General features: G+C 35.7%; 1 protein-coding gene across 3 annotated transcripts; it reads right to left on the reverse strand.

The window, feature by feature from the left end:
- Positions 1–771: 771 nt before the first annotated feature.
- PCNX4 (pecanex 4) lies at positions 772–43,610 on the reverse strand. 3 transcript variants are annotated; one of them, XM_079912890.1, is made up of 11 exons: positions 43,246–43,610; positions 32,581–33,325; positions 27,186–27,365; positions 26,581–27,095; positions 26,232–26,332; positions 25,984–26,106; positions 21,381–21,741; positions 18,711–18,814; positions 14,616–15,652; positions 14,067–14,253; positions 772–1,688 (listed from the first exon to the last, which is right to left on the reverse strand). In XM_079912890.1, exons 2-11 carry the CDS (start codon positions 33,267–33,269, stop codon positions 1,437–1,439), a joined length of 3,549 nt encoding a protein of 1,182 aa, XP_079769016.1. In that variant the 5' UTR covers positions 33,270–33,325; positions 43,246–43,610; the 3' UTR covers positions 772–1,436. The 3 variants fall into 3 exon arrangements, with proteins under 3 accessions (XP_079769016.1, XP_079769015.1, XP_079769017.1); XM_079912889.1 differs by having other exon boundaries at positions 43,096–43,610; XM_079912891.1 differs by lacking the exon at positions 27,186–27,365 and having other exon boundaries at positions 43,096–43,610.
- Positions 43,611–72,089: the final 28,479 nt, after the last annotated feature.

The following is a 72,089-nucleotide window of genomic DNA, read 5'->3' on the forward strand; positions in this document are numbered from 1 at the left end:
AACAACTTAAGATGCCCATTATTTAGGGGACAGTCTAATAATCTGTCATATCTATCAATGTTATACAGTCATTAAAACTGGTAACTAGTGTTTTTAATGATATGAGAAAATTCCCCTAGGTGACAAAAAGGTATATATATGTAATTTTCCAGCTAATAAATCTGTTACATAAATCATAAGCCTGAGATCTGAACTCAGATGTAACACCAAACCCTATCTTATTAACTATACTATATTGCTTCCCCCAAAATGACTTAACACATGAATCTCGTGAATTCATTAATTGAAATTAGTCCAAAAAGCTATCCTTTAACACTGCTGTATTGAAGTGTTCCACTTAATAAAGGAGTAATAGTAATAAAAACCTAATTGGTACATTTCAAATAATTTCAATCATTACTAAAGAGAATATATTACTGTACTACCTACTCAGGAGGCTACTACAGATTAAATAACAGGTACTATAGACGGAAATAAATAAGGTGTAGAGGAAATTCATGTCCCAAATGATGCAGATTCATTGTTCATCCTCCTTATAAGTACCTGTAAAAAGTTCTAAGCAGCAAAAGGGTGAAAATAAAAGCCTGATCACATTATGAAAAATTTTCTCCCATCTCTTTCTGCCTTTAGTTCAAACACCTTAAGACACTAGTAACTGGTAGTCCTACTGGATAAGTCGTTCTTCAGAAGCCGTATATTCAGTTGAAAAGAAATGCATGAGGAGCCAGATCTACAGAATGGCCTCTAACAGTCATAATCAGATTACCTTAATGTTGCTGATCCTGTGAGTATTCACATGATGAATGGGATGACCTTTTCCTTTCAAACATATCAAAAGGATACTTGGGAAAAAAAAGAAAGATTTTTTTGGAAGAGATTTTATTGAAAATTTTTAAGGTTTCTGAATTGAAGTATATGAAAAGAAAATGAATAGATTATATGGAAACAGACCATGTTAAATATTAAAATAAAATAGCACAAAGTTTGAAAATACTGTAAAATTTAATATTTCAAATAAATATATATACATTATGTAACCTTCAGTAGGATCCATTATCTTGACTTAAAAACACTGGTATGTGTATCTTTTAAGCATGTAAAAATTACATAGTTGTTGACTAAGGGCAGTCACTTATACATTTAAGAAAGCATTAAAAAATTCATTATATTATCTTACACAAATGTTTTATATTTACCAAAGCCTACCACACTCAATAGGGCACAAATATTGGCCAACTAATTTTAACTTTTATGTTAGACATAAAGTTGTTGTTTTAAACCATTAAGATACCTAAGAGAATCAACTTTATAGAGCTTAGCTTTTCTTAGGCATCTGACTTGTGGGAGGAGAGAGAGAAGTCCAGTGAAGTTATGAGGAATCATATTGTTAATTTTCTAGACATCTCATTTGCTCACAATACAAGTTAAAATGGGTTCTAAAACAAATGTATATGGAGAGGTTTTGAAGAATAAATTGGATATCCCAGGGGAGGATCAGCCGCTTGTACTGTAAGGTTTCTTAAAAGTAGTGGATGAGCTTGTATACTATAACGTTCCTCATCATCATTGGTGGCATAAAGCAATTCCCATGAAAGATTGGCCCACTGACCTCTAACAGCTTCAGCATTTAACTTCCCAACTTGGATCAATAATTCTTGAAGGGTAAGTACTCTCCCAGTGTAAACTCCCTGTAAAGAATAAACGAGGTGGGAGGGAAAGCAAAAGAAAAGAGATTATATTCAGGCCTTTATTTATAAAATTAGAGAAAAATTCCATTGTAGTTAGGCAAACTTAAACAGAAAGTAGTGTATCAAAATGTACACGAGTTGCTTGTCTTCAGAATCAAGAATCACATCTATCTGATTGCTCTCCAAATAAGTGCAAGAGAAAAAAATTTCCTGATAGCCACTGCACTCACTTCTCTTTACTTTCCTCTCTATTCCCTCATCTCATCTGGCCTCAGCAATGCATAAGTCATAAATACTAGTCAGTGAACAATCATCCAATAGGCTCTTTTCAAAAGCAGCTTTATTGAGATATAATTCACATTCCATATAATTCACTGATGTGAAATATATAATTCAATGACTTTTTAGTATGTTCAGATACGTACAACTATCTCCACAACTGCAGAATATTTTCATGACCTCAAAAAGAAACCTTGTACTCTTTAGCTATTATCCTCCTATCCCTTAATTTCCCCAGTCATTAGCAACCACTAATATATTTTCTAATCTAATGTATTGATTTGCCTCGTCTTGGAAATTTTACATGAATGGAATCATGTGTTTTTTTGTGACTGGCTTTAATTCAGCATGTTTTCAAGGTTGATTCATGTTGTAGCATGTATCAAGTAAATTCACTCCTTTTTATGGCCAAATAATATTCCATTGAATGAATATACCACTATTTGTTTATTCATTCATCAGTTGATGGACAGTTGGGTGTGTCCATCTTTCAGCAATTATGAATAATGCTGCTATATTTGAATTTTCATGTGGATTTATGTTTTCATTTATCTTGGGTATATAGGAGTGGAATTACTGGATCATATGGTAACTCTATGTCTAGTTGAGAAAATGCCAGAATGTTTTCCGAAGTGGTAGTACCATTTTACATTTCTGCCAGCACTGTATCAGAGTTCCAATTTCTCCATATCCTCACCAACGCTTATTATCTAACTTTTTGATTTTAGACATCCTACCATGAAGTGATGTCATTGTGGTTTTGACTTGCATTTTGCTGATGATGAATGATATTGAGCATCTTCTCATGTGCTTATTGTTCCATTTGTATATTTCCTTTGAAGAAATGTCTATACAATCCTTTGTTATTTTTAAATTGGGTTAAGTTATGCTATTTATGGTCTAGCCCTCTAGTATATTTTTCATTTAGTTCTTTTTTATAATTTCTATCTCTATTGATATTCTTTCTCTATTTGATGTGAGATTGTCATCATACCTTCCTTTACCTCCCTTTTTAAATTGAAATATAATTGACATATTAGTTTCAGGTGTACAGCATGATTCAATATTTGGATATATTGTGAAATAATCACAATAAGTCTAATTAACATCCATCACTTCTTGAGATGAGAACTTTTATGATCTACTCTCTTAGCAATATAACAATATACAATCAGTATTATTAACCACACTGTGCATTGCATCCCCAGGTCTTATTTATTTTGTAACTGGAAGTTTGTACCTTTACCAATTGCACCCACTCCCACCCTCTGGCAACCACCAATCTTTTCTCTGTGTCTGTGAGTTTGGTTTCTTTCTCTTTAATTTTTTAGATCCCACAGATAAGTGAGATCAAATGATATTTATCTTTGTCTTATTTCACTTAGCATAATACCCTTAAGGTTTATCCATTTTGTCACAAATGGCAAGATTTCCTTTTTTATGGATGAATAATATTCCTCTGTGTGTGTGTGTGTGTGTGTGTGTGTGTGTGTGTGTGTGTGTGTGTGTGTGTATTTTCTTTATCCATACATCTGTAGGTATACAGGTTATTTCCATGACTTCGCTATTAAAAATAATGCTGCATTGAGCATGGGGGTACAGGTATGGTTCTGAATTAGTATTTTCATTTCCTTTGAATAAACATTAAAAATTGAAATTGCTGGATCATACGGTAGTTCTGTTTTTAATTTTCTGAGGAACATCCATATTGTTTTCCAGAGTGGCTGCATTAATTTACATTCCCTTTCTCCACATCTTAGCCAACACTTGTTATTTCCTATCTTTTTGATAAGAGCCATTCTAACAGGTTATGAGGTGATAGTGGTTTTGATTTGCATTTCCCTCATGATTAGTGATGTTGAGAACCTTTTCATGTCCCTGTTGGCAAACTGTGTATCTTCTTTGGAAAAATTCATATTCAGTCTACTCATATCCCCTGCCCATTTTAAAAACAGATTTTTTTTTTTGCTATTGAGTTATATGAGTTCTTTATATATTTTAAAACATAATAACCCATTATTAGATATATGTTTTACAAATATTTCTCCCACTTTGTAGATTGTCTTTTCGTTTTGTTGATGATTTCCTTTGCTGTGCTGAATGAAGCTTTTTATTTTTAAATTTAATTTAATTTTTTTTTTTTTCTGAGCCACACAGCATGTAAGATCTTAGTTCCCCAACCAGGGATCAAACCTGTGCCTCTGCAGTGGAAATGCAGAGTCTTAACCACTGGACTGCCAGGGAAGTCCCTGAATGAAGCTTTTAAGTTTGAAGTAATCCCACTTGTTTATTTTTGCTTTTGTTGTCAAATCCAAAAAATCATTACCAAGACCGATGTCAAGGAGCTACCACCTATGTTTTCCTCTAGGAGTTTTATGGTTTCAGGTCTTACATTTAAGTCTTTAATCCATTTTGAGTTAACGTTTGTGTATAGTGGTAAGACAGTGGCCCAGTTTTCATAACATCATTTATTGAAGAGACCGTCTTTCCCCCATTGCATATTATTGGCTCTTTTGTCATAAATTAATTGACCATATATATGTGCGTTTATTTCTGGGCTCTCTATTCTGTTCCATTGACCTATGTGTCTGTTTTTATGCCAATACCATACTGTTTTGATTACTATGGCTTTGTAATATAGTTTGAAATCAGGAAGCATCATGCCTCCAGTTTTGCTCTTTCTCAAGATTGCTTTAGCTATTTGGGATCTTCTGTGGATCCATACAAAGTTTAGGATTGTTTATTCTATTTCTGTGAAAAATGCCATTGGAATTTTGACAGGGATTGCACTGCATCTGTAGACTGCTTTGGGTGGTATGGACATCTTAACAATATTAATTCTTCCAACCCATGAGCATGGAATATCTTTCCATTTATTTGTGTCTTCAATTTCTTTCATCGATGCCTTATAGTTTTTAGTGTCTTTCACATTCTTTTAAAAATTTACTCCTAGGTCTTCCTAACTTGCCTTTCTGATAGTTCATTATTAGTGTGTAGAAATGCAACGTATTTCTGTATATTAAGTTTGTATACTGCAACTTTACCAAATTCATGTATGAGTTCTAGTAGTTTTTGGTGGTGTCATTAGGATTTTCTATGTATACTATCACATCATCTGCAAACAGTGACAGTTTTACTTCTATCTTTCCAGTTTCGATTCCTTTCTTTCTCTTCTCTGGTTGCTGTGGCTAGGAATTTCAATACTATGTTGAATAAAAGTGGTGAGAGTGGAAATCTTTGTCATGTTCCTTATCTTAGAGGAAGTACTTTCAGCTCTTCACCCCTGAGTATGATGTTAGCTGTAGGCTTCTTATATATGGCCTTTATTATGTTGAGGTATGTTCCCTTTATACCCACTCTGTTAAAGAGTTTTATCATAAATGGTTGTTGAATTTTGTCAAAAGCTTTTTCTGCAGCTACTGAGATGATCATATGATTTTTTAAAAAACTGAAGTATAGTTGATTTACAATGTTGTGTAAGTTTCAGGTGTACAGCAAAGTGATTCAGTTATACATATTCATAAATACATATATATATTCTTTTTCAGATTCTTTTCCATTATAGGTTATTACAAGATATTGAATATAGTTCCCTGTGTGATATAGTAGGTCCTTTTTGTTTATCTATTTTACATATAGTATGTATAGTATCTGTTAATATATGTATAGTATCTGTTAATCCAAACTCCTAATTTATCCCTCCTCCCCTTTCCTCTTTGGTAAAAATAAGTTTGTTTTCTGTGTCTGTGCGTCTATTTCTGTTTTGTAAGTAAGTTCATTTGTATTATTATTTTAGATTCCACATATAAGTGATATGATACTTGTCCTTCTCTGTTGGACTTACTTCATTTAGTACGATAATCTCTAGGTCCAAACATATTGCTGCAAATGGCGTTATTTCATTCTTTTTATGGTTAAGTAATATTCCACTGTGTGTATATATCTATGTATGTATGTGTGTATGTATATATATGTGTGTGTGTGTAAATTGGGTTGGCCAGAAAGTTCGTTTGGGTTTTCCCATAACATCTTACAGACAAACCTGAACAAACTTTTTGGCCAACCCAATATATACTACATCTTCTTTATCCATTCATCTGTCGATGGACATTTAGGTTGCTTCCATGTCTTGGCTATTATAATAGTGCTGTTATGAACAGTGGGGTGCATGCACCTTTTTGAATTAGAGTTTTTGTATTTTCCAGATATATGCCCAGGAGTGGGATTGCTGGATCATATGGTAACTCTAGTTTTAGTTTATTAAGGAATTTCTATATTGTTCTCCATAGTAGCTGCACCAGTTTACATTCCCACCAACAGTGTAAGAGGGTTCCATTTTCTCCACAACCTCTCCAGCATTTATTGTTTGTAGACTTTTTGATGATGGCCATTTTGACTGGTGTGAGGTGATATCTCACTGTAGTTTTGATTTGCATTTTTCTAAAAATTAGCAGTGTTGAGCATCTTTTCATGTGCCAGTTGGCCATCTGTATGTCTTCTTTGGAGAAATGTCTATTTAGGTCTTCTGCCCATTTTTTGATTGGGTTGTTTGGTTTTTTAATATTGAGCTGTGTGAGTTTGCATATTTTGGAAATTAATCCCTTGTCGGTCTCATTGTTTTGCAAACATTTTCTCCCAAACCATAGGTTGCCTTTTAGTTTTGTTTATGGTTTTCTTTGCGTGAAAAAGCTTTTAAGTTTAATTAGGTCCCATTTGTTTATTTTCCTTTCATTTCCATTGTTCTAGGAGGCAGATCCAAAAAATTTGCTGCGATTTATCTCAAAGTGTTCTGCCTATGTTTTCCTCTAGGAGTTTTATAGTATCTGGTCTTAAATTTAGGTCTTTAATCCATTTTGAGTTTATTTTTGTATACAGTGTTAGAGAATTTCTAATTTCATTCTTTTATATGCAGTTGTCCAGCTTTCCAGCACCACTTATTGAAAAGAATATCTTTTCTCCATTGTATATTCTTGCCTCCTTTGTCAAAGATTAATTGACCATAAGTGTATGGACTTATTTCTGAGCTTTCTATCCTGTTCCATTGATCTATGTGTCTGTTTTTGTGCCAGTACCATACTATTTTGATTACTGAAGCTTTATAGTATAGTCTGAAGTCAGGAAGCATAATTCCTCTAGCTCGTTCTTCTTTCTCAAGATTGTTTTGGCTATTCAGGGTCTTCTGTGTTTCTCCATACAAATTTTAAAATTATTTCTTCTAGGTCTGTGAAAAATGCCATTGTTAATTTGATAGGGATTACACTGAATCTGTAGATTGCCTTGGTTAATACAGTTATTTTAACAATACCGATTCTTCCAATCCAAGAACACGGTATATCTTTCCATCTGTGTTGTCTTCAATTTCTTTCATCAGCATCTTACAGTTTTCAGAGTACAGGTCTTTTGCCTCCTTAGGTAGCTTTATTCCTAGGTTTTTATTCTTTTTGATGCAGTGGTAAATGGGATTGTTCCCTAAATTTTTCTTTCTGATATTTCGTTTTTTTGTGTATAGAAATGCAACAGATTTCTGTATATTAATTTTATATCCTGCAACTTTACCAAATTCACTAATGAGCTCTAGTAGTTTTCTGGTGGCATCTTTAGGGTTTTCTATGTAAAGTATCATGTTATCAGTCAACAGTGATAGATTTACTTCTTCCTTTCCAATGTGGATTCTTTTTCTTTCTTTTTCTTCTCTGATTGCTGTGGCTAGGACTTCCAAACTATGTTGAATGAAAGTGGAAAGAGTGGGCATTGTCTTGCCTGCAAGTCCTTGTCTTGTTCCTGATCTTAGACAAAATGCTTTCAGCTTTTCACCACTAAGTATGATGTTAGCTGTGCGTTTGTCATATATGGCCTTTATTATGTTGAGGTATGTTCCCTCTATGCCCCTACTTTCTGGAGAATATATATATTTTTTTATCATAAATGGATGTTGAATTTTGTCAAAATCTTTTTCTGTATCTATTGAGATGATATGTTTTTTTACTTAATTTGTTAATGTGATGTATCGCATTGATTGATTTGCGGATATTGAAAAATCCTTGCATCCCTGGGAAAAAATCCCACTTGATCCCAGTGTATGATCCTTTTAATGTACTGTTGGGTTCAGTTTGCTAGTATTCCGTTGAGCATTTTTGCATTTATATTCATCAGTGATACTGCCTGTAGTTTTCTTTTTTTGTGATATCTTTGTTTTTAGAATAGTTTCAGAAGAATAGGTGTTAACTCTTCTCTAAATGTTTGGTAGAATTCACCTATGAAGCTATGGTCCTGGACTTCTATTTGTTGGGAGTTTTAAAATTACTGATTAAATTTCAGTACTGGTAATTGATCAGTTCATATTTTCTATTTCTTCCTGGTTCAGTTGTGGGAGACTGCACCTTTCTTAGAATTTGTCCATTTCTTCTAGGTTGTCCATTTTACTGGTGTATAGTTGCTCACAGCACTATCTTATGATCCTTTTTGTTTCTGTAGTGTCAGTTGTAACTTCTCCTTTTCCATTTCTGATTTTACTGATTTGGGCCCTCTCCCTTTTTTTCTTGATGAGTCTGGCAAAAGGTATATGGATTTTACTTATTTTTTCAAAAAACCAGCTCTTAATTTCATTGATCTTTTCTATTATTTTAGTCTCTATTTATTTCTGCCCTGCTCTTTGTTTCTCTCTCTCTCTCTCTGTTTCTTCTAACTTTGGGTTTTGTTTGCTTTTCTTTTCCTAGTTCCTTTAGGTGTAAGGTTAAGTTATTTGAGATTTTTCTTGTTTCCTGCGGTAGGCTTGTATTACTATAAACTTCCTTCTTAGAACTGCTTTTGCTGCAGATTTTGGATCATTGTATTTTCATTTTCATCTGTCTCTAGGTATTTTTTAAATTTATTATTTGATTTATTCAGTGATCCATTAGTTTCTCAGCAGTATATTATTTAGCCTCCAGGTGTTTGTGGTTTTTTGCAGGTTTTTTCTTGTATTGATTTCTAGTCTCATATTGTTGTGGTTGTAAAAGATGCCTGATATGATTTCAGTTTTCTTAAATTTACTGTGACTTGTTTTGTGGTCTAGCATGTGATCTATCCTGGAAAACGTTCCATGTGCACTTGAAAAGAATGTGTATTCTGCTGCTTTCAGATGGAATGTTCTGTATACACCTATGAAGTCAATCTGGTTTAATGTGTCATTTAACACCAGTGTTTCCCTATTGATTTTCTGTCTGGAGAATCTGTCCATTGATGCAAGTGGGGTAATTAAAGTCCCCTACTGTTATTGTGATACTGTTAACTTCTCCCTTTATGTCTGTTAATATTTGCTTTAAGTATTTAAGTGCTTCTATGTTGGGCGCATAATATTTACAATTGTTATATCGTTTTGTTGGATTGATCCCTTGATCGTTATGTAATGTCCTTCTTTGTCTCTTGTTACAGTCCTTGTTTTAAAGTCTCTTTTGTCTGATATAAGCATTGCTAACCCAGCTTTCTTTTGGGAAAACAACCCCATTCACAATTGCATCAAAAAGAATAAAATACCTAGGAATAAATCTAACTAAGGAGGTAAAAGACCTGTACTCATTAAACTATAAGATACTGATGAAAGAAATAGAAGATGACACAAACAGACGGAAAGAGATACTGTGTTCATGGATTGGAATAATTAATATTGCTAAAATGACCATACTGCCCAAGGTAATCTACAGATTCAGTGCAATCCCTATAAAAATACCAATGGCATTCTCCACATAACTAGAACAAATAATCTAAAATTCGTATAGAAACACAAAAGACCCCAAATAGTCAAAACAATCTTGAGAGGAAACAAAGCTGCAGGTATCACACTCTCTGAATTCAAAATATATTACAAAGCTACAGTAATCAAAAGTATGGTACTGGCAAAAAAACAGTACATAGACCAATGGAACAGAACAGAGAGCCCAGAAATGAACCCACACATATGTGGGTGGTTAATCTATGACAAAGGGGACAAAAACATACAGTGGGAAAAAGACAGCCTCTTCAATAAACAGTGTTGGGAAAACTGGACAGCTACGTACAAATGAATGAAACTGGAGTATTCTCGCATATCATACACAAATTCAAAATGGATTAAAGACTTAAATGTAAGACCTGAAACTATAAAACCTCTAGAAGAAAACACAGGCAGTAAGTTATTTTACATGAGACTTGCAATACATATTTTTGATATGTCTCCTCAGGCAAAGGAAACAAAAGCAAAAATAAACAAATGGGACTACATCAAACTAAAAAGCTTTTGCACAGTGAAGGAAACTATAAACTAAACGAAAAGACCACTTACTGAATTGCAGAAGATATTTGCAAATAATATACCTGATAAAGCATGAATGTCCAAAATATACAAAGAACTCATACAACTCAACATCAAAAAAAGAAACAACCCAATTTAAAAATGGGCAGAGGACTTGAATAGACATTTTTCCAAAGAAGACATATAGATGGCCTAAAGGCACATGAAAAGATGATCAACATCACTGATCATCAGGGCAAGGCAAATCAAAACCACAATGAGATATCACCTCACACCTGTCAGAATGGCTATTATCAAAAAAACAACAAATAACAAGTGTTGGTGAGGATGTGGAGAAAAAAGAACCCTCACGCACTGTTGGTGGGAATGTAAATTGGTGCAGCCACCATGAAAATCAGTAAGGAGAGTCCTCAAAAAATTAAAAATAGACCTACCACACTAACAAACGTAGTAAGGTAGATAGCTAGTGGGAAGCAGCCGCATGGCACAGGGATATTGGCTCGGTGCTTTGTGACAGCCTGGAGGGGTGGGATAGGGAGGGTGGGAGGGAGGGAGACGCAAGAGGGAAGACATATGGGAACATATGTATATGTATAACTGATTCACTTTGTTATAAAGCAGAAACTAACACACCATTGTAAAGCAATTATATCTCAATAAAGATATTAAAAAAAAAATAGACCTACCATATGATCCAGCAATTCTGCTCCTTGGTATTTATCTAATTAAAATAAGTATAGGACTTCCTTGGTGGCGCAGTGGTTAAGAGTCCACCTGCCAATGCAGCGGACACTGGTTTGAGCCCTGGTCTGGGGAAGATCCCACATGCCACGGAGCAACTAAGCCCGTATGCCACAACTACTGAGCCTGTGCTCTAGAGCCCGTGAGCCACAACTACTGAGCCCAAGTGCCACAACTACTGAAGCCTGCGTGCCTAGAGCCCATACTCCGCAACAAAGAGAAACCCCCTCAATGAGAAGCCCGCGCACCACAACAAAGAGTATCCCTCGCCCCCTGCAACTAGAGAAAGCCTATGCACAGCAACAAAGAACCAATGCAGCCAAAAATAAAAAATAAATAAATTTTTAAAAAAAGAAAAGAAATATGTGCACCCCTATGTTCATTGCATCATTATTTATAATAGCCAAGATATGGAAGCAACTTAAGTGCCCATCAATAGATGAATGAAGAAGATGTGGCATATATACAATGGAATATTAATCAGCCATAAAAAAGAATGAAATCTTGCCATTTGTGACAACATGGATGGACCTAGAGGCTATTATGCTAAATGCAATAAGTCACACAGAAAAAGACAAATATGATTTTGTTTATATTTGGAATCTAAAAAAACAAAACAAATGAACAAACATTAAAAAAAAAACAAACGGAAACAGACATAGGAAACAAACAAGTGGTTGCCAGAGGGGAGGGAGAAGGGGAAGGGGATGGAGAGAGGAAAGAAGTAGGTGCAGGAGATTAAGAGGTACAAACTTCCAATTACAAAAAAAATTTATTCCTAGGTATTTTATTCTTTTAATGCAATTGTAAATGGACTGTTGTCTTAATTTCTCTTTCTGATAGTTTGTTATAGAGTATAGGGTTTTCTATATACAATATCACATCATCTGCAAATAGTACCAGTTTTACTTCTTCCTCTCCAATTTGGATGCCTTTTATTTCTTTTTCTTAACTAAAGTGCTCTGGCTAGGACTTCCAATACTATGTTGAATACAAGTGGTGAGAGTGGGCAACCTTGTCATTTTCCTGATCTTAGAGGAAATACCTTCAGTTCTTCACCACTGAGTATGTTGTTAGCTGTGGGCTTCTCATATATGGCCCTTATTATGTTGAGGTAGGTTCCCTCTATAAGCACTTCGTTTCCCACTTTGTTTAGTTCTTTAATCATAATTTCCTTCAGTCCTTTGAACATATATATAAAATGGTTACTTTGATATCTTTGTTAAACCTGACATGTTGTTGATCTCACAGGCCATTTCTGTCATGTCCCCCTTCCCACCACCCTACACATGGGTCAGACTTTCTTGTTATTTTTGTTTTTTTTCATATCGCCTAATTTTTGTTGAAAACTGGACATTTTAGGTAACACTGCAGCAATTCTGGGTACTGATCCTCTCTACCCCACACCCCAGGGCTTGTTATTATTATTTGCATATTTGCTTAGTGAATGGCTGGATGACTTTAGTGAAGTTAATCCTACCTCCCGTTCAATTGTGAAGTCTTTGATATTGCTCCTCAGGGAGTGCAGCCTTGTGAGTGCCCACAGTTATGATGGGATGGCAGTGGTTTTGGCAAGGTTTTCTTTGTTAAATGCTCACACCCAGCTGGTTGCTCTACATTTTCAACAATGACCTGGGACCTAAATTGCTCCAGAGTGATCCAATTAAATTTGGGCTCCTTTGAAAGAACAGTTTTGGAGGTCAGTGTTTGAGATTCGTTTTGACCCCAGGAGGGCTCTTCTCCGCTGTTTCTTTCCCTGGTTCTCTCTGTTAATCTACCTGGCCTGCAGTTCAGCTGAGACCTCTAAATTTTACCAATTGCCTCTAGTAACTTTCACCACCACCTCCACTGTTTTTTGAGGAACATCTTAAGCTTCAGTGTGTCCAAACTATGTGCAAATGAAGTCACTTCCTTTGGTAAGAGATCTAGAGCTTTTTTTTTTTTTTTTAATGGTCTGCTTCTCCCAGTGGGCAGAATTTCTGAGCCAGAGCGCTGGAACTGGGATGTAAGATAATGACGCACTTCTGAGTAACACCTATGCTTCAGGACATGTGTTTGGTAGAGGGGGAGCAGTAAACTCAGGTCTTCTTGGCTTGCCACTCCCACTGTGGAACATCCATAGACAAGAGGAATCAGGCCCCGCTATTGTCAGTGACACCAGGCCCAGGTAAAGCCTCCATCCAACAAGTTAGGGGTGGCCAGAGGGAGTTCCAACCTCTTGATTACACATGCCGAGAACCAAGCCTCACAATAGGCAGGTGGGAGGAAGATGAGAAATGCTGAAGTCCTTCCTCTTCTGGGAAAACAGTCCTCCAACTGGGAGCTGAGGGGAGAGGGAGCCCTGTGTTCTTGGCCATACCAGTCTGAGTGGAGTTTCTGTCTTGCTGAGCTGGGAGGCAATGGGTCTTGGTTCAAATGATGTAGTCTCTAACTGTTCTTAGGTTTCAGAAGATTTTCTTTAATAAATGTTTATTTGCTATATGCCCTTAGGACCATTTCTAAGACTTTAAATGGTTGTTTTTAAAAAATAACTTTCATCATTTTCATTGGGAAGCACATGTGCAGTAACACCACATGTGGAACCCACAATAAGCTCATAACACTGACTCTTTCATATTGTGCACACTCAATGACATTTTAAATGCAATGAGAACAAGTACTAAATCTTAAAAAAGGCATTCCTTATTTAGAGTCTCTGAATTTTCACAAGTCAGACTTGCTTACAAATTACAAATTTTTCTTCTAGGATTCAAATCCAAAGTAATAATTCATACACTTGAATTTGCCGTACAAATACAACCCATTTAGTCAAATATGCTATAGCAAATTACATTTACTTGACTATCTTATAGCTCAGTTACTGCATAATAGCTACACAACATTCTTTATTGGCTCCTATTAGCTTTGCCAAAGTAAATAATCAGTCATTCTAGGACTGGATTATGTTGGCCATAAAGTCATGATTACAAATACCTTAATACTATAATTAATATATTTATCTCTATCACTTAGGTTAAATACTTTATAACTGATTTCTATTCTTTAAGGTTAATATATGAAAATGTTTAAGAACACATTTTTAACCTTACCATATTAGGATCATACCCCAGAGAAAACAAGTATGGTTTTTCTTGTAAAATTGCTTCCTTCCACTTTTCATCAGATACCAAACCAATGTACCAGTCACTTTCATATTCTTCAAGGCAGTTAGTCAGCTCTTTAAAGTCTTCTATTGGACCTAAACTCGCTTTATCAATCATTAGTTTCAGAGTATACCTAAAAAATGGAGAAACAAAGAATTTTAGAATTTTTAAAATCAACTTTATAGATGAAATAGATTTTTAAAGATACTGAACTGAAATCATATATATTTCAGAAAAAAAGATCTGGGAGAAATGATAAGAGTTAAAGCAAAACAATCCAGTAAGCCATACAAAAAACAGGTTCTCCACATAAAAAGAAAGTACAAATTTAAGTGTGCTCCCGATATAATCAGAGTACATACCAAGCATTTTTCATTTTTTGGAAAGTGATTATTTTTTAAAATTAGAAATGAAAGAGCATCTCCTTCTACGTTATAAAAAAATCAACATTTTTTTGGCCAATGTTACAACTTATATGTAATCAAAATGAATTACCTGAAAGCTTTTAGGGCTAGTTGGAACAGTTCTGGCTTTTCTGTGAGCCAATCCAAGGCAAGAGACCAAGGGAAAACACCACTGTAGACTCTCAATATATGACCAGGACTAGGAATCATATTGTCTACTCCAAACAAACTAAAATAACAAGTCATTACTGCATGAACATAAAAGTCTTTTAAAACTTTGTCCTTTGCAATTTCTTCCACTACATTTGAGGCATTTTCTTCTGAATGAAAACATTCCAACTGCCTTAAAACAAAGTGGTACCAGTCTTCTGGAAATAATGAGCTCATCTCCTTCACTTTGGAATTAGGCAAACAATTAGATATCCACTCTTCAGGTAAGCTTAACAAGTGAGAATGAGAACAACTGAACTCCATGAGAGGGATGTATGCCATGGCTTCTTGTTTCCCTTTGTCAGTAGCAGGGTATCCCAATGCAACTGCTTGGTAAAGACTATTTTCAGTAACTGTGCCTGTAGAATGTTTACCAACCCTCTGTGATTCCACTGATCCTGGAATAGGCAAATTTATACCTGGCAAAACTTTCAACTGATCTTTTTCTTCTTTTCCTTTTTTGATAGTTGGCTCTTCACCAAAAACATCATCAGACCAGTCATCCAAATTTTCTGAATTTAAACTATCTGTGTCTTCTGGGGATTCGGTTTGTGGTGAAGTATTCAAAGGAGGAAGGATTATTAGAGATGCTTTCCCTTTATTTTCAGTTTTGTGAACATTTTCCTGCATGTTGGACCTTCTGGAACAGTACTGAAGAAGTATCCACACAAGTACTTTAACAAGGTCACCTTTAAATTCTTTTAAGTTGTCATGGGAATCAATTATGCCAGACAGGACATTCCTGGCATCAGAATAGAGTTTCACAGGCAAAACAGTACAGGGTGTCAAGACATTTCCAAAGTGTTCATTAATGGAACATACTCTTGCATATTCTTCTTGTTCAAAGGCACCTTCAAAAACTTCGTCAACTCTTCGAGCTTCAGCAGTATGACAGGATGTCTCTTGCAATTCTAACCCCTAAAGAGGAAATAAGAAAATACTTGAGTTTATGATCACTTATTACACAGAGAAAAGTAACTAGTTTTGTAAATACTCATGGATTGGATTCTCAAAATAAAAATATGTAAAATGCAAAAAAAGTCTTTAACCCAAGAGCTACACCTTAATTCAAACTTAATGACACAATATATTTGATGTTGGATACAGATATGAAAAATAATGTTATATTTTTAAAGAAATTTTAGAAATTCCACTGGAAATTAGCAAAACAATTTTAATGAGTATGACCATAATTTTAAGACTGTACATCAAGGTTGAATCACACTTGTTAAAAACTTTTAAAAATTGTACAAATTTGAGGGGGGAGCAAAATTGGAACTACACAATATGCACATTAGCTTTGTATCCTTTCCAGCCTACTTTATATGAGAGCAGTATTCTACTATATGGATATGCCATAATCTATCTAACTATTCCTTTGTTCCAGTTAAAAAAATTATAATAACGTAATAATAATACAGATTTATGTATTTGATTATTATCTATCTCCTCCAACTACAATATAAACTCCACAGAGCAGCTCTCTTTTGGTTACTACTGTATCCTCAGTGCCTAAACTAGTAGTTGGCACACAATGAGGGATGCAACAAATATATGCTGAAAGAATGAATACTATGAATATGTCCTTATATGAATTTTAAACCCATTTTGATTACTTCGCTAGAAGGAATCACTTGAAGAGGATACCTCAGGTCACTGTTTACTATTATTATTAATTATTGCTTATTTATTTATACATCTTTACAAAACTACCAGTGATTTTAATAAAAGGCAATGCTGTTAGGTTGTATTATGATCCAGGGAAAGAACACGGAATGTGATATCAGAATCTGCTTTTAAATCATGGCTCTGCCAGATGCTAGTACACAATCTTGAGTAGGTCACTTACCCCCTGAGATTCCTTTTGCTTCTCTTTCAAAGAAAAATAACCCTGGCACATAGGGTTGTGAAGAGAAAAGCAAGTAATGAAAGTGTCTTGTCAAATTTAAAGTGTTATATAAATGTTAGTAGATGGTATATCTAAGCAAGCTTGTGTCCGGAAAAATGAAAAGGAAAGAAAGAAAGACTGCCACCAAAAAGTATATCTATATATCATATATTTCATGGAGCATAAAAGATCAATAAAAGGACCCACATTATTAGGTATTATAAAACTGTACCATTAAAAAAATAGAACTAAATTAAGCAATGAAAATGTCCTCCATATTTTACATGATTTTTTGCCTTCTCCTACTTGTAGATGTTAGACTAGAGCAGTAGTTCTCAAACTTTAGGTGAGTCAGAATCACTGGAAGACTTGTTAAAACACAGACTGCTGGGCAACCCCCCCTCCGAGTTTCTGATTCAGTAGGTCTGGGGTGAGGCCTAAGAATTTCCATTTCTAAAAAGTTCCCAGGACATGTTAAAATTACTAATCTGGAGAACTGCATTTTGAGAACCACTGGACTAAAGGAACAGCTTTTTAGTCACCAGCAATTTTATCCAATCCGCATTAAGACAAAAAAATTCATTAATTCACTACTCATTCAACAAATATTTATTAAGGGCCTACTATGTGCCAGGCCCTGTTCCAGGGGCTCAGGATATATTCTCCAAATAAAAACAGAGATCCTTGCTCTTGCAACATTTATATTAGAGAGTGGAGGAACACAGGTAATCAACAATAAAATTAATAAGCAAATTACATAGTTTGCTAGAAGGTATAAGTGTTATGAAAATAGAGAAAAAGTAAAGCAAGCAAGGAGGATTGGAAATGCAGGCAGGAATGGGAGTGGGTATTCAATTTTAAATAGGATGCCCACAGTAGACCTCATTGGGAAGGTGACATTTGAGCAAAGCCCTAAAGGTGGTGATGGAATTAGCTGTGTGGCTGTCTGAGGAAGAGTGCTCCAGGCAGAGGGAACAGCCAGTATGCTGGGGTAGGGTGAGATGGTTAAAGGAGCAGATGAGACCAAATAGGGAGCCTGACCCTTTAGGGCCTTGGCTTTTACTCTGAACAAAAGAAGATATTCACTGTCGGATTTTGAGTAGGGAAGTGACATGATCTGACTTAGATTTTAAAGATCATTCTGGTTGATAATAGGCTGTAGGGGGCCAGAGGCAGAAGCGGAGAGACCAATTAGGAAGTGATTGCAGCTATCCAGGAAAGAAATGAAGGTGACTGAAAGTAGGGTGGTGAGAAGTGGTGGGATACAGGATATGACTTAAAGGCAGAGCCAACAGGATTTCTTGTTGGATTGGATATGCAGTATAGAAGTAAACAAGGAGTCAAATATCACTGGACTAAAGCCCAAATGTTTTTGATCTGAGCCACTAGAGGATGGAGTTGTCAGCAAGGACTGGGGCAGTCTGATATTAACAGGTCAAGGAAAGAGAAGGAACCATCAAAGGAGACTGTCAAGGATTAATCCATGAAACAAGTGAAGAGATGAACTCTGTCAAATTCTGCTGACAGGTCAAGAACGGGTCTGAGAATCAATCCTTGGATTTAGCAATGCCACAGCCACTGGAGACCTTGACAACAGCAGTTTTTACTAGAGTAATAGGTAATAGGGTCAAAAACCTAGAGTAAGTTGAAGAGAAAAATGGAAGTAATGAAATTGGAGACATGATTATAAGTGACTCTAATAAGGCATTTTGCTCTGAAAGGAGAAAAACAGTATTAGCAGGTAAGGGCAGTGGGGTCAAAAGAAGTTTTTTATATTAAGTTGAGAATGCTTGTATGATATAGGAGTGAAGAAAATATTACTGAGTCACCTTTTTGAGATGCTCAACTAGATAGGGATAAAAAGAATAAGACTGGATAAAAAAGGGGCAAGTGTATTTTGTTACTATGCTCTATCATACAGTCAACACTAGTCTGTCTATCAATATGTGCATACTGAAATACACTTTAACAATCCTAAGTGTTTTCACAAGTAAAAAAATACTCTTCCAAAGTGAGCTGTTAATTCTTTGATGTGTGCATAACAAAATTTTTACACATGTACTAGAGAGGTTTCAAATGCACATTGACCTTAATGTTAATACAGCAATAAGTATAGCCACATTCTAGAATCATTATCCATATTAAACGATCCTGAAAACGGCCCAAGTAATGAGACCCAGGTAAGAGGAGACCTAAAACAAATTAGAAAAAAAAAGTAAGTAATTGTTAAAGCTTGTTTTATTTTGCCACGTGAATCTTTAAAATTAATAACACACTTGGGACTAATTAATAATTCTTTCTACCCTCTTTTTAGGTCAAGAATACAAACAACTATCCATTGCATATCAGGAGGCATTAAATTAAGCTCTTTACAGGAACAGTTGGAAGAGAAAATCTATAGGTGATAATTTATAAGAATTAAGAATATATTTTCCAGAAAAACAACAAATTAGAACCTGTTATGTAAAACCCTAAATACATATTAAATATATTAGGAAAATATATTAAATATATAAAAGCCAACTTCACATTAATGATTTAAAACATTTTGGACATTTTTATATACATGCCTATAAATTTGTGGTGTTAAAAATTTACATAAAATGCTATCTACCACACTGTACAAATACTCTTAAAACTTAGTTTTTCTCTCAACATGGTCTCTGAGACATTATATATCGACTACAAAGCTCCTTCACTCTAACTATACTGAGAATTCATTGTACAAATATAGCTGAATTTAAATATTCATTTCCCTGATAACATTTCAGATGTTTTCCAATTTTTCACTATTATAAATAATGCTGTATAAATTATCTTTGTACAAGTCTGCTTGTACAATGTATTATGTAGAAAGAGTTAACATAGCAGAAATAACTGCTGTCTGTTGAAAGGCCTGCTTACAAAGTTGGCCCTTGGCTGGAAACTGGGAACTTGTATTTCAAAAGAGCTCTCACCACCCTACCTGATAAACAGTCTCGCATTGTGCCTAAACTGTCTGTGCAAAGAATACAGTTTATACTGAGCACTTGCTTTCCTTTTGGGAGGCTGAAATTTTGGTATTTCGTAGGCAGCGGGTGCCTACATGACCAGCCCTCAATATAAGCCTTAGGCATTGAGTCTCAAATAAGCTTCCCCAGTAGTCAACATATCACACATACTGTCACAACAAGGCGCTGGGGAATTAAGCACGTTCTGTGTAACTCCACTGGGAAAGGATGCCTGGAAGCTTTCACCCAGTCTCTCACCCCATGTGACTTTTCCTTTGCTGTATTTGTTCTGCATCCTTTTACTATACTAAATCTTAGCTATGAGCACAACTATATGCTGTCCTATGTGTCCCCCTAGAAACTCATCAAATTTGGGAATGGTCTTGGGGACCCTCAAGACACACGTCCAAGAGTTTCTCTAGAATTGCAATCACTGGATCATGGAATTTAAAACTGGAATTCCTAGGCCATGGGATATGTACATCTTTACTACAGACTATTAAGTTTACTCTTCAAGGTAGCTGTATGAATTTACACATTCCCTTTCAACAGGGTTTGAGAGTTCCTGTTCCCCACTCCCTAGCCAATACTTGTTAATGTCAGACTTTTTTTATATTTTTGTCAATCAGATGTGTGTGAAATGTTACCTCACTGTTTTCTGTTTTTCTCCCAGGAAATACTTTACAACACACTTACTGGTTGAATATAATTGATTTGATAATAACGTATAATTTCTACCTTATTACTAAGGTATTTATTATTTCAGATGTGAGTTTAACGTTACAGGCATTTTAAAAAGTGGCATTGCACTATATAATAAAAATTAATTGGAAGTGTATGAAAGTATTAAAAGTGTAGAATATTTCCTATAAGGAAAATGCTTATTCATAAAAAATTTATATCAGAAAAATAAAATTTTTCCTAAATTATCTCACATAATAGATAATTAGAAAAGTTCAACCCAAATAAACATTTCATTAAAATTCTAATTTTAAATTGCTACTCTCTGCCAGGGGAGTTAGTCTGCTAGGAAGTCACTGGACATACCTAAAACAAGTTCAGGGGCTAAAGCATACCGTAGGAGACAACACACTATTGTCATCGGCTTGTACTTTATCTAAAACCAACCTTGAGAAGTACAATATAGCTGAATTTACAGTTAGTGTATGATGAAATTATAAAATTATCACAAAATTATAATTATAATATTAGCTCATTCTCATCAAAAATCTTGCTAATATTCGTATAGCACTTCATTTTGGGAGGTTACCGATCACTGACCAAAGCTTTTATGTTCCCTTACCCTCTAACCTTGTCAGACAAGTTGCTAGACATTAACTAATAAGATACAAGCAGACTCCTTTAAGCTCTTCAATCTGATATTTATATAATGCTAGTTTTCACTCTTTATGGACCTAAGCTGTTATATCTACTTGACATGAACTCATTAAAATTCATGAAAATTTTGGGATAAGGTGTTTCATGTTTCATAGGGGGACTATAACTTGATTTTAGTCAAGAAAATGTTTTTTAAAAATTGTCAAATCACCTAAATGAAATTTTCACTTCATATTTTTATTTTATAACTTTATTTCCCTCAAAATAAGGAGTAGGAGATATACTTCTTCATATTTAGTCTTTCTGCCTGCACATCAAAGTATTAGAATCTGTATAACAGCTGGATCAAAAGACTGTTTTTCTGTCTGTTCATTTTTTTGTACTTTATATGCATTTGTGAGGATTTCTTAAGCACAACCCATTTACTTACCTAAACTTCCAGCTGCCATTGCAGACTGCAGGGCAGTGTTCAAACTCGGGACCATCTGGTAGTAGTACACTGTATCTGCACACACACAGGCTGTGGTACCCACAACTCCTGGCCAACTCTGAATAGGTCGAGGAAACCCCACCAAGAACAAAGGAAGGGTGAAGAGGGGGAGTAAGGGAGAAGAGAGTAGTGCAGAAAAAACTATGAAGATCAACACAAATGGAGAGAAGACAATGTTGAGTACACATAAAGTGGTGGTTGATTTTCTACGTTTTTTCTCTGTCCATGACGCCAAGAGTATGGTCACAGCAAACTGCAATTTAGAGATGAATTGAATCAGACGATCACGCATGATACCAACCTGCAGAGACATAAAAATGAAGTTTTTATTCTTAAATACCTTTCATAAATTTTCAAGATCATATAAGAAAAACAGTATAATTTTATTACTGCTCCAATATTTTTGAGGAAATAGCCCTTACATGAGATCCTTTGTTATAATTTTCTCCAATCTCACAGTTAATAAATGAGACTACATTTTTAAGTTTCACCTCTCTTAAAAAAAAAGTAGTACTAAAGAGAACACAGTGCTATGTCTATCTTAAGGTTGATTAAGCTTTGCATTACATGCTTGTTAAGTCATGAGAACTAGCAGTAGTAAACAGTTAAGCAACTATCCTTAATTTATCCTTATTTTAGAGAATATTTTACAGATTAAAAAACAGACATCATGCCATAAGACAAACCTCAATAGACTGAAATCATACTAAGTGTATTCATATGAATCATGAAAAGTATGTTCTTCAATCAAAACTGAATTAAATCAACAACAGAAAGAAATCTGGAAATTAAAAGACAAATTCCTAAATAACCAACAGGTCAAAGAAGAAATCACAAGATAAACAAGAAAACATTTTCAGATGAATGAAACACACAACAAAACTTGTGATACAGCAAACCCAGTCCTCAGAGGGAAATTTATAGCTACAAATGAAAGAGCAGAAAGATCTTAAACCAATAACCTAATCTTCCACCTTAGGAAACTAGAAAACAAAGAGCAACTAAATCTCAAGTAAGCAGAGGTAAGGAAATAATAAAGATTGGAGTGGAAATTAATAAAACAGAGAATAGAAAAATAATAGAGAAAAATCAATGAAACCAAAAGCTGTTTTTTTGAGATCAGCAAAACTGACAAACCTTTAGCCAGACTGACCAAGAAAAATACATAGAAGACTCAAATTACTAAAATCAGGAAGGAAAGAGATAACATTGCCAGCAATCTTACAGAACAAAATAAAAAGAATTATAAGAGAATATTATGAACAACGATATGCCAATAAAGTAGATCACTTAGATGAAACTGACAACCTCCTAGAAAAAGACATAAATTACTGAAACCAACTCAAGAAGAAATAGAAAATCTGAATATACCTATAACAAGTAGAGAAACTGAATTAACAATTTAAAAGCTACCCAAAGAGAAAAGCTGAGGCCCAGATGGCTTCCATACTACAAAATACTACATAGTACAGAATATTTTAAGATACATACTGAATACTACATTCAAGATTATTGATATGAAATTCCCACCTCATTCTATGAGGTCACTGCTATTCTGGTATCTAAACGAAAGATACGAAAAGAAAGCCACAAATATATACATCAGACAAAAATTCTCAACAAAACACTAGCCAACTGAATCCTGCAACATAAAGACAAGACTATACACCAAGACTGAGTGAGATTTATTACAGGAATGCAAGATTGGTTTAACAACTGAAAATCAATATATTACACCATGTTAGTAGATTAAAAAACCAAAACCACATGACTATTTCAATAGATATAGAAGAGGCAAAATCCAACACCCTCCAGGATAAAAAAGTTTAACTAGGAATAGAAGCAGGAATGGTAAAAGACAGACATCAACTTAATGGAGAAAGACTGAATGCTTTCCTCATTAAGATGTCCACTCTTACCTCTTCTATTCAACATTATACTGGAGGTTCTAGCCAGGGCAATTAGGTAAGAAAAAGAAATGAAAGACATCCAGATTGGAAAGGAATGGAAAGGAAGAAGTAAAACTATATCTAATTTGCAGATGACATGATCTCATATACAGAATATCCTAAGAAATCCACTAAAAATCTATTAGAAACAATAAAACATTTCAGTGAGGTTTCAGGATATAAGATTAACATTAACTAATCAACTGCAGTTTATACTTGAGCAATAAACAACCCAAAAAATTAAGAAAACAATCTACTTATAATATCATCAAAAAGAATAAAATACTTAGGAATAATATTTAATAAAACTGTAAGACCTGTACACTGAAAACTACAAAACAATGTTGACATAAAGAAGATATAAATAAACATGAAGACATGTCATGTAGATGAATGGGAAGAATTAATATTTCTAAGACAGCAACGAAGCCAAATCTAGCCTCTGTATCCCGACACTGAATTGAACCTCGGAGACAAGAGTTTTGGGTGAAGTAGAATAGTTTTATTGCTTTGCCAGGCAAAGGGGGCCACAACGGGTTAGTGTGTTCAAAACTGTGTGTCCCAAACCCGGGGGTGGTGGTGGTGGAGGTGGGGTGAGGAGTTTTATAGTCAAGGGGAGCAGTGTTGCTGGTAAGGATCAGGGTGCCTTGCTGCATTCCTTCAATCCAAAGATTATATGGCATCAGGTGATGATGGGCAAACTGTGACCTTCTCTGGAATGAAGAGTGCTTCATCAAGTAGTTAACACCTTCCATTTGGTGGGGGTTTTAGTTCTGCAGAAGAGCTCAAAGATATTGTTATGTGTATCCCTTGAGCGGGAACCAGGACCCTGCTCCTAAGGCTGCACTATTGTTTCTTGACTGCTCCTCATTTGTCTCTCCATCCTCTCCCTTCCCCGATTAGCAACTGTTTGAACCTGCCCTTTGGAACTCAGGGAAGGGGACACAGAAAGGTTTTTGTGCCCAGGAGCCCCACAGGGTCCTACTCGGTTTCAGCAATATTCCCCAAATTTTATCTACAGATCTAAGGCAATCTCTATCAAAGTCTCAGATGCCTTTTTGAAAAACTTGAAAAGCCAAAACCAATATTTCTATGGTAACACAAAGGTACCAGAATAGTCTAAACAATCTTGAAAAAGAAAAACAAAGTCATAACATTCACACTTTCCAATTTTAAAACCTACTACAAAGCTACTGTAATCAAGACAGTGTAGTACTGGCATAAGGACAGACATAGATGAATGGAAAAAAGAATAAGAGCCCAGAAATAAACCCTTACATTTGTTTGATTTCTGGCAGGGTGCCAAGAAAAGTCATTGAGGGAAGAATAGCTTTTTCAATAAATTATGCTGAAACCATTGTACATTCATATACAAAAGAATGGATTTGGAATCCTACCTCATAACATATACAAAAATTAACTCCGAGTAGATCATAGACCCAAATGTAAGAGCTAAAACTATAAAACTCTTAGAAGAAAACATAGCAAATCTTTACGATCTTGAATAGGCAGTGTTTATTAGATATGACACCAAAAATACAAGCAACAAAAGAAAAAAATAGATAGATTGAATTTCATCAAAATTAAAACTTTTTTGCTTCAAGGGACATTATCAAGAAAGCTAAAGACAACCTACAGAATGGGAGAAAACTTTTGCTTGTCATATATCTGTCAAGGAACTTGTATCCAGAATATATAAAGAACTCTTAAACTTAACAGTAAGAAGTCAAGTAGCCCAGGTAAAAATGGGCAAAGAAGTTGAACAGACATTTCCCCACAAACATACACATAGGGCCAAGAAACATATGTAAAGATGAATCATTAGTATTCAGAGAAATGCAGTATCAAAATCGTGAAAAGACCCATGACAATGCTATAATGAAAAAGTCAGATAACAACTGTTGATGAGAATGTAGAGAAATTAGAATCCTCATACACTGCTGGTGAGAATGTAAAATGGTGCAATCATTTTGGAAAAATGTTTGGCAATACCTTGAAGTGTTAAGACATAAAGTTCGTGTGTAACTGAAATTCCAGTCCTAGGTAAACATACCTGACAGAAACGAACTCACATGTCCATATAAAAACTTGTACTTGAATGTTCATAGCAGCATTATTCATAATAGTCAAAAAGTGGCGGCAACCTAAGTATCTATCATTTAATGAATGAATCAACTAAATGTGATATATCCATACAATGGAATATTTTTCAGCAATAAAAAAGAATAAAATACTGATACATGCTACAACATGGATGAATCTTGAAAACATTAAGAGAAAGAAGCCAGATGCAAAAGACAACATACTGTATAATCATATTCGTGTGAAATGTCCAGAATTGGCAAATCCTTAGAGACAGAAAGTAGATTAATGGTTGCTGCGGCTGGAGTAGGGAGTAGATGAGATGGAGAGCAGAATGGAAATGACTATTAATGTGTATGAGGTTTCTTTTTGGGATGTTGTAAATATTCTAAAATTAGATTGTGGTGATGGCTGCAAAGTTCTGAATATACATCGCAGAACTTTACACTTTAAGTGAATGATTTTATGGTATATGAAATACATCTCATTAAAGCTGTTAAAAATATATTTACCAGTAAGAGTCTGATTCCTGTATCCAGATTTCGGTTCCACCATATGTCTGTATTGGAGATCAACAAGTGCACTGATGATACAATGACTGTCTCCAATAAAGCATTTTCTGTATTCTGCCATACCTGCAGTACACAAATTTACCACTTTATTAGGCAGAATTTGATAATCTAAGTAAACTGTTAGAGTAAACAAAATCATAATTAAATTTGGGAATAGTAAAATACTATTAAGTGCATATTAGCATTACCATTCTAAAAGCTCTTGTGAATCCAATGGAGACAGACACAGAGTGGAGTCCTTGTAAGGAACTGTCCAATGAAAGAAATGCTATCATAGCAAAAGGTGACACTAAGGCAAACAAGAAAAGAGACAAATTTAATGAAGGCAAAATAACCCCTTCTACCATATTTTATTTTGGCCTATGAGTATTTTTATGAGCACATTTAAGCAATGAGCTAAAAAAAACAATAAATAAACCAAAACATAAACGAATAAACACTTGTATGCAGTATAACATTATACAAATACAGGAATTCCATAATATTTTTGTACACTTCCTAGATAAAATACAAGTTTATTAATATTTGTCTTCCTACCTAGATTTATCAAAATCCGTCTGACAACACCAATCTTCATGAGCGTTGTTTGCTTCTCTAGGAATAAAGTCACAGTCCGCACATGCTTTGGATAGATAGGGTTCCGGAAAATTCCAAATATATAGACACTTTGAATTTCTTTAAGTATCCATAGTATTATAAATAATATCATCAAAATATAGCCAACAATAGCCTGGGGACTGTTTTTGGAATTCTGTGAGAAACCAGCAAAGTGATGCAACAAACCAGTTTCTAAGAGAGCCAAGACTAATACAATGCTGTAGAAAAGGTATTCCTTCCAAGTAAACTGTTTTTCCAAACCGTTGGGTAAAGCCTTAGATTTGGTTCCAACTCTGTGTCCGGTCACACTGTGTTTGAAGCCAAAAACAATCTCACTTAGGTTAAGACTCAGTAAGAATCCAAGTCCAGTCATGAAAAGAACCACACCAACAGTGCTGGGAATGAAATATGATGTTACAGCTGTTCCAGTAGAAATGATGAACATTATTAACAACCTGCAGAGGGGAAAAAAAAAGATCTGCTTGAAAAGAAAAAATGTTCTTTGAGAATAAATTACATATCACTTTAATATTTAAAATAATTACCGTAGGTGGGTTGACATAGATGAGCCTCCAAGGCCAAACTCTAAAACCTGCTCCATTGCCCATAAGAAAAGTGCATCAGGTGGGGGTAGGGTCCCGAGTGCCCACAGAAAGGGTAAAAATATAAACAAGATGTGTAAAATCTGATTAATTTGTTCTAGAACTGGTATATTTACCATAAACCTACAATAAAAAGAAAATATTTAAATCATACAAAACAATAAATAGAAGATCTTTAAAGGAAAAACAAAACACTTACACCTCCCTTTATACCCCACCTCTGCCCTGAAACAAAAGAATATTTACAGGAAGGTCCTAATCCCAAATTGCAAAAGATCAAAAACATAAATTGTGACCACTGTCCTTCCTCTATACCAGCAAGTACTCAATTGTATACAAGTGTAGTACAGGACAAAAATATTTCTCCCTTAAATCTTTAAATTACATTGGCTGCAATTCCACTAATGATTCTATAGAGTTTAAAAATTTTAAATTTAAAATTGCAAGCAACCCTAGGAAAGCCAAAGCCTTCCTGCTGTTCATATCTTAGTAGCTAGCAAAGAGAGTAAGCTCTTCTCTTTTTCCTACTCTCTCCTGTACTGTCTTGCTCCCAGGTCCTGGAATTTGAAATCAGTATATTTAAAATCAGAGGTCAGCAACATTAGGTTATGAACATGTCTCTGGGTTAGCCTGGGAATTTAACAAACATATAATATTGTTTCTATTTTGTATAAACAGTGGTATGGATTTGAGAACACAAACTTGTACAACACAGTCTCATAAATTAGTGAAGGCTTCTATCTTAACTGGAGGAACTGGTTTTTGGTACAGCACTTACCAGTTAAACGTAACATTATCAAATTGTTTCAAATAATTTAACAAAAACTTTAAAGCACAGAGGAATAAACATTATCAATATGTTACTAAGTTTTTGGAATAAGGTTAGCCAAACACCTTGCCTGGAAGCCAACAACGCTGTAGTACTTATGGAGTTCCAAAGACAACTTTCAAAAGAGAAAACTAAATCTCAAAACTTATAGCATAATAATTGTACTTGAATATCTGAGCTGCTAGGAATCAAAGTCAAGGAGAAAGCCAACTAATATTTATACACTTAAGTGTATGTTAATAGCCGAGAAGCAAATGCATAGCAACTATGATTATAATAATGGTATAATGTGCTTCCTTACACAGATATCAGGACGATGCCAGCTAATGCACTCTGCTTCATAATGTATGTCCTTCAAATTTTTATAAGCAGAGAGAATTAACGAACACAAGGTTAACAATGTGATGCTAAATTAGAGGATACTTTCTGTAGTGTAGTTTTAAAAAAAAATTCATTTCATTCTGAGAAGAAAACACTCCAGTAACAAAAAAGAAAATCAAACCACACACAATAAGCCATAGGAAGGTCAAGGAAAACATGTAGATTTGTATAGTTTTTTTGTTTTTTGTTTTTTTAAAAGACAACACTTCTCTTGCTAACATATTCAAGGAAAGGATAATTTGTGTAAAAATAATGTATACTTAGGAAATATGTTATCCAAGTTCTATTTTACCCCCCAATCTCTTTTTGTTCTTAAGTAAACAAGCAATAGTACAGAAAAGTGTTTATACACAAGAATAGCACAATATAAGAATACATAATTGAAATAACCAAACATTGTGATTACTTTCCTGTGTGTATGACTCAGGCTGATCAAACAGATGATTACTGTGGTTCTTTTATAACAGAAAAATGTTTAAATCCTAAAATTTCTGATAACATTACAGTAATTTTCTAGAGCAAAAAAATCTAAGCCCACAAGAAAAAACTGTTTTTCTAATAACCATAAAAATATTTCAAATTCTGTACACTAAGATCCACATGCCCAGAAAAAGATGTTCCTAATATGTAGTGGCTAAGATGATATAAACATGCATCATTCATTCAAACAGTTCCTGAGAGTCTATGAACTAAGCACTGAAGGTTTCACACTTGTCTTTGATAAAAATGCATAGAAAAAGTCATTTAAAATTATTAATATACAACTGTACTAGGTAGACTAAAGAATGCAGGAAGAGAAAAGATCACTACACTGTAGGGCTTGTCTCTTCAACTTTCACATTCTCTGAAAGAATATTAAGATACAACTTGACATATCTGACAACTCTCCAAATTCGAATAGAGTACACATTTCATACAGTATTTATATGCAGTATCACACCTACTACTGCATAAAGAACATCTTGATTATTATTTTGTTAATAAGAAGATAAAATTTTTCTAAAATTGAAATGGGAGGTTAATTTTTCTATATAAACTTCATATTTTCGTTAAAAATAGGTTCGAGGACTGCCTCTTTTATAGTTGAAAAAATCTTTTTATAATCATTAAACTGTAAACATTAAAACTATATTAAATCCAACTTGAATATAGTAAAAAAAAACATTTTATGCTCTTTTATTGAGAAATGAAAAATGAGTAGTCAAGGTAACCAAATTATAAATTAACTGAGATTTTTAAAAAGATTAAAAGAACCTAGGGCATCATTTAAATGCAAAGATGTTTTATAGCAGGTAATTTCTGATATCAGAAATGGCACAGTGAGATAGTAACTCAATAATTTATATTCTGAAAATAAGAATGTTATAAATAAATCTTTCAAAAGGGGTCAAATGTATACATATACATTTAAACTCAATTTTATTGCTAATTTTTCAAAATCAAGTTTTTAATTGTAATATATTTTATAGTTAGTAAATGGTTGTGGTACTAAGAAATCAATTACAATAGAATTTCCATAAATTAATTCTCCTCTTACAATATTTGATTAGGTGAAGAACTACAAGGGTATTATAGTGTTCTTTGGTCCATAAATGTAGCACAATTAGAAGAGGTTAAGAGTTAAGGAATAGCAGAAATCTAAGAATCGGTCAGTTTCAGCACACAAGCTGGCTATATATTTTTAAATGCCTTGTCTTCTTTTGGGCTACCATAACAAAGTACCATAGACTAGGTGGCTCAAACAATAGAAATTTATTTCTCACAATCTGAGATCAGAGTGCCATTACGATTGGGTTCGGATGAGAACTCTTCCCGGCTTGCAGAGAGCCAACTTCTCACTGTATTCTCACATAGTGGAGAAAGAGAGAGAGATGGAACTCTCTGGTGTCTCTTCTTATAAGGGCACCAATTCCATCAGGAACTAGGGCCACCCTGATGACCTAATTACCTCCCAAAGACTCTCTTAAAATATCACTACACTGGGGGTTACGGCTTCAACAGAAGAATTTTGAAGAGACACACACATTCAGCCCGTAACATTCCACCCTGATCTCCCAAATTCATGTTCTTCTTACATGCAAAATACATTCATTCCTTCCCAACAGCGACAAAATTCTTAACTCATTCCAGCATCAACTCTAAAGTCCATCCTGAGGCAAAATCCTCTCCAGCTGTGAACCTGTGAAACCAGAAATGCTTTGTGCTTCCAAAACACAGTGGTGGGACCGGCAAAGGACGGACATTCCCATTCCAAAAGGGAGAAACAGGAAAGAAGGGGTGATAGGTCCCCAAAAAAGTCCAACATCTGGCAAGGCAAATTCCATTAGATTTTAAGGTTGTAGAATAATCCTCTTTGTTTCATACTCTGCCCTCCAGGCCCCCAGGGCAGCAACATCACTCAAAAAGTTCTAGGTGAGGGTACCACCCCAAGAGCTCTGCAGGGTATTACCAGCCCCAAGGCTTCCAGAAGAGGCTTTCTAGCTTGTTGAAACCTGATAATCTCTGAATCACTTTTCAGATCATTTGGTGCTTAAGAAAAGCGCCATGTTCACCATCAAATAGCTCTAATATCCCTGTCCTGTCAAATTTAATAACTTTAATAGCCTTCATCCATTACATCTTTAGTTCAAACTGGAAGTGTTTCTGCTCTTACAATCCCAGAAACTCTTCACTGAGCGACAGTCCAGCCACACCCCTGGTGTTCCCTTCAGAACATGCTTTCTCATTTTTTGCAATATGTATACACTGAAAATTTCCCAAATCTTCAAGTTCTGGTTCCATTTTGTTTAGCAATTGCTTCTTCAATTCATCTCTCTCCTTTTATATTTTACTATAAGCAGTCAGGAGAAATCAAGCTGTTCATTCAACACTTTGCTTAGAAATCTCCTCGGCTATATATCCAAATGTATCACTCTCAAGTTCTGCCTTTCACAAAATATTAGAAAATGATTCAGCTAAGTTCTTTGCCACTTTATAACTAGGATCGCCCTCTCCTCCAGTTTCCAATAACATGCTCTCACTGCTGTCTTGAGACTTCACCAGAATTACCTTTAATGTCCACATTTCTAGCACACACTTCAAAACTCTTCCAGCCTCTACCCATTACCCAATTCCAAAGCCACTTCTACACTTTTAGGTGTTTGTTATGGGAGCACCCATCTTCTTGGTATCAAAATCTTAGCCAGCTCATAATCAAATAACATAGTCGGGTGACTTAAACAACAGAAATTTATTTCTCACAGACCTGGAGTCTGGAAGTCTGAGATTAGAGTGCTACCATGATCAGGGTATGGTGAAAACTCTCTTGCTGGCTTGAAGACAGCTGCCTTCTTATTTCATCTTCATATGTTGGAGGGAGAAATCAGGCTCTTTAGTGTGTCTTCCTATAAGGGTACTAATCCCATCATAGCAGGGCCCCACCCTCATTATCCTAATTAGCTCCCAAAGACCCCATCTCCAAATATCACCACATTGGGGGTTAGGGATTTAATATATGAATGGGGGTGGTACAAACACTCAGTCCATAAAGTGGTGCCTGTACATTTCTACCTGTGATAGAGAATGCTGCAATCTATAGGAACAGAGAAAGAAATGTCAGATTTAGAAAAGGCAAGCAAAAGAAGTCATCAAATAATTTTGTTTAAAATTGCTATTTTCTATTTTTCTTCCATAGCAAATTGATTTAAAAAAAACAATATTCTATATAATTACTATAACAAAATTAAATAAGTTATTCTGTTCATCTTAAATCCACTCAATCTGTGCATTAACATTTATGTGTATAAATTCTCTATTTTCCCTTCACAGGAAAGTTCCATCTCATTTCACAGGTTTCACCCAGGCTATCTTACAGATTCATAGCTCCTTATTTAAAGTAAAACACAGGATTGAAATTTTGCTTATTTATCTTATAAAGGGTTTTCTTTTTACTCTTCAACAAGATTTAATTACTGCTTTAGGATGAATGTTTAACAAAGATTAGTCCTATGAGATTATTCATCAAAACAACCTATCACCCAATGGTTTGGTGACTTTTAATTCATAGATTCTTTTCTTTTAATACTAAGGAGAGTGCTCTTACTATGTATGCTTAAAAATAAAGTTATAAAGTATTTGATAGCTTATTACCTGTGTGCAAGATCTATAGAAACAAAGAAAAAAATATAAAGAGGTCTCATAAGAGGAGTGATTTCATAAGTATCCTGGGTTTGGAAAGTTGCAGTCTCTGTAGCTGTGTTTACAATTAATGAATATTCTCCTATACACAATGTCATCCATCCAAAGAAAAATAGTAGAACAGTGCCTCCCGCGCTGCTATAAAGCAGGGTTATTCTATTCGGAAGCAAATACCATGTTCCAAGACCACACACTAAGCCAGCAAGAACAGAATGAAAAACGGTATTGGCTGTATGTTTTTTGCCAGGAATTAGAAATTTGATGGTCTCAGCACCAGCACAACTTGTAAATTCATGTTCATCTTCCTCTGCTAAGATATCTGTGGTCAGCATTCTTTCCACTGTCACCCATCTGCTTCTGGCGTATAAACTTGTGAACTGGATGACAAATGCACTGAAAAGCATTAGTCCACCTGAAAGTGCTGCTGTATAATAGTCCTCCAGGATGCCTAACTGGTACAAAAGTGTTCCTATTCCACCCAAAACCCATGGCATCAAAAAAAGGATAATCTGATTAACATATATGTAAGGAGGGGCACAATAGCCTAAATTGAGTCGAGGGCCTCCAAGAACAGTCTGTGGAAAGCGCTTCAGAAAGAAGTCCTGTTTGTAATCATTCAGCAGAGGCACATCTGGACTCATCCTTCTCACTCAGGATTATTCTGAAAGTCACATCCTTTTCTGTAACACAGCAGTCTCTAAGAAAAAGAAAAAAAAACTATTTGAAAATATCATACTTAAAACATGAGGGAGAAAAATCCCATATTTCCATTAGTTAGTTCCCTAGTGCAGGATTTGTAACTTCACTTCTCTAGCTCCTTCCCATTGCCTGACACATACTTGGCACAAAACAAATAGTTGCTAAGTACTTTTTTTTTAATTTGGAAAAAAGTCATATTCACTATTAATTTACCTGGAACTTAGATAAACTTGGAATTTCAGATTTTGAGGTCAAAGGAAAGTTCAAAAAGCCAGTACTCTCAACTCAAAGCTACTAGTGGTTTAACCAATCATTTCCCTGAGTGCTTCTGTTGTTTGTTTCTTAACTTTTCTATTACAAGGGTAAGCAAAATTTTTCTATAAAGGGTCAAATAGTAAATATTTTTCTGTTACAATGACTCAACCCAGCTGTTGTTGCAGAAAAGCAGCCATAGATAAGTGGATATTAGTAGCTGTCTTCCAATATAACTTTATAGTATTTATATACAAACAGGCTATGGGCCAGATTAGCCTGTGGGCCATAGTTTGCCAACCCCTGCTCTATAAAATAAGGATATTCTCTATAATTCCTTTGAATTGAAATGGAAATAGAAGTGGAAAGTAGAAATACTAAGTGTGAGTCACATCACTTAACAATTATAGTAAACTTTTCTGATAATTCAAAAAGTCAAACCCTGCTAAAATAGCATTTCAATAAAAAGCCACTGGCAGCTCAACATGCAGTAGGAAGGACAATGAACTGGAAACCAAAGGACTCCAAGAGTCAGATTACATGCTTATTATTAAGCATATTATTACTATGTTACCACATGCAAACCACTTCATGCCTCAATTTTTAGCCTCTCTTTCTCTTGTCAGTTTCCAAAATCTACCAGAACTAGCAAAACATGAAATAATAAAAGGACCCATATATGCTTTAGTCTAGATTATTTTCATTTAAGGGCCATAAAAAACTAAGGATCAAATAATATGGATTCCGTTCTCTTCAACTTTCCCTTTTCCTGTTTCTGAAAAACAGTTGCCTGTTAACAAGATCAGCTAGTGAAGCATTACCTCAGGGGTCATATACTAAGTTAGAAATGAAAAATTAAGTTTAAAGCCATCTTCATAAGGACAGACATATACACCAATAGAATAGAATAAAGCGTCCAGAAATAAACCCTCACATATACAGTCAAATATTTGACAAGGGTACCAAGATCATTCAATGAGGAAAGAACAGTCTGCAAAAAATGGTGCTGGGAAAACTGGGTGTCCACATGCAAAAGGATGAAGTTAGATCCTTACCTAACACCATATACAAAAGGTAACTCAAAATGGATCAAGAGCTTTAAAGTATAAGACCTAAAACAACAACATTCTTAAAAGAAAACATAGGACAAAGCTTCTGATATTGGATTTGGCAATGATTTCTTGGGTATGACACCAAAGGTACAGGTAACAAAAGAAATAGACAAAATGGACTTCACAAAAATTAAATCATGTGCATCAAAAGACACTATCAACAGAGTGAAAAGACAATTGACAGAATGGGAGAAAAAAATAAGTTGTGAATATCCAGGATATATAAAGACCTCCTAAAACTCAACAACAGAAAAACAATCTAATTCAAAAACTGGCAAAGAACTTGAACAGACATTTCTCTAAAGAAGATATATAAATGGCAATAAGTACATGAAAAGATGCTCAACATCACTAATCATTAGGGAAATGCAAATCAGAATATAATGAAATAACACTTCATGTTCATTAGGATAGCTACTATCAAAAAAAAAAAAAAAAAACCCAGAAAATAAGTGTTGCCAAGGATGTGGAAAAATTGGAACCCTGTGCACTGATGGTAGGAAGGTAAAACGGTACAGTTGCTGTGGAAAACAGTATGGTAGTTCCTCAAAACATTAAAAATTGAATTACCATATGATCTAAGAATTCCACTTCTTGATATATACTACAAAGAATTGAAAGCAGGGTCTCAAAGAAATAATTTGTATACTCACGTTTACAGCAGCATTATTCACAATAATTAAAAGGTGGAAGCAAACCAAGTGTTCATCAAAGGATGAATAAATAAGCAAAATTTAGTATATACACACAATGGAATATTATTCACCCTTAAAAAGAAAGGAAATCCTGCAAATTGCTATATCTTGGGTGAAACTTTAGGACATTATGCGTGGTGAAATAAGCCAGTCACAATAAGACAAATACTATATAAATCTACAAGGTACTTAGAGTAGTCAAAATCACAGACAGAAAGCAGAATAGTGGTTGCCATGGGCTGAGGGGAGAGGAGAATGGGTCGTTACTGTTTAATTGGTATAGAGTTTTACAAGATGAAAAGAATCACGGAGACAGACAGTGATGATGCCTGCACAACAATGTGAATGCATTGAGTATCACTGAACTGTACACTTAGAAATGGTCAAGATGGTAAATTTTATGCTCTGTGTATTTTACCACACACAAAAAATTTAAAGCCATCTTAAAGTAACCTTTCTTCCTATCAGTTTAGAAGAGTCTTCCTGCAAGTCACTTCTACCCAACCAACATCAGCCATGGAGGGAGCTTTTGGGTATCACAAAAGGTTTTTTGGTCATCACTAAGAATTACTACCTTAGAGCACCTCTTGCTATACTTTTGGGAAATTCTTTATACTATAAATGTTTATCATCTTATATCTTCCAGCTACTAGCCTTAGCTCTATGTAGAAAGTCATAGCTTTTACTCACATGACAGCCCTGCAAGTACTCACAAAATAACAGAACCACAGGGCCAGATGGAACCTTAATGGTTGATCGTTTAATCTCAGGAAATGAAAAGATTGCCTTCCTCCCCTCTGAATGAGCATATCTCCTGTACCGATGTCAGTGATGTCAGTGTATTGTACTGATATGCTTGTTCAGTACAAGCCATAGGTAAGTAAGGACATGCTCCTATGAGTGTGGGTAAAGATTCTGATTTCAATTATCTATGGATGATACTATCAGACAGGAAATTGAGCTTGGATGGCTGGCCTGAGCATTTTGAAGAATCTAGATGTACCTGAAATTTCCCCAGGGAGTTAGGTAAAAGCTGACCCCTCCTTTTCCACTGAGGCAAGTGAGGAACAAGGTGAGATGGCTCGCTGGGAAAGGAAGCCAGAAATCGAAGATATCTTATAAACTAGATTATCTAGCTGCATGTTACTATCCATATTCATTAACCTTTTAGTACTTCTGAGTCTTTTGTAAATTTAGTTTAAATGTTCACCCATTTGATGGAATACTCTGTGATTAGATTCCAAACAGTGGAATATTCTCAAGATCTACTGTTGATTTGGAAACATGGAAAGATGCCCACAATATACTGCAAAGTACAATAAACACACTGATGATCCCATTTGTATAAAAAAAAAATAGTACACACACTTGTCCGTATACATGGTTATTCGGTGTGTATAAGTGTAAAAAATTTCAAAAGTCATACTCACTAGGCTGTGTTTGTGTGTATTTTACATATAACATTTTGACACCTCTTTAAAGTACCAAATATCCTCTAGAACTCTCAACCCATGCCCTGTAAACACATCCTGTGGCCTTCTGGCCGTCTGCTCATACCCTTTCCTTTGCCCAGGATGTCTTCTCCTTCCTTCCATAATTACTAATCTTAGTCAACTTTCAAGATTCAGTTTAATCCATACTGAAAATTTTGCAGAGCACTTAGACCAAACTATGCCTCTCTCCTATCTGTGTATCAAAAACATTGCTTGTTCATAGTACTCATCTTGTAACATGTATCAACAGAGGGCATTTCTTGTATTGTTCACCTCTTTACATGTTATCTTTTCAAATGTTTTTCTTTTCTCTGCTATTAAGTTATTTGTGGGTAAGGGCCAAATCTTGAGATACTTCTGGTTCTCCATAATATTTAGTAAAATACTGTACCTTGGCACAGAAAGGCATGTATTTAGTACATTACTGGCATAGCTTAAGTAAGATGATTAAAGTTGGAGAACATTAAATATTGTTGTTAAAAGGGAAGTTGGATGTTATTTACTGTTTTTGAAAACTTCTTCCAGCATATCCTGCCTCATTCAAAACAGTAAATCCATAAACTCTTTATTCCCAGTTTTTAAATGTTTGGAAAGTATCTTCATTTATTTTTCTTATGGACTAAATAATGGCGTCTAATGATAGTACTATTGGCTCAGAGAAGATTTTGCCTAGAGCAGTATAGTATCCCAGTAATACTGGAGCAGGATGGGCCTGAGGGAGAAACATGGCTGGGTTTCTCCCATGGAGAAGGAAATGGCTAGAGGATTTTAACATGTCAGAAGTCCAATTTTAATTTGCTCCTTGTCTTATGCTACGCTTTAATCTCCTTCATTACCAGGAAGGAGCAACTAGCTCTTACTGGGAGAGAAAAACAGGAAGAACGGCAGACACAAGAGGCAAAATAAGGCAGGAGCGATAATAAAGTGAGGGCAGATGAAAAAGTATGAAGGGTGTAAGTTCCCTCAAGAAGCCTTTAGGAGAATGGGGGAGGACACTGGGATGGCGATTTATTTTAATGGAATATAAAAAGAAAGGCTGAAGGATACAGGATTGTTTGCCCTACAGAATGTTTTTTGAAAAGGTGTCTGTGGTCAAAGAAGTTTGAGAAACTATATACCAGATTGCAATCTTGAAGAGTCACAATGGATATCAGCAGACTAAAGACTCTGAGACATCTTCAAGTTAAAAAAAATACCACTGCAAATCTGCTTAAAATATGTCATTTGAGATTTCCAAACTTATTTGTCCTTGGAACCCATTTTTCCCTTGATATCTAATAACAGATCATGTGTGCAGTGTTTTATGGAAACTGCTTTCATAAATATCGGCCTGGGCTTCAATCACAACCTTAAAGATTTAGGTAGGTGAAGTAGAGTTAAAAAGATATACCAGTTAAGGAGGAATGTCATGAACAAAGGTACACGAGAAAAAAAATTATGGAAATTTGATAGCAAGTACATCAGGTTGTTTTTTCTAGTATTTTAAGGATAAAAGAGGATTACATGACAGATATTGTAAATTCATTTAGGCAAAAATTATGATAAATTGGTACTGTTTGACTTAAACTTTAATTACAGATCCTGGAATACTTCAAAAATATTTTATTTGTATGAAATGACAGTTACATTTCTATAGAGAGATCTTCTAAGTCCTAATCTGGATTAGTAGCGTGAAAAAATAAAATCAGAATAATTAAAACTAACTCCCTGGGGCTTCCCTGGTGGCGCAGTGGTTGAGAGTCCGCCTGCCGATGCAGGGGACACGGGTTCGTGCCCTGGTCCGGGAAGATCCCGCATGCCGCGGAGCGGCTGGGTCCGTGAGCCATGGCCGCTGAGCCTGCGCGTCCGGAGCCTGTGCTCCGCAACGGGAGAAGCCACAGCAGTGAGAGGCCCGCGTACCACAAAAAAAAAAAAAAAAAAAAAAAAACTAACTCCCTGAATGAGAATTTGGCATATGCTCTGAAAGACTGTTAAAGACAGATTGATGCATTTATATGGCTGCTACCTCCAACATGTTAAAATGAAAAATGGCTCAAGGCTTAGGGAAAAAAATTTTAAAGCTGTGAAAAGAGAAGTTAAGGGATAAAGGTGGCATCACAATAATCATTTAGGCCATATGCTTTCTTCATATGCTACTCTGAAAGCAGGCCAACAAAATAGCCATAGAAATGTTACTTTTTTTGGAATTTGAGCCACATTTCTTACCCATTATCCAAAAGGGTAGGAAACAGAGATCAATTTAGCAATGACCTAGAAAGGAGTACTTAGTTACCAAAACTTTAACTCAGTAACCATGCAATATATCAGACTGAAAATCCCTTAAAACAAAGAAAGAGATAACAAAAAGTGGCAGTTTTGGGGGATTATACTGAATTTATAGTTCTCTAAATTTGGCAAAAAGAATTCCTAGAAATAGAAGTTTTAGCAATTGCCTGATTTTGGTTAGCAAAGGTTACTTTTTTTTTTTAATCTAGCATATTGTTTTTATTGTTGGTTGATTTCATTCATTGAATCCACACATTTATTTTCTGTTCTATTACATTAGATTTTTTTTTTACGGCAAGGACACTTAACATATGATCTACCCTCTTAAATTTTCAAATGTACAATACAGTATTGTTAACTAACAACACAATGTTGTACAGTAGATCTCTAGAACTTATTTATCTTGTATAACTAAAACTTGTTAAACAGCAACTCTCCATTTATTCCTCCCCCAAGTGCCTGGCACATCATTCTACTCCCTGTTTCTAGGACTTGGATGATTTTAGATACCTCATGCAAGTGGAATCATGCAGTATTTGTCCTTCCATGATTGTCTTATTTCATTTACCATGTCTTAGGCTCATCCATGTTGTCACATATGGCAGGATTTCTTTCCTTTTCAGGGCTTACTAATATTCCATTTTATGTATATACTACATTTTCTTTATCCATTCATCAGCTGATGGACATTTGGTTTGCTTCCACTTTTTGGCTATTATGAATAATGCTTCAGTAAACATGAAAGTGCAAATATGTTGAAAGACCTTGCTTTCAATTCTTTTGGATAAATACCCAGAAGCAGAATTGCTGGATCACATGGCAGTTTTATTTTTAATTTTTTGAGGATTCCCCATACTGTTTTCAGTAGCACTGTCCTACTTCTGTGTGATGTACCATTTTGTATTCCCACCAACAGTAGGAAGCTTCCAATTTCTCCACATCCTCCCCAACACTTGTTATCTTTTGTTTTTTTATAACAGCTATCCTAACAGGTGTGAGGTGATATTGAATCCACACATATTTACTGAGCACTTCTGCACTGTACCTCAACTATAGTTTTGTTGTACTTTCAGGAAACTTATTATGTTTTAATATACTTGTCAAATTTTACTAAATCTGGCAAGATATGAAACAACTTAATTCTCAGTTACTCTGGATAGAAATCATCTGTCATCACCAGAACACATATGTGTATTTTTTAGATAGCCAAGTACTAACTGTTGAGGGTACTAATAGGAATCTACAGATGAAAAGATAGTTACCCCTGTAATTATGAAAATACTCTATGGAATCTGAACCAAATGCTATGCCATGGATTAACAGCTAGATTCTTGAAGAGTCTTTTGAAAGACATCTGGTGCTTAAAGATGAAAAATACATTTCGTGCTTTAGTTTATCGATTATGTAGTAAGCACACTCCTCCCTTACCAGTAAAAGGAAAATCTACCCAAGTGCCTAAAAAGAACAAGGACGTTAACATCTCTTTGGCTATACAAAATGGTAATTTTTTAAATTCCAGATTTTGAAGGGTCTTTCAATTTAAGAGTTTTCTGTAAATTCACAGGAATTGGTATGTAGGGAAAACTCTGACTGGATGGGAGGGGTGATTAGATAGCTCAAAGGATCTATTTATTGCAGATTATGTATTGGCAAAGCTTCCCAGGTGGAATGATGAGTTGTTGGTTCTATGATTCACACTTCCCAAATGTACAACACTAGAACATGAACTGATAGCATTCCATTACTTACAGAAAACTAAGATGGTAGGAAATAGCCAAAGGTCACATCAGAGCATCATAAATGTGCAGCACTGCCAGTAATACTTCTGCTCCTATCCCAATCTACCCTTCCCACACCTCACACATCTTAGCCATTATAAATTCAAATGGATTAATAAGCTCTTCCTTCAAAATCAAGTATCAGGCAAATGAAGTCTACCACTCACATGAATTACCAGAAATAAATCAATATATTTTACAGAAAGTAAAATTGAGAACCTGTGATATTAAGTGACTGAACCAACACATAATGTCAGCTGGAAGAATACAGAGTTTTTCAATCACACCAAGCTACTGACATATGAAAGGAAAGTTTCTTTCGTGAATTAAGAAATAGAAGGACAAATTTGGAAAAAGGGTTTTCCGAGGAAGGTGGACCTAAGAGAAATCTACAAATGTCAAAATAGGAAGCTTTTGTTAGCTAAGCCAGCATGGCCATGGCAGGTAGGACTGCTTGATAAGACATAAACACAAGTGGGGAAAGCGTCTAAAAGAAAAGGTTCTCACCATGAAGAAAGTGAAAACAACTCACAGAATGGGAGAAAATTATTGCAAAAAATATATATGTTAAGGGACTTATAACTAGAATATAGAAAAATCTCTTACAACTTAATAATGAAAAAAAAAATAATTTAAAAATGGGCAAAGGATCTGAATTTCTCCAAAGATAATATACCAATGGCCAGTATAAGCACACAAAATGATGCTCAACAACATTACTCATTGGGGAAATGCAAACCAAAACCACAATGAGATATCACTTCAAATCCACTTGACTGGCCATCAGAAAGACGGACAATAACAAGTACTGCTGAGTTTATGGAGAAATCAGAACCCTCAAGTGATAATGTAAAATACTGCAGCTGCTTTGGAAACAGTCTAGCAGTTCCTCAAAAGGCTAAACATAGAGTTACCCTATGACCTAACAATTTCATTCCTAGGTATTTACCCAAGAGAAATGAAAACATAAGTCTACACAAAAATTTGTACATGAACATTCATAGCAGAAATATTATTAATAGCCAAAAAATGGAAACAACATAAACGGCCATCAACAGATGAAATAAAATGTAATATATCCATACAATAGAATAGTAATAGACTATAAATGACATTGAAGTACTGATGCATGCCGCAACATGAATGAACCCTGAAAACAGAATGCTAAGTGGAAGAAGCCAATCACAAAAGGCTACATATTGTATAATTCCATTTATATGAATTGTCCAGGACCAGCAAATCTATAAAAACAGAAAACAGATTAGGGTATGCCTGGGCTGGTGGATATAGTGAGGACTGGGGGCAGGGAGAGTGACTGCTAAAGGGTACAGTGCTTCTTTTGGGAGTGATGAACATGTTTTAAAATTGAATTGTATGGAATGTGAATTTTTATCTCAATAAAGTTCTTACAGAAGAAAAAGAAACAGAAAAGATCCCCAACGTGGTATTTTCTGTGGCAGTTAATAACTAGCAGGCATCTCTTTAAGTAGGAAATTTTAAAGCAATGGTCAGGTGCCCAAACAGTTAAATTACTAAAATGGCAACGTGTGAACTGGCTTTGGATGCTATGATAACGGTTTGGAAATTTGGCACAGGTGGTAGTAGACACTCAATAATATAAAGGATGGTCTTTGCCCTAAATGCAGAAATGAGCTAACAAAGGAAAAATCCACCTAATATTATACAGCTGAATAAGAGAGAAAATCAGTTCAGAGGCCTGATAAGTGACTTCTGATGGAGTAGACTTCATTGAAGTAAATGTTGGCCCTTGATAAACAGCGGGCTGTGGAGAGAGGATGCAGATCAGTGGGGAAAGAGTTGTTCCTGTTCAGGGGTCCATGATTTGACCACTATGGGGCAAAAGGGGAGATAAAAGAGAGAATGAACACAGTAGTAAGCGGCATAGTGTGTAAACTTTATTGGGATAACAAAGCCATCCCTAAACTAAGACTGAAAGGGCCATTTTCCATTTCGCAAGTGTCTCTTAGAAATAAAATGCTAAAACTCAACGGGCTAACGCTGCCTTACGAAAGAAAATTAAAATCACACCAGATTGATGCCTCTAGCGACTGAGCTCATCTCACGTCTTAAAAAGTGCAATAATCACTCTGCACAGCCTTGGAAATTAAGGCTACCAAGAAGTTCCCAGGTGGGTGTCGGGAATCTAACGTACCTCGAGTCACCTGAAGGAAGAGGCGACGCGAAGGCATCCCGGGGACTGCGTTTTTGCAGGTAAACCCGTATAGGGCGCTCCCGCCGGGAGGCTGCCTGCGGTCCGAACGCGGAGGCAGAAGAGCTGTGGCGGCCGGGGCAGCCAGCTTACCGCGGTGACGTCTCGACCCGCTACCCGTTTCCATGGCTAACGTCAACTCCAGCGGGCGCCACCCGGCGCGGAACGGAGCTCGCGTGCTCTGGGGAGGGCCGGGCGCTCCGCTCGCCCCGCCCCTTAGCCTGAGGTCGCGTCTGGGCGTCCAGCCTCCGGCCCACCAGGCGAGGCCGAGGGCAGGGAGAGGCGCGCTTCGTCCGCTCCCAGCCCCGGGCCAACGCTCGCCTGGCCGAAAACCTTGGGAGTCGCTTGGGTTCCAGCCTCGCCTTGGGCCCAGACGCGGCGCCAGGGTTCGCAGCGTCAGGGTTCGCAGCGTCAGGGTTCACAGCGTCGGCCCTGAACTTTCACCCGCGTCGCGCCCTTACGCAAGAGCGTCGTTGCCCTGGTGACGTGACGTTCCTCTGGGGTAGTGCTCTCTGGTGGGTAGAGGCGCGGCCGCCATTTTTAGAGCGTGAGGTGCCCAGTGATCCGACTGACGAGTCCCGGCGTAGTGCGACTCCAGCCGCTCAGGGTTCTGCGACGTACATTAACCACAGCCGCACTTTGGCCGTCACCACCCAACACACCGACGGTAATAAATGCTTTTAAGTGATACTTCATACATATACGTGTTCGCTGTCGCCCCTTTATTGCATTTTCCCCCCCCATGATTGGATTTGTGACTGTATTTTAAATACTAGGAACCAAAATACCCATAAGTGAAACATGCCACTAAAGTATCTGTTTATTAATAAAATAAGGCAAAGTTACCGTGTTCCATCAAAAACAAAACAAAACAAAAAAACTGGCAGACTATTATTGTGGTATTAATTTCAGGGCCGGGAATCTTTACAGGGTGCCCGCGAAGTCCCCAGTTTTGCTAGTTTAAAAATTAAACGCATGCCCATCACCCACTGCCTCCATTTTCCACCAAGTTTCATTGCTTCTCCAAGTTCTGGACACCTTCCAAGTTGCTAGTTGGGAGCCCAGGAGGCGGCCCCTGAGATCTTTAAATTGGTCTCTGACGATTTAGAGGTACGTGTACCGGAACGTTGAAGCCAATTGGTCGGTATCAAGGTACCCGAGTTTTCCCACGTGATTGATAACCTAGCAGTTCTGCATACACGAGACTTCTGATTGGCTTGAGGACTGTCTTTAGATAAGGATCTCCTTATCTAAAAACTATGAATGCACCCTTTTTTGTTTCTTTTGTGGCTTTACTGAAAATGATGGCTTAGTTCTTAAGCACTTAGGTTTTCAGGCCATAATGGGGAAAACCTTTTGGTATTAATCAAAGGAAAGCCAAGGCTTATAAAAAAAGAAGATATAAATCTATCTAGAGGAAAAATGTAGTTTGTTGAAAGCATATGGAAGAAAACCCTGGGCGCCATCCATGACAATGAGGTACATATATACTTGCTTTCGACGATACAATTTGCAGATAGGACTTTTCCTAGTTTGATGTGAAGAGGAAGTGTGTATTTGGTTCATCCCTAATGTTTTCCAGTCTTTTGGGGAACCTCAGTCATCATGGGTCACGGTACCACATTAAGCATCTTTGAAGCATCAGCTACCGCTAGGAAGTCAATATAGAGTGGTTGAGAGTAGAAGCTCTGGGGTCTGGAAGCCTGAGTTAGAACTACTGGGGCCTGGGCAGGCCACCCCAAAATATTCCACAGTGGCATATTGATTATTTTGAATTAAAGTTACTTAAGGAATAGCGGATGCAAGAGGGTCCTTTGAACCTCCTTTCAGTCTCCCTGAAACCAAGGAGCTCCTATGTGAAAGTTACCCTCTCTGTACCCTCCCAGTATTCTACATTTTTAAAAAAGTTGAAATCACAGTATTGGAATTGAATGCCAAGATTTGGATATTAGTGGCTGCAAAGAAAAGCATCAGGAGAGAAGACGAAAGGGACTATAAAATGATTGATTTCTTACATGGCTTGTTGAAATTCATCTCATTGCATTTATATCACAGATCGTGATATGCATGTAAATGTATACAAAGGCCAAGTGAATGGGCATGTGATGGGTAGAAATTTTAGTATGTTCCAGCATATTCACAGGCACTTGAGTTGGGTGACATTGGGTTATGAGGATATTAAAGACAGGGAGTGACCACTTGTTAATTGTAAAGTTTCATACTGAAGCTTCCTTTATTATAGAAAATATCTCATACCACACAAACATTCATAAGTAGAACAAATAATGTATAATATAATCATAGCTTTGCCATTAATTGGTTTTAAGCTTTGTTATAAAAGACAATATATTTTAAATTACAGTTCTGAAAATCTTATAGTAATTCCTGTAGGGTGAAAGGATAGAGTTTCTCAGGTTTTGATTTTGATGAAGAAATTTGAATTTTATTGTGTAGCTTTTAAATTTAATTATTTCACATCAGTAACTCCATAGATTAGATTTTTAATTCTAGAGGTGGTTCAATTAATATTGTTTTAGAAAGTTATCACCACTGGAACTTACTTTACATAGTCATTTAAAAAGGAACACAAAATTATTAGTAGCCTGGAAATCACTAAATTGCAGTATTTAAAAGGCTAAAGTTTCATTTTTTAAAGTTATGTTACATTTTGTAAAAGTTTGTGAATATAACTTCACTGAAAGATCAAATTTTAAGCGTAACCAAACTCTGTAAATATCCCCAGGCATATTTACAATTTCACTCTTTACAAAAATTAAGTTACATGCAGATCTGAATTAATAACAATGATTCCCCTTTATTTTGGCATATATAAATAAGAGTTGACTCTGCAGATTTCATAGTCTTTATCCCCAGTGTCCTGTATTAAGTTTGGAACATCAGTTAACCTCTTCTGTTGACAATGTTACCAAGAAAAAGATGTCTTATTATTAGTAACATTAATTTCTAATGCTAGAACTGAAGTTAGTAACCTCAAGTTGGTGTCCTTTTCCTGGCATTTGCCTGCTAACTTCTTTGTTTATAAGTGTACCAATTGTTTAGAATTGTGTGAACATTATTTTCACTTTCCTATGGAATGAATATATAAGGAAATGCCTGATAAAATTTCTGTTTGAAGTTGTAATTAAATAAGAATGTGGCGGTGGGGGAGGGTTAGGTGTAATTTGCCTAAAGGTAGAAGAAAGCTTATATACCCTCTCATAATGTCTCCAGACTCATGATACTATTGCTGTTGAATGGAAAAGTCCACACTGGTTAGAATTACTTCCTAGAGCTTGCATTGTGATGCCCTCTTCAGGTTAATATATTTAAAAACATGAAAATTGGAGGTTACTCACAGATAAATAATTTAGGGGATATGAAACCACATTTGGCAAGTAAAATTATACAAAAAATATAAATAACAACAACAATATCAACAATAACCAGCTTTGGTGGGATAGCAGTTTAGAGGTACGTTTTGAAACTTAGCTTGGCTCCATCTAGAAATTTTAAATGCAATTCTCTTTGACAGAGAAATTTTATCTCTAGAAACATACCTTACAGATACCCTCCTTTACAGATATCTCACCTAAGTAGGTAGCAATATTTGTACAAAAATGTACTTAAAACATTTGCAATAGCAAAATGCAAAACATTCTTTAATAGGGAACAGTTTTAAATAAATTAATTTAAAAAGGATGTACACCTACATGTACTGCTATGCAAGCATGTCCAACTTAAGTATGAAATTTTTAAATTACACTACAGTTTGTATAGTATGATCTTATGTAAAAACTAGATGTATGCATGAGCGTGGTTTGTATAAACTTATCTTTAATGGACACATAGGAAACTATGATATAATTCAACCTCTGAAGAGGTAAACTGGGGGTTTTTTTGTTTTTTTTTTTTTTGCGGTATGCGGGCCTCTCACTGTTGTGGCCTCTCCCGTTGCGGAGCACAGGCTCCGGACGCGCAGGCTCAGCGGCCACGGCTCACGGGCCTAGCCGCTCCGCGGCATGTGAGATCTTCCCGAACCGGGGCATGAACCCGTGTCCCCCTGCATCGGCAGGCGGACTCTCAACTACTGCACCACTAGGGAAGCCCATCTGGGGTTTTATAGGAAGGGGACTTTTACTTTTTACCTTTACTCTTACACTGGTAATTTATTTTTAGCAATCAATATGTATTGCGTTTATAATCTTTAAATCGTAAAATAGCCAACAAACAAAAATAAGTTGACAATCAAAAACACCCCCCCTACCCTTCCCCAAACTCCACCAAGCTGCTGTATAACCAGAAAACTGGCACAGTGGATTTTTGTTTTTATAATAATACTTGTAATCCAGAAAATAATTTGAAAAATGTAGTTGCTAGTTTCTGTGAATAAATGATTACAGTATTGATGCTTTCATAGGGAGAAAAATGCTATTTTTTAGTGTTATATTACAGTTAAAAGTTACAATAAGTCATTTGGTATACTGGTAAGTTGTGAGCTCTGATCATCAGAGACTGCTTAAAATCTTGACCACTTCAGAGTTACATCGATAGGAATCCTTAAAGTTAGTTCATTTTATGCTAAATGAGAACATTTACTGAATTTATGTATACATTCTCAAAATTATTAGGGTTTCTTTCTAATGCTGGGTATAAAATCCTAATTTTAGTATATGTGTAAAATATACACAGATTAGTGTATTCATACACATATATACATAAAATATACATATCAAAAGTATCTGTTATATATAACATATAAAATAAAATACATGATAATCCTGTTTTATTGAACCAGCAATGACTAGGTATTAATGGAAAAAATTTTCATACGTGGTTTGTCTTTAGCAATATAATTTTAAAGCACAACAATTTTTAATAAAATTTATGCTAGTAATTTAAAAAAAATTTGCCAGAGGTGCTTTTTAGGCTCTTGGTTTAAACGAAAACCAGTGTATAGAAATGAATATCGGAACAATCATTAATCCTACTGCATTAAAAAAACTCTGTCTATAAATTCCAAGCCAGTAACATTCATGTTTTTACATAGAAATTTTCCTCCTAAAAGACTTTGTAATTAGTGGAAAATGTATATACCAGTAAAGAGCAGCGTGCAAGAAAGAGATGCATTTACTTGTAGAAATAACCATATGTTAAGAAACAATGAGGGTTTCCCTGGTGGCAGAGTGGTTGAGAGTCCGCCTGCCGATGCAGGGGGACACGGGTTCGTGGCCCGGTCCAGGAAGATCCCACATGCTGCGGAGCGGCTAGGTCCGTGAGCCATGGCCTCTGAGCCTGCGCATCTGGAGCCTGTGCTCCGCAACGGGAGAGGCCACAACAGTGAGAGGCCCATGTACCGCAAAAAAAAAAAAGAAACAATGAATCATTTTTGTTTGTGTTTTTTATATAAAACTTGTCTGTGGATTCTTTTTTCCCTGTGAATTTTTTCCCTTATAACTTTTTCTCCTGGCAACAATAATGAATAAAATTTTAGAGATAAGCTTTATTTTAAGGGCATAAGGGCATATATGCCCTTCCTAACACATGTAATACCAAACAAATACTCATACTCTCTACTGAAAAAATCAAATGAAACTCCCCCCATCTCCGCCAAATGGCCCAGTTAGAGTACAGTCGTACACTCTGAATTCTACAATCCAGTATCCCTGGGCAACTTGTTCTTGTATCATTGATATGCCCAAATGTACACTGGGCTAGAACATTGGGCTATGAAAACCTAAAACTTACATTTACTCTTTAAAAAGACTTCCTTTGTTCATCTATGTCTCTTTCCCCCACTATACATTTTCTTTAAAACTATAATACATCATAAAAATACAAAGTTGAATATGATGTGGATTCTTCCGGAAATAAAATTTATTCCTTTTTCTCCTGATTCTCCTGATGCACGTAGTGAATAGTGTTTGCCTTATTAGACAATGAACAGTCGTTAAGAACAATGAGGAGGGCACTGAGCTGTTTTTCCCCTCCTTTCGATTATAACCCCAACATCCCATCCATTACTGCCTCCTCCCAAAGAGAATGACTCCTTCTATTCAGAAATAAAAGCAGCTCTACCTGACAACATTCTGAAATACTTTGCCCACTTTTCTTTTCATAACCTCCATTTACTAGATCGGTATTTTCCTCTCTCCTTATCGAAGCATGAACTCAACAACTGCTTTCTTCTTCCATGTTGGATAAATGGATGTGGGAACTTTATTGCAGATTAAAATAGTGGAAAATTAAGAAAACAGTGCTCTTAGTGTGAAGGGCAAGGCCAATGATTTTCATAGAACTATAGAAAGCATATTTAATCAGAAATAATGAGATCTGAATTATAATTCACTCTCTGCAAGAAACTCAATAATTTGACATTGAACAAGTCAAACTCTCTGGACTTCACTTTCCTCCTTTTAAGAGATTGGGCTACATCTCATAAATTTCCATTTAATTCTGTATTTTTGCTTTTGTATTATTTTCGTGTTAAACATCTCATGGTATGGGTGGAAATAAAGACAGGCTATAACATTTTTGTGTGTTCAAAATTTTTAAGGTGTATGAGTTTTCTAAATAACAATCTTTTAACAAAAGATTGAGCCTTATTTATTGTCGGGCAGACCTAAACAAACATGATTATCATTGGAAAGCTAAACTCTGCTAACTTCAGTATTGACCACTTTTTCCTGGGACAGTGATTTCTGTCAATGTTAACATCGGGTAATGTGTCACCTTAATCAGAATTCACTAAGTGCCAACAGTTTACTTTCTGAGGAATCTCTGTTTAAGGTCAATTAAATAAAAATGTCAAAGCCAGTGTTGTTAAGATTTTTGCCACATAAGAGTCAAATTATTTTATGTTTAGCCTTTTTGATTAAAAGTAGTGGTCAAAAGATGTTGAAACCCTCAAAGGTGATTTTGAAGATAGAGAAGTGCTGGAGCTACCCAGGCAGCAACCAGAAACAGTTAGGAAAAATGTACTAAATGCTTCATTCTTTCTCTAGGCTGCATTGCAAATTACATTTAATATTTCAGGCTTGTTGCATTTTAAAATAAAGCCTCCAACTAAGCAATTTTCAAGACAGTCAAAAGATATTGCTTAAAATTTTCCTTTTGCTATAGAAGTGAAAAGAGTGATTGTCTATGTTGATTAGCTTGAAGATTGCTTTGGGAAGAATTTGACAGTTCTAGTAATATTCCCATTATAATTTACAATCTATGAAGAAGACTTGAATACTACATTAAACATTAGGATAGTTTAAAGCTTCCTTTTTATCTGATAATTTTATTCTACTACTTTAACATAAAGAGGGGATCTTTGTAATGTGTATTTTTAATGCATATATACTTTATTTGTATCATGATTCTTTAAAATTATTCTCAATTAGATCAAATAGAAAATAAATATATAGTGTAATAAATATACCAGAATATTTATTGTTACCTACTATGTACAGATCCTTTTTTTGTGCTAGTCAGTTTGGCAGATACAAAGATGAAAAGAAACATTTAATGTCAAAGGACTCAACAGTTTAATCAATAGAAAATTCATAAGAAAAAAGAACAAAGAAAACAGAGCCAGTTATACTTCAGTTATGATAAGTAGAGTATGGCTGATACTATTTTATTTGCTTATACATAAATGCTAAATAGGAGATGTATCTACCTAATACCATAAACTATGCAAGTTAGGAAAGTGGTCCCACAGTAATATTTTATGTTTAGAAAGAAAGGTTATAATTGAGTGGAATTATATTACACTTGGAAATGTATAGGAAAATGTGTAAATGCCAAGAAGACCTACATATTGTCATTCTTTTATGGACCTCCTGATTTGAAGGCCAAATTTTTAACTGTGTTAAAATAAATAGTTTAAACCAGTCCAAAATGCACTGGTTCTCTTAAATTAGCAAACGAAATAAGATTCAGTGATAGTTAGGATTCAGTTAAATGGCATTCTCATTTATTCATTCATGAATTCTATTAGTAAACATGTGTGTTTGCTAGGTGATAAGCAATCTGTTAGAGAATTAGTGATACGAAGAAGGATAACGGTACCTCCCATCACAGCTCCTTCTGGTGAGAGTGCTGGGGTAATACAAATCTATATGATTCCTTTGTTAAAAAAAAAAATTAGTGATATTTACCAAAAACTCTGTAAAAAAGTGCATATCTTTTAGCTGATTAATACCTTCCTATGGAAAGTATTCAACAGAAGAAAAAGGATTTATACGTGTATGTGTTTATTGCATATTTTTAATGGTGTAAAAGTGGAAGCAATTTGAATGTTCAGAGGTATGATTAAGAAAATATTTCCCTTTAGTTGAATATAATTCAAATATTAAAATGATAATTACGTTGGGTTTCTAATATCATGGAAAATGCTTAGATTTATAATGTGGAAAAACCCAAAAAATATATAAAGTATAATTCTGTAAAAATATACAAGTGAGAAAGCATTTAGATTTTAGAAAATGATAGTTGTATTAGCATGGTGGTGTTTTAGACAATCATTTCAGTGTTGTTTTGGAAGCACTATATGTTATTTAAAAATAATTAATTTTTTTATGTTTAAAAGTATTCCCAAGCTGGAACCCTCATGCACTGCTGATGAGAATATGAAATGGTGCAAATGCTGTGGAAAATGATATGGTGGTTCCTCAAAAAAATTAAACTTGGAATTTGATTCAGAAATTCTAGTTCTGGGTATATACCAAAAGAATTGAAAACAGGGACTTGAACAGATTTTTTTTTTTTTTTTTTTTTTTTTTTTTTTGCGGTACGTGGGCCTCTCACTGCTGTGGCCTCTCCCGCTGCGGAGCACAGGCTCCGGACGCGCAAGCTCAGCGGCCACGGCTCACGGGCCCAGCAGCTCCGCGGCATATGGGATCCTCCCGGACTAGGGCACGAACCCGCGTCCCCTGCATCGGCAGGCGGACTCTCAACCACTGCACCACCAGGGAAGCTCGAACAGATATTTTTACACCAATGTTCATAGCAGCATTATTCACAATATCCAAAAGGGGGAAACAAACCTTGTCTGTCGACAGGCGAATGGATAAGCAAAATATGGTATATACTTACGATGGAATATTATTACAATGGAATATCAGTTTTGCAAGGTGAAAAGAGGTCTAGAGATAGATGGCTGTGCAACAGTGTACTTAATGCCACTGGACTGTACAATTAAAGGTGGTTCAGATGGTAAATTTTATGTATCTTTTACCACAATTAAAAAATAAAAAAGTTAAAATGGTAAATTTTATGTTCTATATTTTACTACAATGATCACAAAGTTATGGATGGATTTCTAGATATGTATCAGAAGTTGTAAAAAGGGCCAGTTAATAGATTTAAGAGTACAAGACAATGAAAAAATGAAATGCATAAAGCAGTTGGAAAAAGAATTTTTAAAATGAACATCCCCAAATTCTGTTCTCTGTTATGCTCAAATTAGTATTTTGACATCTGTCCTACTAGCGCATGTATGTTGGTAGTTTAAAGAAATGTAATTGTGAGACCAAGATGAGCTTTTAATGCTCAGTCACAATTAGAGGTGAAAGAGATGCTTGTGTTAAGAGGTGAGAGGGCTTCCCAGGTGGCGCAGTGGTTGAGAGTCTGCCTGCCGGTGCAGGGGACATGGGTTCGTGCCCCAGTCCAGGAAGATGCCACATGCCGCGGAGCGGCTAGGCCTGTGAGCCATGGCCGCTGAGCCTGCGCGTCCGGAGCCTGTGCTCCGCGACGGAAGAGGCCACAACAGTGAGAGGCCCACGTACCGCGAAAAAAAAAAAAAAGGGGTGAGAAAACAGGGGTCCAGAGAAGTTAAGATTATATTGATAGGTAATGACAGAAATGACTACAATGGGTCCCTTCACGGTTTTTTTTTCATTTTTATTTATTTATTTTTTATTTTATTTATTTTATTTAATTTTATTTTTTAACGTCTTTATTGCTTTACAATGGTGTGTTAGTTTCTGCAGTATAACAAAGTGAATCAGCTATACATATACATATATCCCCATATCTCCTCCCTCTTTTTTTAAATTTTTAAATTTAATTTTATTTTTTATACAGCAGGGCCTTATTAGTCATCAATTCTATACACATCAGTGTATACATGTCAATCCCAATCACCCAATTCATCACACCACCACCACCACCACCACCACCACCACCACTTTCCCCCCTTGGTGTCCATACGTTTCTTCTCTACATCTGTGTCTCAATTTCTGCCCTGCAAAGAGGTTCATCTGTACCATTTTTCTAGGTTCCACATATATGCGTTAATATACGATATTTGTTTTTCTCTTTCTGACTTACTTCGCTCTGTGTGACAGTCTCTAGATCCATCCATGTCTCAACAAATTACCGAATTTCATTCCTTTTATGGCTGAGTAATATTCCATTGTATATATGTACCACATCTTCTTTATCCATTCATTTGTCGATGGGCATTTAGGTTGCTTCCATGACCTGGCTATTGTAAATAATGCTGCAATAAAATTGGGGTGCATGTGTCTTTTTGAATTATGGTTTTCTCTGGGTATATGCCCAGTAGTGTGATTGCTGGATCATATGGTAATTCTATTTTTAGTTTTTTAAGGAACCTCCATACTGTTCTCCATAGTGGCTGTATCAATTTACATTCCCACCAACAGTGCAAGAGGGTTCCCTTTTCTCCACACCTTCTCCAGCATTTGTTGTTTGTAGATTTTCTGATGATGCCCATTCTAACTGGTGTGAGGTGATACCTCATTGTAGTTTTGATTTGCATTTCTCTAATAATTAGTGATGTTAAGCAACTTTTCATGTGCTTCTTGGCCATCTGTATGTCTTCTTTGGAGAAATGTCTATTTAGGTCTTCTGCCCATTTTTGGATTGGGTTGTTTGTTTTTTTAAAATTGAGCTGCATGAGCTGTTTATATATTTTGGAGATTAATCCTTTGTTGATTTGTTTGCAAATACTTTCTCCCATTCTGAGGGTTGTCTTTTCATCTTGTTTATGGTTTCCTTTGCTGTGCAAAAGCTTTGAAGTTTCATTAGGTCCCATTTGTTTATTTTTGTTTTTACTTCCATTACTCTAGGAGGTGGATCAAAAAAGATCTTGCTGTGATTTATGTCAAAGAGTGTTCTTCCTATGTTTTCCTCTAAGAGTTTTATAGTGTCCAGTCTTACACTTAGGTCTCGAATCCATTTTGAGTTTATTTTTATATATGGTGTTAGGAAGTGTTTTCATTTCATTCTTTTACATGTAGCTGTCCAGCTTTCCCAGTACCACTTATTGAAGAGACTGTCTTTTCTCCATTGTATATCCTTGCCTCCTTTGTCATAAGTTAGTTGAACATAGGTGCATGGGTTTATCTCTGAGCTTTCTATCTTGTTCCATTGATCTATGTTTCTGTTTTTGTGCCAGTACCATATTGTCTTGATTACTGTACTTTGAAGTATAGTCTGAAGTCAGGGAGTCTGATTCCTCCAACTCTGTTTCTTTCCCTCAAGACTGCTTTGGCTATTCGGGGTTTTTTCTGTCTCCATACAAATTTTAAGACTTTTGTTCTAGTTCTGTAAAAAATGCCAGTGGTAATTTGATAGGGATTCCATTGAATCTGTAGATTGCTTTGGGTAGCATAGTCATTTTCACAATATTGTTTCTTCCAATCCAAGAACGTGGTATATCTCCCCATCTGTTGGTATCATCTTTAATTTCTTTCATCAGTGTCTTATAGTTTTCTGCCTACAGGTTTTTTTTTCTCCCAGGTAGGTTTATACCTAGGTATTTTATTCTTTTTGTTGCAGTGGTAAATGGGAGAGTTTCCTTAATTTCTCTTTCAGATTTTTCATCATTAGTGTTTTGGAATGCAAGAGATTTCTGTGCATTAATTTTGTATCCTGTGACTTTACCAAATTCATTGATTAGCTCTAGTAGTTTCCTGGTGGCATCTTTAGGATTCTTTATGTACAGTATCATATCATCTGCAAACAGTGACAGTTTTACGTCTTCTTTTCCAATTTGTATTCCTTTTATTTCTTTTTCTTCTCTGATTTTCCTTTTATTTCTTTTTCTTCTCTAGGACTTCCAAAATTATGTTGAATAATAGTGGTGAGAGTGGACATCCTTGTCTTATTCCTGATCTTAGAGGAAACGGTTTCAGTTTTTCACCATTGAGAATGATGTTGGCTGTGAGTTCGTTGTATATGGCCTTTATTATGTAGAGGTAGGTTCCCTCTATGCCCACTTTCTGGAGAGTTTTTATCATAAATGGGAGTTGAATTTTGTCAAAAGCGTTTTCTGCATCTATTGAGATGATCATATGGTTTTTCTTCTTCAATTTTTTAATATGGTGTATCACATTGATTGATTTACGTATATTGAAGAATCCTTGCATCCCTCGGATAAATGCCACTTGATCATGGTTTATGATCCTTTTAATGTGATGTTGGATTCTGTTTGCAAGTATTTTGTTGAGGATTTTTGCATCTATATTCATCAATGATATTGGTCTGTAATTTTCTTTCTTTGTAGTATCTTGCCTGGTTTTGGTATCAGGGTGATGGTGGCCTCATAGGATGAGTTTGGGAGTGTTCCTTCCTCCGCAATTTTTAGAAGAGTTTGAGAAGGATAGGTGTTAACTGTTCTGTAAATGTTTGATAGAATTCACCTGTGAAGCCATCTGGTCCTGGACTTTTGTTTGTTGGAAAATTTTTTTTTTTTTTTTTTTTTTTTTTGCGTTACGCAGGCATCTCACTGTTGTGGCCTCTCCCGTTGCGGAGCAGCAGCTCCGGATGCACAGGCTCAGCGGCCATGGCTCACGGGCCTAGCCGCTCCACGGCATGTGGGATCTTCCCAGACCGGGGCATGAACCCGTGTCCCCTGCATCGGCAAGCGGACGCTCAACCACTGCGCCACCAGGGAAGCCCTGTTGGAAGATTTTTAATCACAGTTTCAATTTTATTACTTGTGATTGGTCTGTTCATATTTTCTATTTCTTCCTGGTTCAGTCTTGGAAGGTTATACCTTTCTAAGAATTTGTCCATTTTATTGGCATAGAGTTGCTTTTAGTAGTCTCTTAGTATGCTTTGTATTTCTGTGGTGTCTGTTGTAACTTCTCCTTTTTCATTTCTAATTTTATTGATTTGAGTCCTCTCCCTCTTTTTCTTGATGAGTCTGGCTAATGGTTTATCAATTTTGTTTATCTTCTCAAAGAACCAGCTCTAGTTTTATTGATCTTTGCTATTGTTTTCTTTGTTTCTATTTCATTTATTTCTGCTCTGATATTTATGATTTCTTTCCTTCTGCTAACTTCGGGGTTTTTTTGTTCTTCTTTCTCTAGTTCCTTTAGGTGTAAGGTTGGATTGTTTATTTGAGATTTTTCTTGTTTCTTGAGGTAGGCCTGTATAGCTATAAACTTCCCTCTTAGAACCTCTTTTGCTGCATCCCATAGGTTTTGGATCATCGCGTTTTCATTGTCATTTCTCTCTAGTTATTTTTTGAGTTCCTCTTTGATTTCTTCAGTGATCTCTTGGTTATTTAGTAACATATTGTTTAGTCTCCATGTGTTTGTGTTTTTTACGCTTTTTCCCTGTAATGCATTTCTAATCTCATAGCGATGTGGTCAGAAAAGATGCTTGATATGATTTCAATTTTCTTATATTTACTGAGGCTTGATTTGTGACCCAAGATGTGATCTATCCTGGAGAATGTTCCATGCGCACTTGAGAAAAAAGTGTAATCTGTTGTTTTTGGATGGAATGTCCTGTAAATATCAGTTAAATCTATCTGGTCTATTGTGTCACTTAAAGCTTCTCTTTCCTTATCTATTTTCATTTTGGATGATCTGTCCATTGGTGTAAGTGAGGTGTTTAATTCCCCCACTATTATTGTGTTACTGTCGATTTCCCCTTTTATAGTTGTTAGCAGTTGCCTTATGTATTGTGGTTCTCCTATGTTGGGTGCATATATATTTATAATTGTTATATCTTCTTCTTGGATTGATCCCCTGATCATTATGTAGTGTCCTTCCTTGTCTCTTTTAACATTCTTTATTTTACAGTCTATTTTATCTGATATGAGTATTGCTACTCCAGCTTTCTTTTGATTTCCATTTGCATGGAATATGTTTTTCCATCCCCTCACTTTCAGTCTGTTTGTGTCCCTAGGTCTGAAGTGGGTCTCTTGTAGACAGCATATAGATGGGTCTTGTTTTTGTATCCATTCAGCAAGCCTGTGTCTTTTGGTTGGAGCATTTAATCCATTCATGTTTAAGGTAATTATCGATATGTATGTTCCTATGACCATTTTCTTAATTGTTTTTGGTTTGTTTTTGTAGGTCCTTTTCTTCTCTTATGTTTCCCACTTAGAGAAGTTCCTTTAGCATATGTTGTAGAGTTGGTTTGGTGGTGCTGAATTCTCTTAGCTTTTTTTTTTTTTTTTTTGGCAGTATGCGGGCCTCTCACTGTTGTGGCCTCTCCCGTTGCAGAGCACAGGCTCAGCGGCCATGGCTCACAGGCCCAGCCACCCCACGGCATGTGGGATCTTCCCAGACCGGGGCACGAACCCGTGTCCCCTGCATTGGCAGGCGGACTCTCAACCACTGCACCACCAGGGAAGCCCAATTCTCTTAGCATTTGCTTGTCTGTAAAGCTTTAGATTTCTCCATCGAATCTGAATGATATCCTTGCCAGGTAGAGTAATCTTGGTTGTAGGTTCTTCCCTTTCATCACTTTAAATATATCATGCCACTCCCTTCTGGCTTGTAGAGTTTCTGCTGAGAAATCAGCTAACATTATGGGAGTTCCCTTGTATGTTATTTGTCATTTTTCCTTTGCTGCTTTCAGTTATTTTTCTTTGTCTTTAATTTTTGCCCATTTGATTACTATGTGTCTCGGTGTGTTTCTCCTTGAGTTTATCCTATATGGGACTCTCTGCCTTCCTGGACTTGTGTGGCTGTTTCCTTTCCCATGTTAGGGAAGTTTTCCACTGTAATCTCTTCAAATATTTTCTCAGGTCCTTTCTCTCTCTCTTCTCCTTCTGGGACCCCTATAATGTGAATGTTGTTGCATTTAATGTTGTCCCAGAGGTCTCTTAGGCTGTCTTCATTTATTTTCATTCTTTTTTCTTTATTCTGTTCTGCTGCTGTGAATTCCACCATTGTGTCTTCCAGGTCACATATCGGTTCTTCTGCATCAGTTATCCTGCTATTGATTCCTTCTAGTGTAGTTTTCATTTCAGTTATTGTATTGTTCATCTCTGTTTGTTTGTTCTTTAATTCTTCTAGGTCTTTGTTAAACATTTCTTACATCTTCTCGATCTTTGCCTCCATTCTTTTTCCGAGGTCCTGGATCATCTTCACTATCATTATTCTGAATTCTTTTTCTGGAAGGTTGTCTATCTCCACTTCATTTAGTTATTTTTCTGGGATTTTATCTTGTTCCTTCATCTCATACATTGCTCTCTGCCTTTTCATCTTGTCTATCTTTCTGTGAATGTGGTTTTTGTTCCACAGGCTGCAGGATTGTAGTTCTTGCTTCTGCTGTTTGCTCTCTGGTGGATGAGGCTATCTAAGAGGCTTGTGCAAGTTTCCTGATGGGAGGGACCAGTGGTGGGTAGAGCTGGCTGTTGCTCTGGTGGGCAGAGCTCAGTAAAACTGTAATCCGCTTGACTGCTGATGGGTGGGGCTGGGTTCCCTCCCTGTTGGACGTTTGGCCTGAGGCACCCCAACACTGGAGCCTACCTGGGCTCTTTTGTGGGGCTAATGGCAGACTCTGGGAGGGCTCACGCCAAGGAGTACTTCCCAGAACTTCTGCTGCCAGTGTCCTTGTCTCCTCGGTGAGCCACAGCCACCCCCTGCCTCTGCAGGAGACCCTCCAATACTAGCAGGTAGGTCTGGTTCAGTCTCCCCTGGGGTCACTGCTCCTTCCCCTGGGTCCCGATGCACACTCTAGTTTGTGTGTGCCCTCCAAGAGTGGAGTCTCTGTATCCCCCAGTCCTGTCGAAGTCCTGCAATGAAATCCTGCTAGACTTCAAATTCTGATTCTCTGGGAATTCCTCCTCCCATTGCCAGACCTCCAGGTTGGGAAGCCTGACGTGGGGCTCAGAACCTTCACTCCAGTGGGTGGACTTCTGTGGTATGTGTTCTCCAGTCTGTGAGTCACTCACCCACCAGTTATGGGATTTGATTTTACTGTGATTGCTCCCCTCCTACCGTCTCATTGTGGCTTCTCCTTTGTCTTTGGATGTGGGGTATCTCTTCTTTGGCGAGTTCCAGTGTCTTCCTGTCGATGATTTTCTAGCAGCTAGTTGTGATTCTGGTGTTCTCTCAAGAGAGAGTGAGAGCACGTCCTTCTACTCCACCATCTTGGTTCCTCTCCCTTCACTTTTATTACAATGTTATTTAAGCTTTATACCACATCAAACAGGCCAGATTCTTATCTTTTTAAAAAGTTAATCTTATGAAACATTCAATTACTTATTTTCTACTAGGAAATTCTTACATCAAACATGAATTTCCTGTAGTATAGCTTAAATCTGTGCCTTTTACTTCTGCTTTTGACTTTTTCAAGCAATTGTTAACTTCACACCTTTTGTTTTCCCAAGCCATAGTTCCTCTGATGCTCAGAGAAGATACATTTTCATTAGTTTTAAAACTATTTTATGAACTTGTTTTTTTAGTGCTTCATATTTTATGAACTGATGGCCAAATATCCTTCCTACCCCCACTGTAAGAAGTGAGGGAACTGTATTTTTTCAAATTACTCTTTAATTGTAGGACTCAAAATAGAGACAATATTATCTCCTAGATCTTATGTATTATACTAAGTCAGAACACTTTTGGTTGCAAATGACAGTAATTGAACCCCCAGAAGGATTTATTGGCTCATGTAATTGAGAAGTCCAAGTGTAGATCTTAAGGAAAGACTGCATCCAGAGATTCAAATACCACTGTCAGGACTGTCTCCATCTCTTGGTTTGCATTATTTTATCTTTCAAATAGATTCTCTCCTAGTGGCAGGCAAATACCTCCAGAGGCTTCAGACTCACATCCTCCTGGTTAAGCAGTTACAGTAGAGGAAATAAAGAACCCTCTCCCAGTGTCCGTATCTCAATTTCAGGTCCTGTGTGCCTACCCGTATGATCAGCAGCCCCAACAGTACTCATATATTCAAGGAGGAGTTTCCCAAAGGAATCTGAAGAGAGGGTGGGTGGGAATTATCTGGGCTGACAAAAAGAGCAACTCTCATAGTCTACTATACCCACTTTATAGATGTGAAGCAACTTAAAACATTTTTTAGATAAACATCAATGTTCCTGTTCAACTCCATTAAAATATTTCAAATTATTTAATGTATTGCATATTTGTCTCTTTTTGGGTGCTCACTGTTTGAATCCCATTCGTTTGCCACTGTGGGAGCCAGTGTGGGAGCCAGTGTGGGAGCCACTGTGGGAGCCTTAGTGGAAAGGCAGGCCACATCTCCTACCATGGAAGTTCAAAAATACAGACGTTTTTTAAAAACTCTCATAAAGTTTTGGGAAGCAACCTACGTTTGGCCATCTTCCTGGAGCTTTCAATGTAAAACACGAGAAGTAAAGAAGCAGGAATAGTTAGAATTCATTCTCATGGCAGCAGGACCATTCAGGGCCCAGCAGCACCCATGTAGCAGCAAGGTATTGGCACCCTAATTGAGTTGATCCATGTCATAAGCAGTGTTATGCTGTGTTCTGATCACCCATCTTCCCTTGGTAATTACTCATTCTATGACCCTGGTTTTCCAGTTTTCCTGGTGATTGTATAAGCTATTCAATATCCTATGAATTCCTTTTCTATTTACATTAACCAGAGTAATTTTCTTTTCCTTGCAACTAAAGCCAATGACTAGTACAATCTGCCAAATTTTATCCAAATAATTTTGAAGTATAATTATTTTCTCTAAGGTTCTAATCATTTAGAACCTTAGAGAATTTAAGTATGATTTCTTTTTTCATCTTTATTTAATAGCCCCAAATTCTAGTTTATTCTTCTGTGCCACCCCTTATACTGATACTAAAGGACTTTGCAGTGACCTTCTAATATAACTCATTCAGAACCAGTTGCTGCCTTCATTTTACATCTTCCATTTTATACTCTTTCTTAAGATCTACATTTCTTATTTGCTGTCTTTCTCACTTATCACTGAGTTGTATTTGTCTGCTAAAATTTTAATATAAAAGTCCTTCACATCTCTTTTCTGATAATGTTCCTGTATCAGTTAGGAATGGGTTGAGCTTCATGTAACAGAGAAATCATAGCAACAGTGGTTTAACAACATATAATTTATTTCTCTGCCATATAGAGTAAGTCTGGATTTAGGTGTTCCAGGATCAGTATGGCAGTTCTGTGGGCTGGTGGGTCCATCCATTTTATTATGCCATCATCCTTAGGGTCTTTTCCCTCCTGATCCAACTAGAACTCCTCCGTCATATTCTACACCACAGGACGAAGGAAAGGGACATTGTTTTCCTTTTCGTTTTTAAGGAGACTTCCAGAAAGTTCCCATTCAGCACTAGCCCATGTATGTCATTGGCCAAAATAAATGGCCACACTTAGCTTCAAGGGAAGCACTGTACCTAGCTAATAATCAGAGTTCTTTTACTAAAGGAAAATGATGAACAGATGCTGGGAGGTAACTAGTTGTCTCCTCCACAATTCCACTTCTTTTAGCTATGTCACTAAGTAACTTCTCATCTTTCTAGCTAAGACATAGTTTGCTTTTTGTTCTGGGACGACTTTGTACATTTTTAGTTCAATTAATTAGTAAAAAACTTGGAACAAAAAGCCAAAATAGTGCTTCTTTTGTAATAAAAAAAGTTTTTTGGACATTATAACGTTTTTACTATATAATTATACTTATTCCAGTTGCCTGAATAGAGTGCTTAAATTTCTGTACCAAAAATTCCTATTAGTTCGATTTTTTTCAAACTATGATGGCTTCATTATGAGTTAAGTTCTCATAAAAGGAAGGCATGTTTTAAAATAAACTACATTACTTGTTGATTCTGATATGAAAATAAAATACAGAAGATCCCTAAGACCTTCCTGGATCCCCAGTTTCATGAAGAATGTATGAAATACAGTGGTAATAGAGCTTACTGATAGTTTTGCTCCTACACATAAGCATCAGTAAAATGACAATTTGAGTCAGGAACATTGTCCAAAATTTACATTTCAAATTCCTAATTCTTTTTTTAAAGAAATAATTTTGAACATATAGTAAAGCTGAAAAAATAGTGCACTTCCCTTCACCCAGCTTCCCCTAATGTTAGCATTTTACATAACATTTTATGTAACAGAACGATGATTGAAACCAAGCAGTCAACAATAATAAATACTCTTAACTAATCTGCAGACTTTATCAGCTTTCACTAGCTTTCCCCACTAATGTCCTTTTTCTTGTCCAAGACCCAATCCAGAACCCACATATTACACTTAGTTATGTCTCCTTAGTTTCCTCCAATCTGTGACTGTTCTCCAGTTTTCATCATTCAATACTCTTGACCTTTTTGAAGAGTTATTGACCACTTATATGTAGAATGTCCATTAGTTTGGGTTTTTCTGACATTTTCTCACGATCAGGTTGTGTATTTTTGGCAAGAATATCACAGAAATGCTGTTGTACCCTTAGTGCATCATATCAGGATATTGACATTGGTGATGGTTATGATGATGATATTATTATGAATTATTATTCTGATCATTGGTGATGTTAACTTTGATCACTTAAAGTGGTGTTTACCAGGTTTTTCCACTATAAAGGTACTATTTTTCTATTTGTAATTAAAAAGTATCATGTGGAGAAATTCTTAGAAATTCTTCTGCTCAAATATCTTCTTTATACTACCATCTACTAATTTAGGAATCCATAGATGATTTTTACCTGCAATAATTATTACTGTGGTGTTTGCATAGTCATCAGTATTCTTTACTCATTTCAGTGTGTTTTTTTTTTTTCCCACACCACCAAGCAATTCTCTCAGGAGACACTGACTAGGTGTACTATCAATACAAATTTAACTCAATTCTGACACTCTCTATCTGGAGATAGTATCAGATCCCACAGGGTAAGGACTCAGTCTCACAAGACTGGCCCCACTTTAGACACCAGTTGCAAGTTCAGGTTGTTACCTGTGCTTCTGACAACCTCTTATCAGGGTTCCCACAACCCTCTTATCAGGATTAATTTGCTAGAGTGGCTCACAGAACTCAGAGAAACATTTATGTTTACCAGTTTATTATGAAAGATATTATAAAGGATACAGATGAAGAGGTACATGGAGTGGGGTCCAGAAGGGTCCTAAGCACAGGAGCTTCTGTCCCCGTAGAACTAGGTGGCATCACCCTCCCACCACATGGATGTGTTTACTAACCTGTAAGCTCATCAAACTCTCATTGTTCAAGAGTTCTTGTAGATCTTTAATCTCCAGCCCCCAACCACCTTCCTCTTCCCAGAGGTTGGGGGTGGGGTTGAAAGTTCCAACTCTAATTACATGGTCTTTCTGGTGACCCTCTCCTAGGTTACCACCCTAAGTTATCCCATTAGCATAAACTATCTAGGACCCCAGTCTTAAGTAATCTCATTAGTATATACTCAGATGTGCTCTAAAGGGGCTCCTATGAATGACAAAGGAACTCCTACCACTCAGGAAATTCCAAGGATTTTAGGAGGTTTATGCCAGGAACCAGAGAGAAAGACCAAATATATTTCTTATTAAACCACACAGTCTATTGAATGCAGGAGAAAATTACTCTGATTAGGAACAAAGATCTGTAAATGTGAACCTGATTGGAAATTCTCATCAGTAGGCTGAAGAAATGACTGAAAGATACAGGAAAAAATGTGTGCAAATGTTAAATTGTGGTGTTTTCTACTTCAGCTGAGAAAAACAGATAGATGATTCAGTTATCTCTATTTGTGGGGTCAGTATGATTCTTGATGGGATCCAGGAACTTCTGTGTTGACTCTTGGTTCTAATCTCACCTTTGTCTTTGTGCAGAATAAAACTTCTTGGCCCGTAGCTATATAAGAAACAAGGAATTAGAACTCCCTAGATCTTCAGCCAGCCTATACATATATATTTATGTATGGCGTATATATATATATACATAAATATATATGTATATATGTATATATATGGCATGTCTTCTTTATCCATTCATTTTTTGATGAGCACTTAGGTTGCTTCCACATATTAGCTATTATAAATAATGCTGCTATGAACTTTGGGGTGCATATATCTTTTCAAATTAGTATTTTCATTTTCTTAGGATATATACCTAGCAGTGGAATTGCTGGATCATATGGTGATTCTACTTTTAGTTTTTTGAGGAACCTCCATACTGTTTTCCATAGTGGCTACACCAATTTGCAATCCCACCAACAGTGTACTAGGATTCCATTTTCTCCATGTCCTCACCAACATTTTTTATTTGTAGACTTTTTGATAGCCATTTTGACAGATGTGAGGTGATATCTTATTGTGGTTTTGATTTACATTTCTCTGATGATTAGCAATGTTGAGCATTTTTACATGTGTCTTTTGGCCATCTGTATGTCTTCTTTGGAAAAATGTCTATCCAGGTCTTCGGCCCATTTTTAAATTATGTTCATTTTTTTTATAATGAGTTTTATGAGCTGTTTGTATATTTTGGATATTAACCCCTTATCAGTCATATCACTTGCAAATACTTCCTCTTTCCATAGGTTGTCTTTTTGTTTTGTTGATTGTTTCCTTTGCTGTGCAAGAGCTTTTAAGTTTAATTAGGTCCCATTTATTTTTACTTTTCTTTTGCCTTAGGAAACAGATTCAAAAAAATATTGCTATGATTTATGTTAGAGTGTTCCACCTATGTTCTCTTCTAGGAGTTTTATGGTTTCAGGTTTTTCATTTAGGTCTATAATCTATTTTGATTTTTTTTGTTATTTTTTATATGATATGAGGAAATGTCCTAATCTCATTGTTTTACATGTAGATGTCCAGTTTTCCCAGCACCACTTATTGAAGAGATGGTCTTTTCTCCATTGTGTATTCTTACCTCCATTGTATAGTTGTTGTAGATTAATTGACCATAAGTGTGTGAGTTTATTTCTGGGCTCTCTATTCTGTTCCATTGATCTGTGTGTCTGTTTTTATGCCAGTACTGTACTGTTTTACTTTTTTTTTTAGTGATCTCTGTACCTCATTTTCTTTCTTTTTTTTTAATTAATTAATTAATTAATTTTTGGCTGTGTTGGGTCTTCGTTGCTGTGTATGGGCTTTCTCTAGTTGCAGCGAGCGAGGGCTATTCCTCACTGCAGTGTGCAGGCTTCTCATTGCGGTGGCTTCTCTTTGTTGCAGAGCACGGGCTCTAGGCGTGCGGGCTTCAGTAGTGGTGGCACGCAGGCTCAGTCATTGTGGCTCACAGGCTCTAGAGTGCAGGCTCAATAGTTGTGGTGCACGGGCTTAGTTTCTCTGCGGCATGTGGGATCTTCCTGAACCAGGGCTCGAACCTGTGTCCCCTGCCTTGGCAGGTGGATTCTCAACCACAGCACCACCAGGGAAGTTCCTACCATGCTGTTTTGATTACTGTAGCTTTGTAGTATAGTCTGATCATTTGAGGATTTGATAAGAGACTACGTAGCTCATTTTTTTTACATCTTTTATAAATGTGAAAGGATAATAAAAGTATGATGTCATGAAATAGAAATGATCCAGTATGTAGTAGGACAACTTTTTGATTTATATCATTCTTTTTGTTAGTTGTGTGTCCTCTATTCTCTGCTATAATATTATTCATGTGCTTACTTCTTTAATACATAGGCCATTCAGCTACAGTAAGCTCAATCATATATCCAAATGTATAAATGGATTTATATCAGAAGAATAGCATTAATTTTTAAAAACTTATAAGCCCATAAGTTTCAAATATTTTACATAATCTTATTCCTTCATTTAAACTAGTGAGTAGATTGATTTTATTATTTTTTAAAAATCAATTTTGTTCTTTCCCCCACAAACATCATGAAAAGACTCATAAACATAATGAATAAAATTACAAAATTCAGTGGAAATAAAACAGTATGTAAATGTCAATAATTGATCTCAAGACAAAATAACTTAAACAGTTATGATCCAGTAAGGGAATTCAAGCTTCTTTATAACCAAATATGAATAACATTACTCTGGTTACCAATATTCTGCTTTGTTTTCATTTGCTTTTCCCCATCTAGTCTCACAATTGTATTCTTTATTGATTTTTGAATATAATTGAAAATAATTGATCAAAAACTATGCAAGATTGAATAGTAGAAACAAATAACTCACTTTTTAAAGTTGTTTTTGAGTTTCAAGAGAAAAGTGTTTCCTAACCCAAAACTAATTTCTTTCATGTTTGTTTCTTCCATGGAAATAATACTCTTTAAAAGTAAGTTTCGGGGGGCTTCCCTGGTGGCGCAGTGGTTGAGAGTCCATCTGCTGATGCAGGGGACATGGATTTGTGCCCCGGTCCAGGAGGATCCCGCATGCCGCAGAGCGGCTGGGCCCGTGAGCCATGGCTGCTGAGCCTGCGTGTCCGCAGCCTGTGCTCCACAACGGGAGAGGCCACACAGTGAGAGGCCCACGTACCACAAAAAAGAAAAAAAAAAAAGTAAGTTTGGGGCTTCCCTGGTGGCGTAGTGGTTGAGAATCCACCTGCCAATGCAGGGGACACGGGTTCGATCCCCAGTCTGGGAAGATCCCATATGCTGCGGAGCAGCTAAGCCTGTGCACCACAACTACTGAACCTGCACTCTAGAGCCCATGAGCCACAACTACTGAAGCCCATGCGCCTAGAGCCTATGCTCCGCAACAAGAGAAGCCACCGCAGTGAGAAGCCCACGCACCGTGACAAAGAGTAGCCCCCGCTCACTGCAACTAGAGAAAGCCCGCGCACAGCAACGAAGACCAACACAGCCAAAAATAAATAAATAAGTAAATTTATTTAAAAAAAAAAAAGTTTGGCTTTTATTATCTTTAATAGCTGTTCATGATGATTTCTCTTCTAAATATTGAAGTGACTGAAATACTCATGTGGTAAATACATACATTTCTACTCTTATCTTCTGACAATGTATTGGAAAAAAGTCTGGAAATAGCAGTATATTAAAACAGTTCTATGGTAATAGGAAATCTTCACTCTTTCTGAAGTCTGTTGTAGCTGTTGTTTAAATTCTTGATAATGTCAATATTAGTTAAAAGTAAGTCTTAAAAAGAATAGGTATTTAAAACTTTCAGTAACGAAGTATTAAAGGATGACATTATAGGGCTGACGTTTTCATATTCTTTTTGAGAGTTAACAATGGCCCAACTTGTTAACATTGACAGATATTTGGGCTTTAGTTTTATTTAGTTTCTATCTACAGAGGTTTTAGATCTATTTCCATAAATATAATTAATATCTTCATTCAAAACTTAATAATATAGTAATGCTTAAGTTTACTATACATGAAAAATATTAGAACTTTCACCTAACTTGAAAAATTATTTAAGCATCTTAGTCATTGAAGGAACACACACAAAATGCAAGCCAGAAGACAAAAGCAAAAATCACGAATCTTGGTCTTAAGCAACTTCCAAGGTTAAATTGTCAATTCCAGTCACATTCTACACAGTTTTCTTAGCTACATTTTTTTAAAATTGTAAATCATGCACAACTATCACCTGAGACACTATAAATCATTGAAAATAAAATTTTATTTCATTTATTCTGCTTACTAAAACAGGAAAGTATGTCAATACATTTAATAAAAGTTTTCCCAAAATGTAGAAAACAAATGTTCTGATTGACTTCCAGCTAATTAAAAAACTTAAGTCATCTGATTATTCGAAAGTATACTATTCTGTGAGTTGCATGTGTTATCTAGATGAGCTTTCTTTTTCAAGTTTTTGTAATAGTACACTTGCACCTTTGCTATTAACTCTAAATTAGCCTTTTTTTGTTTTTGATTTTGGAGGATAGGAAGTTTGATATAGTGTACTGATTGCTATAGACCATAATATTAAATTATTACAATTATATGAGAGCTATATGTTGTATTTTTACTTGTATGTATCTGTGTATGTTTATGTGGTGTTAGGACCACCCCAAAATATGCCTCAATGGCATATTGATTATTTTGAGTTAAGTTACTTAAAACACGACTGATGCAAGAGGGACATATTGACCCCTCCTCTCTGTCTCTCTGAAGGTAGGAAATAAACCTCCCATGTGAAATGTGCCCTCGCTGTACCTAGAGGCAAAAAGACATAGGGAATTCAGGGCCTAGAAGCTTGTATTAACAAACCTTGTTACTTCTTTACTAATTTACTACCCAAGCCTAAACTTTGCATAAATTCCTTACTAATTAAGAACCCAAACCTGAGTTTATTTATCCTGTCAAATCCTCACAAATTTATTTTTCTTCATGTAAAAAGATACAAAAGCTGCCTGCTTTTGGTCAGTCTCTGAGCATCATTTTATGATCTTCTGTGTGCACAAAATTCAGCTGGTTTTTCTACTGTTATCTGTCGTGTGTAAATTTTATTATTATTCCAGCTATAAGAACTCAGGGGTAGAGGGGGAAATTTCGCCCCCTGTCCCCAACTGTTAGTTGCATGTATTCATTAAATTCACGGATGTACACTATGTTGTTGCTTAAAAACTCCAATGGTGGCAATTTAAAGACTGTTTTGTTGCTAATAATGGCTTAATACCTAAAACTGAACAGAGTTGGTCACAAGGTAAATTAACCAGGGAAATATGCCAATTTGGACTTCATTTCCATCCTATTGAATGACTGCATTCACTCTCTTTAGATTTAAAGCTCTTCATTCTACTGTTCCTCAACACTCTTTATAGAATTCCATCTTGCTTTTCACCTATATTTTAACAGTTTAACATAGATGGCTGGATCAAGTCCATTGTTCCAATTGTATGTAGCTTAAAAAGCTCTGCAGTATTTTACTCTTTCCATTGTATCTGGCTTCTCTGAGTGCTCTGCTCACTACATTTTACTCCTGTTCTCTCTGTTTTCTAAACCCATTTATGCCTATTCTTTCTGAAGACACTTGTTCATCTGAGTGCTCAAATTGACTTCTCATTCTACTTTCTTAACTAAAAATGCACCATTAAGGTTGATTGAAATCATTTAAAGAACTGCATAAAAAAATGAAAGGCTATAAGAAAGTAGGCTACCAGTGTTTGTAAATACCTGTTTTCAGCTAAATTGGTAGGATGAAATAAGAAATAATTGGAAACTTAAAAATGTTATTGATATATTTTTTACAGATTAGTCTTTTTTGGTTGTTCTTTGAGAAACATACTTGTAAAACATTTGGGGGCAGGGAGGGAAGGGAAGGTGTTATGCTGTAAATAAAGATGAAACAAACAGTCAAAGAGTAGAGCCAAACTACTAAAATTATTTAAAACATTTTAATGTTTTACAGTAAGCAATATGTAAAATATGCAGGTCCATGATTAAAATCTACAGCTTTTAAACCACATGGTCTTAATTTTTTTCTGTTTAAAATACAGATATTGTTGTTTAAAAATAAATGTAATCATAATGGTTTACAAAACTATAAACTGTAAATGATTTATTTAATATCATCACTAACCTTTTGTCCTATTTGTAATGTTTAAAAATGGAACTCTGTTGGTATGAAATACTTTTAAGCATTTGGAAGTTCATTAGAATTATAAAATTAAAAACTAGAAGAAAATGTAGAATACTATTTGTGAAAAATACTTCACATCCATTTTCATTTTATTGTTTGATCAAAATGAAATGAATTTTTAAAAGGTACCAAAATATGTTATCCCAATGGATTTTTATTCAGAGCATATGGAAATAGATACTCTTATTTTTAATGATACAATATAAGGAAAAATATTCTAATTTTAAAATTAGCATTTCAGAATCACCAATATTTTATATGGAAAATGATGTTGACGAATTTGCTTTCTGATTTACCTAAAAGAGCATATAGTTAAGGTAAGGCCTAATAGATTACACATGAATGATAAATAATTTGATTTAAGGTAATTAACACTTTCAAAGCTCCTTCTAAGTTCCTTTGAATGTATTATTCTATTCTTAGGTCACAGAATTTCATGTTTTTGCTATAAAATCATTTATCTATATTTTACTTTAATTATAAGGAAAAATCATCACCAAAACTAAATTTGAGATAAAAAAACACATAAATTGGGCCTGAGAAATGTCTTTTCTGTAGATTACAAAGCGATTTTATTCATAAATTGAAGAAAAAGAGTAATAATATAATTCATATTTTTATGAGATATAGACTTGTAGAAATAAAATATTAGTGATAAAATAACTGTGTACTTTTTGCTGACCTAGTTCTGAAAGGCAACTGCAAACTAAAATTTCAATTTGGTACAGGTTTTTCTTTAAAAATACTTCAATAATGTGGATGTATGTAGAGGGTATTTTGCTAAGTGAAGTAAGTCAGACAAAGACAAATACCATATAATCTCACTTACATGTGGAATCTAAAAAACAAAACAAACAAAACAAAAAACAGATTCATAGATACAAAGAATGGGTGTTTGCTAGAGGGGAGGCAGAGAGGCGTGGAGGGTGAAACAGGTGAAGCAGATTAAGAGGTACAAACCTCTAGTTATAAAATAAATAAGCCAAGGGATGTAATATACAGCATAAGGAATATGGTCAATAATATTGTTAATAACTTTGTATGGGGACAGATGGTTACAAGACTTAGAGTGGCGATCATGTCAAATCACTATGTAGTACATCTAAAACTAACAATATTGTACATCATCTATATTTCAATTTAAAAAAAAGAAAGAAAAAAAATTCAGTAATAGAGGAAAGTACAGAGAGATGAACAAGAGAAGTAGTTAAGCACTTGGAGTTGTCCAAAAGTTCTAAGTTTTATAGCAGAGGAATTTAAAAAAAACAGCCAGTTTCTATACCAAAACAAACTGATAATAGATTCATTGAATAACCAACAGAACTCAAGACGTAAGTGCTTTCTTCTACTCTTATAGAAATATAAATAATTTACTTCTTTTTATGTAACATTTAATTGAAGCTAAGCGCCTATAGCATGACTAACAGTAAGATCTAATGTTTTAAAACATTAAACACTTCTCATAATATAGGATAGCTTATGAATAAATAATGAAATGACACGTTACTTAAACATAAGGACTATTTTAAAACTAGTCATGAGTGCCTGCAAACACACACGCACAGATCCACACTAAATATTCTGTGCAAAAATATGTTCACAACCATAGTTAATTTTGTGTCAGTAGTAGAGAAATCAAGTAAATAATAAAGTTTTAATAAACAGTTATAGTCAATCTTCATAAATAGAAATCAGAAGATCACTTTGACATCATCTATATGCAGTTCAGCAAGGTAGGCTCCTTGTCTATAGTTAAAGTGCCCTAAATTTTAGCTTTCCAGGTTGTTTGTGGAATTCTCCTTTAATTTAAAACAAGTCATACAATTATGCATATGACTGCATGCAAAATAAATTTATCATGACATTTGCTGGGGGGCAAAGAACTAATTTTACTGCAGAAATTATACATTTTCCGTAAGTTAAATACACTGAAAGAGAATGAATAGTTTACAATTTTTACACACATTAGGGCTCGACAACAGCTGATTAAACAGCACATTAGGAATAATTAACTGTCAGTTCATTTGTAGTCATCAAAACAATGAATTTAGAGTTGAAAAAATCTAGGATTTGGTGTGATATCTTTTCCTTTTAAGGCCAGTTTTTTGTTTTTTTTTTTTTTTTGTGGTACGCGTACCTCTCACTGTTGTGGTCTCACCCACTGAGGAGCACAGGCTCCGGACGCGCAGGCTCAGCGGCCATGGCTCACAGACCCAGCCGCTCTGCGGCATGTGGGATC

The sequence above is a fragment of the Stenella coeruleoalba genome (genome assembly GCF_951394435.1).
Source record: "Stenella coeruleoalba genome assembly, chromosome: 2".
In the NCBI taxonomy this organism is placed as follows: Eukaryota; Metazoa; Chordata; class Mammalia; order Artiodactyla; family Delphinidae; genus Stenella; species Stenella coeruleoalba.

What these genes read in the sequence shown, in the direction of transcription:
- PCNX4 (XM_079912890.1), bottom strand. Translation starts at nt 33,269, where the DNA reads ATGAGTCCAGATGTGCCTCTGCTGAATGATTACAAACAGGACTTCTTT. An exon ending in AATGGCAGCTGGAAGTTTAG is followed by an intron (nt 18,815 to 21,380) that starts GTAAGTAAATGG and finishes AATTTGTTTTAG; the next exon opens with GTCTCCTCTTACCTGGGTCT. An exon ending in ATTGCTGTATTAACATTAAG is followed by an intron (nt 15,653 to 18,710) that starts GTCAATGTGCAT and finishes TTTCCTCTTTAG; the next exon opens with GGGTTAGAATTGCAAGAGAC.